A 72,089-nucleotide genomic window follows, 5' to 3' on the forward strand; every position below is an offset into this window, starting at 1 on the left:
ATAAAGAAAATAAAAATTAAAGCTAAAGAATTACCTTGTTTAAATCTCGCTAATCCTAATGCTTTCAAAATAATAGAATGTGATGCTTCTGAATTAGGATTAGGAGGTATTTTAAAACAACGAATAAACTCTAATGAACAACTAGTCCGCTATACTTCGAAAGCTTGGAATTCTACTCAACAAAATTATTCTACCGTGAAAAAAGAAATACTTTCCATAGTTCATTGTGTTACTAAATTTCAAAAGTGATATACTTAATACACATTTTCTTATTAGAACAGATTGCAAAGCCGCCACTGATATTCTTACTAAGGATGTGCAAAACCTTGTCTCTAAGCAAATCTTTGCTCGATGGCAGGCAATATTATCATCTTTTCATTTTTCTATCGAACACTTAAAAGGTACTACTAACCATCTTCCTGATTTTCTTACTCGTGAATTTTTGCAGAGAGGGCAACACTGATCATTTTGATCCACCAGCTTTATCTTTTCCACTAACTTTGTTTTATGCAAATATGAATAAAAATAATAATACTTCTACTCCTGAGCAAAGGGGAAAAACCCCTATGAAAACCTCACTGGATATCATTCAAGTAAATATTACCCAGTCACCAATAAGAATAGAACCTGCTTTATCACCTAATAATAGTCTTATTTCCTATTCCCCAAATATCAATTATCCAACTTATTCAAGCCAACCTTCAGCTTCTCCTCCAACTCCAGTTTTCCAAACCTCTACACCAAAAAAAACCAACTTTATCCAGCAAAACTCCTTATCTTGAAACCTATTTTGTTGCTGATGCAATCATAGAATCCAAACATGTGAATGACAACCCAAATAGTGTTGCTAAGTATTACTTATGCAATAATCTTTGTCCATCTGTAGGTACCAAAACAAGAGAATGGTACGAAATGATTCTGCTAGAAACAGAGTCTATTTCCTTGGTACATTATAATCAAAAGAATTAAAAAATAGTAGCATATTCAAAATTACAAATAAGGAAAGTATTATCTTTTGAAGATTGAGGATCAGACCCTTCCAATGCCAAGAGAATATACTCCCCAGATTTCCCAAATAAATACTACAGACATGCTGATTACATAGATGCTTGGCATAAGATACTGACACTTCAAAACCCATATAATTCTCACACTTGGTTCTTACAGTTTAAAATGCCTATAAACACTCCATTTCCAAATTGGTTTCGTAACTGGTTTGCAACATGGGGATCTTTAACCCAAATACTTCCTGAACCTCTGCAACTCTCTCAAAACCGTTTTATTGACTTCAATGGGAGTGATCCCAATATAGATTACCACTTATATTTTATTGCTATGTATCAAGTACCATTTACAAACTTAAAGCAAACTGAAAGCAAACTTATTACAGACTCAAACTTAACTAAGCAAACTTGAAAATAACAAAAATCAAAGCGACTTATAAAACAAAACTTACAGGCTCATAAAACAAAACCACACTTACAGAAAACTTACAGACTCATATAACAAAACTTACAGAGTGCAGATACAGTAACTGCATAATAGTTTCCACTCGTCTGGGTAATAATCTGGTAAGGTTTTGACGTTACAGTTACACATAGATGGTTTTGAAAGAGAAGAGATGAAAAGAGAAGCGGGGTTGTTCTCTGAGAGGAGAGAGTCCTTCAATGTTTCTCTTCCTCCTTATTTATAGAGAAGTAAGAGATGTAAGTGGGTGCCACGTGGGGTACGTGGGTGCCACGTGGTTGGTCCTTGTTGTAGGATCATCCATCTTATCTTCAGGGATTCTTGCTTTTTTAAAAGGCCAGTTGATGAGATGGCTGAAGCATCTTTTGAGTAATTGTGGAGACAGATGGAGCTTCGTCGGTGGTTCGAGCATCTTTATTTGGGTCATATCTGAGTCACATCTATTTTATTTTTACATCAGGTCACATCAGCTTTGCTTTAGGTCACATCAGCTTTGCTTTAGGTCATATCAGCTTTGCTTTAGGTCACATCTGCTTTGCTTTGGGTCACATCAGCTTTGCTTTAGGTCACATCAGTTTTGCTTTGGGTCACATCAGCTTTGCTTTGGGTCACATCTTTGCTTTATGTCATATCATATGGTCACATCTTTGCTTTATGTCATATCATATGGTCACATCTTTGCTTTATGTCATATCATAAATATTATGGCATCCACCTTGAGTTAATACAAGGTATGTTTTTGGGACATTCCATGTTCTGATGGGTCTGGTGTATCAAGTGGTATTTCTATTTCAGGAGTGCTTGGTGTGCTGGCAGTTTCTGCCTCTTCTTCAAATATTTTCAGTAGTTGTTTTTTTAGTTCTTCTTTGGTGGCTCTGGGATTTTGCTTTTTCATTATGGTAATATATTCTGCTAGACTATTTGGGTTGGAGTATGAATGAGAGCCATATGCTAATGGGATTCTTTTGAGCTGTATATTGTCTGGTTCAATATTATGGTAGACAAAGACGTCTCACCATTTTATGGCAATTTGTTTGCCTAAACATGGCATATATTCAAAATTATTTGTATTATTTGGGGATATCACAAAATTCCATTTAACGATCCATGGTACTTGATATATATATATATATATATATATATATATATATATGTGGGCCTGGTCACATAAAATCGGGTCCTCTATATCTGGAAAAAGTTCATATAGAGTCGGGGCTCTAATCAATCAAATTATAGCCTACCTCAAAATTTTCACTAGAAGAGGTTGTTTTGGTGCCCAAATATCCTCAAATTGACCATCTCGCCATCAAGATGCATGGACATGAAAACAAATGGATTTCAAGTTTTGGAAATAGTGCATCTTGTAACGCATTTTCGGACTTCCAATTTTCAATATTTTCTTAGATTTTCTCAATCTACACTATTTTTAAAGATTATAATTTATAATTAAAGATAAAACATATTTTAAGGCTATCACAAAGATTTCGAATATTGAAACTACATTTCTTGACACTATTTGAAGGTGGGCTCTAATTTGATTGTTTAGAGCCTCGGCTCTCTACAAACCGCATCCTATATAGCGGGCTGACTGCTGCAGTGTCAGCTAATGCCCCAAATTGAATCTAGGCTAATCTGACGGTCGTGAACTTATTTCGTATTTGAATTTTTATTTTTTTCTACAAATCCAAATCACTTGAAAATTTAGACGTACATTCTAATCATCAAAGCTCACCTAATAAAAATATAAATAAAACAATTCGTAAAATATAAATTGACCAAAGTACTCCTAAAATGTTTCGAGGATATTTTGATCAATTTATATTTTTTGAATTTTATTTTTATTAGATTCTACTATTTTTTAATAATAGACACTCAAAATTTCAAGCCAATGTTAGATTCTACTAAAACACATTATGTTGTCTTACAAGTCAATGTTACTTTGATCAAAATTTAGCAAGCCAACTTGCCATGGGAGGGGCATGCCACCCGAGGTGGCCTCAAGTGGGCCCCAATTAATTTTACCCTGTGTTTAATTAAAATGGGCCACACTCCTCATGGTGCACCCCCCCATATGTTTAATGAATAAATAATTATTAAATGGATTTTTAGAATATTAAAAATAAAATTTTATTTCTCTTTGATTATTTAAAAAAAAAAATAGATTTTCTCTTATTTTATAAATCCAAAATGTAAAGACAAAATATCTAGAGAATCATAAAAATTCAAATAATCAATCTAAAAATCATATGATGTATATCCGGAGAATTATAAAAATTCAAATAATCAATCTAAAAATCATATGATATCAACATAATTAAAACTAAATAATTTTGATGGGAATCATATCTGTAAAAGTCTAGGAATTTTGAAATGCTGGAGCACTCCACCTTCAACTGTGGATTATGATGCACATTAGGTTTCTCAAACTGACCCAGCAGTCCCTATAACCCACTGACCATGATTAGGCCACCAAAGTCAGCCAATAGGCCATGGGGCACATGCCCAGTCTATGAACTACAGGTTCTCCCCTATAGATGAATCCATGGTCACGCGGACCATGATGTAACCACAACTTTATAGTGTATAGGAGTAATCACTCGCACATGTACACACATTACTCTGAAAAGTGGTTCGATTTCTTGATACAACTATCATGTGTACATGCTATGTGATGGTTCGGGGTTGAGGTTTTAGCATAGTCTCTAAACATCAACCATCACACACAAGGGTCACACAATCTCTCAGCTGACTCATCCGGGTAATGCCGACCTCATCAAGGGATAACCTACAAAACCCTCATTGGTTTAGTTTTATGCCCAAGCACCATGTGTTTTCCAACTCGACTAGTCTAGCTTGTCAAGCCAAGTCTGAGTATCGAAAAATAACAATTGCCTAGTATGGTCCATAAAGGACCACACTCCTAATGTGTTTATGCTCCATTATATTAGATATTGATTATATGCTCTCATAAGGCCTTTAATGGCTACAAAAACCCAAGTCTCTCTCATTCTCTCTCCTCTACTCTCTATGTCGTCTCCCTCTCCCACTCTCTCCTCTTGCTCTCTCACTCTCTCCCACTACTCTCAATGTATTCTCCCTCTCCCACTCTCTTTCCCTTGCTGCTTGTCACCTCTCACTCTCTCTTTATCTCTGCGACTCACTCCTCTGCTCTATCTCGCCTTTCTATAAACCATGAAGGCAATAGAGAGAGACTTAGAGAGAGAGAAAAGAGAGGCCCAAATAGAGAGCGAGAGAGTAAACAAAAGGGTGGAGATAAAGAGAGAGAGAGGGACCAAAGCAGAGATTTGGGGGGAGAGATGCATAAAGAGAGAGAGAGAATGCTAGAGTTAGAGACTTAGAAAAAGATATAGCAAAGATAAGGGGAGAGGAACAAAGAGAGAGAGAGAGAGAGAGAGAGAGAGAGCAAAGTGAATGGGGGAGAAAGCAAGAGACCTAGAGATATGAGAGAGAGATAGACTAGATTTAAGAGATCTAGAGAGCCAAGAAAAGGGAAAAGAGAGAGAGAGAGAGAGATAAGTGGGAGAAGAGAGATCTAGAGAGAGAAAGTATAGAGATAGGGAGAGAGACCTAGAGAGAAATTTGGGAGGGAGAAGAGAAAGGCATAGGAGAGAGCCCCATTGATCTTGAGAGAGAGTAGAGCGTAAAGAAGGGGGAGAGAGACCTAGAGAGAAAGCGTTGAGAGAGAAATAGAGTGAAAAATTTGGAAGAGAGAGGAAAAAGACACAGGAGAGAACCCAATTGACCTTAAGAGAGAGAGTAGAAAGTAGAGAAGGGGGAGAGAGAGACCTAGAGAGAGAAAAAGGACCGAGAGAAAGAGCATAGAGAAGCAAGAGTTAAGAGACCTAGAGAGACATAGAGGCAAAAAGTATACATGAACTTAGGTTTAAGGTCACAGAGAGAGAGAGAAAGAGAGATGAAGCTCGAGGAGAGAGTACGAGAAAGGGAAAGTTGTAGAAAAGGTATTAGAGAAAGTGGAGTGCAGAGAGAGGGAGAGAGAGCAAAGAGAGAGACTGCGTGAGAGAGAAAGAGATCTATTTCTCCCAAAAAGCGAATGCTTGAATATTCCTTAGTTTCATGGCTCATCACTGCACAAAGTCCATTAAACGGTCATGATGTTTGACAATGTTTGAATAATATTTTCTGTTTACATTTTGGATTAAACTCAAATTTTGGGGTTATACGCATATCAGAGGTGCGCCTAAATAAAATGAAAAAAAAAATAAAATGAAATAATAATAACCAAAGTACCCTATGAAACTTTAGGAGTATTATGGTTGTTTTATTTTTTTATAATTATCTTTCTGTTATTTTATTTTTGTGTGAGATGGCTAGATGCATACACACTCAAACTTTTATATAAGATTTGTTAAAAAATATATATGAAAATTCAAATCCTATTGGATAATCATGGCCATCTAATACGTTTTAGATAGTGATTAACCCTAACCGCTCAAAATAGAAATGGTTAATATTAGAATAGATTGTGATATGTGTATTTATCAAAAACTAATTTTTTTCAAAAAGTTTAACTTTTAATAGATAATTTCATCATTAAGCAATACTATATTTCAAAATTTCCACAAAAGTATGATGATAATTTGGAAGTTAGAATCCTGAAACTTTATTAGTAAAATACCTTATAATAAAAAATTAAATTTACTCTTATAAAGATGGCCAAATTGCCCTTTATCTTTTAGTAATAATATACACGAGTAGTTTTATTTAAAAAAGAAATTGCATAGTTAATAAATCCACCATTAAATTCTAACATCAACATCTTTATTTTGGGATATAAATTATAGATTATCCTTTGAACTATCTTAGAAGGGATTATATACAATGAGACCAATTACTTTTTATACAAGGTGGCCATAATTCCTTACAACCATTGCATTTGAATTTTGATAGCTTGGATGTGTCACAAAGTTCGACAAAAAATTTTCTAAAGTTTGAGCTTAGTCAATGGCAGCCACCCAATTGCACATCCAATGGTCAAAATTAATGTGACCACCTTGTATCAAACGTAAATGGTCTCATTTTATACTTTCTTATCTTAGAAATAGTACATTTTGTAACACATTATCTAGATAGTTCATTTTCGAATTTTATAGGCCAACTTGATCGACACTATTTAAATTTCATAATTTGGGTAAAAGTAAAACTAGGGGTAAAAATAGATTTTTAGTGGATCCGAAGGATTTCTTACACTATGCACTTTTTACAAGATTTAAACGCATGCTTTACTTTAATGGAAAAAGTTTATATAGAGCCTAGGCTCTAAACAATTAAATTAAAGCGCAACTAAAAAGTTTTACTAGAAGAGGTTGTTTTGACATTCAAATATCTCAAGTTGATCATCTCGATATCAAGATGCATGGACATGAGAAAAAAAATGGAATTCAAGTTTTGGAAATAGTGCATCTTGCAACGCATTCTTTTACTGTCAATTTTCAAGATTTATAAGTTTTCATCAATCTACACTATTTTTGTAGTTTTAAATTTTATAATTAAATATGGAAATACATTTTAAGTCTATTACAAAAATTTCCACCACTAAAACTATATTTCTCAACACTATTTGAAGGTGGGTTCTAATTTGATCGTTTAGAGCCTCGACTCTATACAAACCGCACCCTACTTTAATTGTTTAATATTGACCCTTGTATAACTTGTACCATTTAAGGTTCACACCTTATGTGTCTGTGTGCGCAAGTGCAAGCGTATATCCAAGGCAGTATTGGAAAAATCTAACCAGAACGGTTAATTGGATATGGGCTTGGAAGCGGTTCAACTGGCCTAACCGGTAAAGTGATCAGTTCAACCGTTCTAAGTGGGCAAGTCTTGGGAAGTCAAAAACTCGTTAAAAAAATACAAAAAAATCTACTAAAATATAAAAAGGATACATACAAAATGATTAAACAAAAAACATCCAAATGAAGTTGAAAAATTAATTAAAAAAATGAAACCAGGGGTATTTTTGAAATTTTCTAAAAAATATGGGAAAATGTAAAAATAAAAATTAATGGGCAAATGTTTTTTCAATTTTTGATATATTAATGGAAAAAGTTAAAAATTCATTACAAACAAAATATTTTTTTTTTTGGAATTTTATATAAATTGTTTTTAACATACCCAGCTAGTTAGCAAAACCAACCAAAACTGGAACCGGCCAGTGGCTGGTTCCGATCTAACCAAGCAGTTTCCAATTATATCACGCGATTTTTCCAACAATGATCCAAGGAGGTGTCATATGAGCATGTGCACATATCGTCCAAAAGAAGAAAAAAAAAAATTGGGCTGAAATTTGACAATATTTTTGACAAAATTAATCACTCTTCCAATAGGGAAAAAGAAATCAAAGAAAGTAAAAGTACATAATAAAATCATTCATTTTTGGCATAAGGCGGTTACAATCACTATTGATCATTAGCACAAAAATCAAACTAAAATTTCTTGAATTGTATAATACACTCCAAACTATCGAATTTTACATCTACTGGCTAAAAATAATTGTGACCTCCTTGTACTAACCATGAATATCTTGTAGTATACAATCTAAAAAGTAGTTAGATTCGAGTTGAGGCTTCATCATATTGGTGTTGATTGCGACTGCTACTTCTCAAGTTCTAAACATAACAATAAACTACAAAAGAAAATGAGAGAAGAAACAGTTAATAAATGGTCAATGGCGGATGTTTAGATTCTTGAAAACGATGCATCCATAAACAAGAGGAAGATCATGTTTACGCGCAAAAGAAATTGTAAAGCAGTGCAATTTGAAAGTCAAATTTGGGCCCAAATTTGACATGACAAAGTTTGACCTAATAAAACTTGTACATAAAACTTATGAGCGGGCTGCCTTACCGGGAGGACCCATGTTAAGGAGAGGATGCAAAATGGCAAACATATTTTGTCCTATATTTTTTTGTGTGTATCTTTTTCTTGTTTTTTCTTTTGATTTTGTGATAAATAAAATAATGCCTTAAGAAAATTATTTTACTTTTATTTTCCTTGTATCATGATAAGCAAGATAAGAAATCAAAGTTTTAAAAATCTATGATTTGGATCAAAAGCAGCTGACCTAAATTAGAAATTGGTTAGGCCGATCTGGATCGTGCTAAGTATCGGGATCCATCAGCTTCCATCATGAATTGATCGATTCTCTGGCAGGACCGGCCAGTTCTGTCAAAGAACTGGTCTCATTTTATCTTTTAATAATAATTTTCAATTTTTATTTTTAATTTTTTATTCGTCGCTTCACTAGGTCGGATGGCAAATCCGCCTATCCAGAGTGGTTTTTCGGAGGGGCGATCTAAGTCATCGAGGTTTTTAAACCTTGAAAGAAAGAAAATAGGGCGTTCAATATTGTTATGGAACTTTTGATTTTTCTTTTTCTTTTTGTATTTTTTTTTACTTGTGATGCTTTTGACTAAATATATGAAGTATCTTTCATTAAAAAAAAAGAAGGGAGGTATGAGTGGAGACAGAAGATAATACCCGTCGCTATTTTGAATGGTTAATGACAAATGGGCGATGCATGTCGCCTTCCTTCCACTTGAAAAATTATATTATGTATGGACCAATAAGACACTTGCACTGCCAATTGAAATGAATATAATGACCCATCATAATTGTGAATGAGTATAGAGAGCGAATATTTTTTTTTGCCAATTGCTCATTTAGTGCAATCCGCGGTTTGTGAAATACAAAGTAAAATAAATTACGCAGCGATCCCTTATTAAAGCTTCATCGACGCATTGATTCCATTCCCATGTGATGTGTGCAAGTCATACCCTCTACCACTCCTTTCACATTGCCAAGGGGCACATTATAATTATATTTCAGGTATTATTAAATGGAAGAAGTTTATATAAGGTTGCAAAGTTAAAATGTAAAAAAGGTTATTTTGTAGTTGGAAACCCCTTATCATTTTGACATTGAGATGCATTAATAAGTACAAATAAAATAAAATTTGAGTTTAAAAAATAATGCATCTTGCAACACATTATTTGGACGGTCTATTTTCAATATTTTCATATGTTTATTGATCTACTTAATTTGAGCTATTTTTGGGGTCCAAAATTTTATAATTAAAGATGAAAATGGAATTTCAAGCCATTCTAAAAATTTTCAACAGCGAAATTATATCTTATAATAAAATATGGTAGTGAATTGTTTAAGGTTGCAACCTTACAAAAACCACACCCCTTATTAGATAGAGAACAAGTTTGGATAAGGCTGCAGCCTCGTGCCCCATTTTTTTTTACAAAAAAAAAACAAAAACAAGAGAATGTGTATTTTATAAGGACGAGGTTAAAATAATGCCAAGGTTTTATTGAAAAATGCAATGCCTCACCTCAAAACTCACTAAAAATTATAATTTCATGTCAACCTTGATCATTATAGTTTTGGGAAAAGAAAATTTGGAACTTCTAACCTTGAAAATAGTATATATTATCTAGACTATTTATCTTCAACTGTTCATGGATTCACAAGATCTGTACCATTTTTTTACCTTCAAAATTCATAATTAGTGGTGGAAATAGATTTTTGACCCATCTTATGAATTTCCTTACCTGAAATGTTTTCCGGACAAGATTTTGAAGTAAGGCTTTACTTTTTTTGAAAAAAAATAAGGCTTTACTTTTTAGGCCTTATAGAACCTGTATCCTATTTAATTGAGAGAAACCTGAGTACCAGAAGTCTTGCTTGCCTTCTTTACCTTTTCCTTCTCCTCACTCTATCCAACTGAATCCTGGGCACTGAACTGAAGTCTCCTTTCTTATAAGTGAACCTGTGGTCTCTTTCTCTCTTGAATAATGAATTAGTTTCTCCGGGCTCAAAACAAATAGAGTATGAACTTGGTCATAGATACACTCCAAATTCTTCATTAGCAAACCCACTTCAAGTTCTTCGTGTGCATATTAATTGCTCATTTATAGTGAGAAATAGGAGAAAGAGGACTAAAACCTTTTCCTTTTAAACCCCATTGGCTAATATTCTCAAAATTATAATTTAATATTTAGTAAATCATTTTTCCACATAATTGCACACATATGTGAAAGCTTCATGAAGCATATCACACACCCAAGATAATGCACTCTCCAAAATTGCGCGCCACGTCATCTCCACATAGAAGTGAGGTGCGTACATTTGGGTCCACGAGGCATGCATTCACATTTGTGTGCCATACCCCACATATCCAGGCTGTCTATAATTAGAATTTAGCGAAATTATCACAAATATACTTTAATTTTCGTTTATTTAGAAAACAGCCCTCCAATTTTCAAAAATCTCGTCCACGCCTTTTTTTTTCAATTTTGAGCATTTTGTGACCAAAATAACTTTCACGGCAGTGGTATTACCATAATAATTTGAATTAATATAATGATACTTTAAGTACTGTCAAACCGAAGCCATATTTTATGGCACTTTAACTAGTGTATCACAGAGGCAAGGGCAGGATAAGATGAGCGCCTTCTCCAGCGTATCATTTGGCTGTCCTCATCCCGTGGTAGATGGCCATCTCCAGCTTGTCCCAAGATCTCCCCACCACCAAATATTTACGTGGAACCACAAGGGCAAGACTATTAGTATCTGGCGGATCGTATCATGGCAGCAATGGATTTCTCCAAACACTTTTTGGGCATCCTGACTATATTCTCTTGGCCTTTGCCCCCAAAACTGGCACCAGTTGGCTCTTAGTCCTCCTCTTCTCAATAGCCAGCTGCCTCATCACAAAAGAAGAGGAGCTCAAGCTTAACTTGTCAACCCATCCTCATAAACTCATTCCACAAGCTTATCTTGTCAGCCATGGCCTCATCCGAAAAGAAGATGCGCATAAGCTTATCTTGTCAACCATGGCCTCATAGGCACACAAGCTTATCGTCCCTAGCTTCTGGAGATGGCGCACATCTTATTCTGCCCTTGCCTATGTGATTTGGTAAGTAAAATGCCATAAAATATGACTTAGGTTTTACGGTACTTTAAGTACCGTAATATTAATTGCCGCATAATATGGCTTAGGTTTTCGATACTTAAAGTATCGTAATATTAATTCAAGTTATTATGGTAATACGACTACCATGAAGGTTATTTTGATCACAAGACGCCCAAATTAAAGAAAAATGGTGTGGACGAGGTTTATGAAAGTTGGGTTTTTTTTTTTTTTTTTTCTAAATAGACGAAAACTAAAGTATATTTGTAATAATTTCTCTAGAATTTATGTCAACAAAATTTAGAAATTCATATTCTCTCAAATAAAAATTTATAAAATTATAAAAAATCATATTAAATTACTTTGTCATTATCAATCAAAATAAATCATTTTGGTATCCAAGAAAAAAATAAACTGGAAAATTAGGATATTTAATAGACTAAATTAGGCAATGTAGTACTCCACTAGGCTACCTTCGGAACCTTAGGTCAATTTTTCAAGTAAAGCCAATAAACCCATTCCCGTAGTCTCTGGCAAGGGCACATGCTTAGTTTATGAAAGCTTCTCAATAGGTGGCTTGGTTCTCAAATGCTCAGTGGATTACATGTGTACACTCAACGACTTTCACTCTTATGGATGTGAGGGCGCTCTCTCTAGCACATTTTCACATCTTTGATCAAGCAGATCAAAACTTGTCAGAGTAGCTTTTCACTGTCCATGCACGGCTCGAGGTCAAGGATTAGGTTCATGTCCTCTCTAAACCTAGTCTTCTTACACATGACTTATTCTCAACATTTTTTCTACATGCAATTCTTAGACATTATCTTTTAATGGCCTAGCTCATACAGTCATGGTGAGTTATCTTATAGGCCCTGACAAGATGAAACCCTCAAACCTCTCGATTTCATTGAAGGTCCAACACATACAAGTTTATGAGTCAAGGCTTTAATGCTTTCCCAAATCCCAGTTCACAAAGAAAATAGTCAGTTTAACTTTCTAGTTCTCTCTCACTGTTACCAAGAACTATCGATGAATAGAGCAAACAAGGCCTTGAAAGGCCACAAGTCCAACTGAACATGGCTGGATTGATGCATACTAGAAGTGTTCTAAACCAGGTTCTGGCTTTGACCACCAGGTCAGCAGGCTCGGTTTTGAGTAAGAGATTTCTTTTGCTAGTTTCATTTCTTGGTCTCTGCTTTCCTGTTTTACATTTGTTTCTCTCGTTTATTTTTTTGCATGATTCGCTAGCTTGGACGGTTGTTCGTGAATAGGCCGATTACTTCACGAGACCACCCTATCTTTAGACCATAATTCGATTGGACTTCTCTTGATTCCTTGTGAATTCGAAAGTTTAAGAAAACGTCATTACATATCATGGAAACCATCTTACGGTGGATGCGCAGTCATAAACATGGAGTTTATTGCACCTATAAGGGATAGACTCCACGCCTTAATAATCACCTCAATTTTTTCTTTCGTTTTAATTTCTTTGTTGGACACTTGAGCTAGTCGAGCTGGCTCACAAATTTGGCTAAGTTGGATCGAACTGGTGGGTCACTGTCTCATTAGCTTGACTTTTAAAACAACGCTTCTTACAAATAAAGAACAACTCATGTCCTTTCATTTCAAAGATCTTAGAAAGGACATAAGCGTAACATAAAATGAAAAAAATTAAATCAAGATAAAGAGAAAATAATAAACTTGAAATCAAGATACTTCAATTAAATTTAAAATTACTTATTGTTTCATTCTCATCTATCTACTTTCGTAGAAAATAACTTGCTTTGATACCTACAAAATTTGTCCCAGGAATCTACAAGTTTGGCCAAGCCGTGTCGGGAAGTGATGCCTTCCTCTCTACTTGTGAGTCAAGGAGAGATTTTTTAAAATAATTACGAAACCATAAAAACAGAAATATATAAAGAATTTAAAAACTAACTAGAACACTAAGATTTTTGTGGAAAACCCTTTTAAGAAAGGAAAAACTATAGGGTACCATAGATGAAATCCACTTAGCAATAAAAGAATTATAATGGTTCATCTCAAGTTAGTTACCTGTAACTTGAGGATTGGGAACCAAGAAAATAGAGATATATAGTTTTACTTCTATGAGATCAATTTGTGATAATAATGAAACAAACAAAGGAACCATTAATAAGACTAAGAATCATTATACACAATTTTAATCCTACTGGGAAGCAAGACTTGCATATGAAAGATAATACACAATTTTAATCCTACAAGGATACAAGACATATATATGAAAGATAATACACAATTTTAATCCTACATGGATACAAGACCTACATATGAAAGATAATCACACAAAAAGGTGCTTCAATGCCCCACTCATGGTTAGTGCACAATTTCCTCTCTGTTTTTTTGTTATTACCCAACAACATCATCGCTGAAAAGCTTGAACTTTCGAGCATCAAGGACCAACTTCCGAATTGATGAGAAAGCACCCATGATTCCGACGCCTGAGAATACAATGATGATAGATATGTTGATGATGTATGTGAATGACTTTTGTGGGGGCTTGAGACTCATGTTGTATAAAAGCATGGGGAGGATGAAATCAAGTGGGATGAACCCAACAGCACCCACCACTGCGCTTATGTCACCAAAGAAGGGGAGCATTGATGCAAGAAAAGCACAAAAGATCATGTATGATGTCCTGAGGAAGATCCGAGGGACCAAATTTCTCTTGGAGAACACTCCTTGCCTTATGTCCGCTGATTTCTTTTCCATTATCTCGTATGCGACTTGAGAATACACCTATGTGATTATTCATATTTTTCATCAATGAAACTTGATTTCAAAAAATAAATATGGAAAACTGAGAAAATGTGCATGCTATGTTAGGGGCAAGGCTTACAGTAGTATTAGCAAACAACAATATTGGGCAACCCCTAAGTGCTACGGAGGATCTTGGGCGCTTGTGCCTACGTGGCCGCCCAAAGTGTCAGGCACCCTAAGGGGTTAAATTAAGGTGCATGCTTGGTACGGTTTCTATAAGGTTACAACCTTAAACAATCCAATTAAGGCACACCTCCAAATTTTATCGTAACATGTAATTTTGGTGTAAAAACTTCTTAGGATTATGTCAAAATCTATTTTCATATCTAATTATAAAATTTTAAACTTAAAAAATTGTCAAAATCAAGTAGATCTATAAATGATAGATAATGTGTTGGAAGATGTACTATTTCTGGGACTCAAAATATTTTTTTTTTTTTTCATATTCATACATCTCAATGTTGAGATGATCAATTAGATGAAAACAACATTCTCCGATGGATTTTTTACGTGCATATGTAATTCTACATTTTAAGGCTGCAACCTTATATATATATATATATATATATATATATATATATATATATTGTCCAAACACACATAAATGTGGATACATGTGTTTATGTATTTATATATATATTCTAACTAACATTTTTATGCAAATACAACTTCATAAATGATAAAAAAACATTCCGATCATTAAAGATTCTGCTTCTTTGAATGCCTGAAATAGTGAAAAACAAGAACAAGTCCATAGTGTATTAGTGATCTAGTGTCTATACATAAAAAATCTTTTAATAAATTCACTTGGACTCCAAAAAGTAAGGTTCCCATTGATTGTACAAACTTTTTAAAATTTTCTAAATTAAAAAAAAAATCATAAAATCAATCGATTGCAGGTGTTTCCAAGGCATAAGAAGAGTTTTCACTTTGGAGGTTAGAATACTCTCTTTTCTCTTTTTAATGGGTCAAATGATCCATAATGCCCTCACAACGAGGGCCTTTTCTACCATCTTTTATGGCAATACTTGGCGCCAAGAAACTCCCATCCAGAATGGCTCACCTTGGTCTAGGCGAGGCGGCCTGTGCTCTCATAGGTGCATAGGCACTGCTGGTTTTTTTTTAAACCTTGCTAGTGAATATACTACTTAATCCCCTATGCTTATTTATTAGGTTTCAAATGATTTCTCTCTATATATTTCAAGATTGTAGATATGAAATAAAGTTATTTTATTTTAGAGTTGTGCAAGGGCATAATAGGCTCATAAAAGAGTTTATCTTTGAGGAGCATTGAACACACAATTCTCTCTCTCTCTCTCTCTCTCTCTCTCTCTCTCTCCTCTGACTCAAACAATCAAACAAACACATTTTGTTATAGGAAAGCATCCAAGGATTCATAGTCATGTGGTGAATCTGTATCTAAATTGAAAGGCTTGGGAAGTGTGCCTCGCTCTTTCCATCACCATCCATTATGCCACTGGAAAGGTAATGATTGAGGAGAAAGTATTTTATGCAGCCAAGCATTACTATTGTATATGCCAAAGAATTATAAGGATTTTCTTGACCTCGAACTTTAGATTCATTTTTATTCATCACAAGGATCCATCTAAATAAAATGATTTTGGTGCTCAAAATGTTCTAAATCAACTCCTACTCTAAGAATGACTATACATCAAGAACTACAGGCTAAAAAAAAAAAAACTTTATCAAGATTGATTACCACGGGTTGCTAAACAAAAAATATTTTAAAAACTTCAAATCGTTAAATTCTCAATGTCAGTTCGTGAGTCCAATGTGTAACAATAACCTAATGGGTCCATAGAAAATCCAATTACAATATAGTTTCTCTCTAGACAGTTGAATTCAATAGGTTTAGAGTTGGTTCCCCATGGTATACATCCCAAAAAATATGTCATAATACAATAGACTAGGGGAAACATAATTATACATTTTGCAAAGTGTACTATTTAACCTAGAGTGGGACTCTCAGGTGCAAGAAATAGCTCCCATCACCAACCATCATCTTATTTTATAGTAACTTACCAAAGAAAAACATAAAAGAAAGAGAGAGAAAGAAAGATGAAATCTATCAAAAATATGTATATCTGTGAAGCTTACCATGCCAATTGCAAAGAGCTGCAAGATAACAAAAATTATAGCGATACCGAGCATCCAGGTTGGGACATAAGATGGCCCATTGTCAGGCATCAAGCTTTTCAAAATGTTGGAGTTCACCTTGTTTCCAAATGCCCAATACCCTGAGATCGCAGCCGCGTAGAAGGTGAAGAATATGACTATATAACACAAGGACAACGCTTTAAGCATTTTTCCAGTTACTGGAGGAGCAAGAGTTGCCTGAAAAAAAGAGTATACAAATATTTCGTTTATTAATTATTTTCTTAAGGAATTAAGTACAGTAAAGTACCACCCCTTATAGTGCTTCAAATTGTAGAGAGTATTAGCTGACCGTCTGCATTATCCATAAAAATTCAAAATTCAAACAATCACAAAAAGAGATAAAAGGAAAAAGAGAAAAACATAATAGGCAAAACCATAGAACGAGGCATTAGCATGGTACAAATTAAATGTAAAAATATGCAACCATCATCGATAAATTTAGTTTCCTTATCGTTTTCCATTTGCATTTTATATATGAAAAATTCACATATACTACACTATGTTAGGATACAATTTCTCAAATAATTCCTCTAGTTTTAATTTGCTGAAATGGTGGGGATGTAAGCTACACAATGCTGGCCGTGCCAAGTATAATGCTTAATTGCTCAAACCTTCTGCACTTCTATAACTTTCCATGTCACATATTATATTCTTATTGTATAGTTGGCCATCACAAAAACTCATGTCACATATTATATTCTTATTGTATAGTTGGCCATCACAAAAACTCGACGAAGTATTGTCCTTATCACATTGAGGTAAAAAAAAAGACTAAATAAAGACCATGTGTTACTAGTTTTCCCAAAATGTGGCTTTATAATGGTGATAAAGATAATAAGAGAAAGATGAGAAAGCAAAGCCACTCCAACAAAAATCAGAGCACAAATGGGAAAATGTATCCAAATATTTTATTAAAACATGAATTGGGAGGCCGGAAGAGTTCCAGATGCCTATAAGGTCATTTGTTTCTTTTATATCAAAGTTCGGTTAAGTAAATAGAGAACACCCTTGATCAACTAGCTTGAAAAGTAAAGAAATAATATATGTGGATAATGCAGATTAGTCTATTGGGACCCTTTTGAAATATATGGAAGACCAGATCGTCATTGAAACCAATCGAGAATGAGATTTTTATTTTTTTTCTCTTACTATAATTGCACACTCGTCGCAGTAATGTAAGACTCAACAGTCATCTTCCCTAACCCTATTGTCCGGAGTCCTTTACATAGTCATTTTTGGGTTGTAAGATTTGTTGTAACTTGATCTTTTCTAGCTTTGAGCCAATGACACTCACTTTTTTATCTAGTTAATGGTATCCTAATCACGTCATTCCCAATTGAAAATCGAACTTGAAGTTCACCCATCATTTCTCATTCTGGCCGCAATTCCTTATTCTTACTTATCCGCTTTTATTTTCCTAGATCAATTTGTTTTGATGTCGTTTCTTCCTGATCTTTATCTTCTTATCTTGTACTCAATTTGAAATTTGAAAATCCCTTTTCAATCATCCGCAATAAGAGACATTTCTCTTACGAAGATTTTCTTTGTTTTATCTCATTTTCCTTTGTATGCTCTTGGTATCCAGTTATATGTTTTTACTGTTACGAAACACACCTAAACAGTTCCTCAGGAGGAAATTCAGATAAGGCCTCTTCAATTGTACAATTTGGTTATTTTGCCTCTAGTAAAAAGGCTCAAGAGAAAACCTTGAACCCCTCTAGCTTGCACAGTTGGAACAGTGAGGGAAATCTCAAGAACCGCAAACCAAATACAAATTTACATTAAGGAGAGGCCTTGATTTATTGATGATACAGGATATTGCCTTTTTTGTTATGGTTTCTGACGACGACGACGTCAGGTTTTTTTAGAGAAGATAGCCACACAAGTCATCTTTGAAGGCGTTGAAGAACAAACAGAAGAAACAACACAAATATATTAACATCCGAGAGAGGTGCAATTGATATTAGAGGCAATGAAAGTTCAGCTTTGGATCCTATAGAGGAGATAGATCAAGCTATGTTTAAGTCAAAAAATGAGAAGTATAAGGAGACTAAGAAGCAAACCAAAGGGAAAGAAAAACAAATGGTAAGAAGAACATAAATGTAGAAAGAGAGCTAGAGAAAATGGTCTTAAATGTTAACTATGATGCAATGGAGGAGTAGGGAAGAACAAAGATTGTCTTTCTAATTCTTCAGAATCTAGGGTAAGTCTGCAAGTGGGTGATCCATTACTAGACGTGAAGCCCCCTATAAAGTAGAATGAAAGCACTCAGTTGGAACAACAGGGGCCTATGGGAGTAATTAAAAAGGAATAGTATTTTACTGGTAGTGAGAAAGGAATGTACGAATATAACAATGTTGCAAGAAACAGAGCTCCCAGTCCCTAAGTTTTAAAGTACAAGGGCAGTTTGAGGAAGAATGTTAGTGAGATTTCTGGGGAGGACAATGTTATACAAATAGTTTATGGTTAATTTCGGACCCGGATGTTTGTACGAGGTCCGAATTTTTTCATGGGAGAAAGGTCCTTATATGTTCTCTTTTAAGGTCATTGTCAAGATTTAAGGTGGTTATTTTCTAATGTGCATGGAACTCATGTCCCTTTTGAGAGAAGGTTGCTTTTGCAAGAACCTTCTAAGTATCTATAATAAATTGAATGTATCATGATGTGTTAATGAAGCATTTAATATAATTAGGTGTCCTAATGAATCTAATTGTCCAATTCCTGTATGAGAAGGTTCAACATTTTCATAAATATGCATGAATTAACATATATTTTTATCATTGGCACACATTAGATATGGTAAAAAAATAAGCCTCAAAACTTACAGTTATCTAAACGTTTTTTACTTAGGAGTCAAAGGGTAACTGCTTTTGGACGAACACCTTTTAGACTTAAGCTACATATTCCTTATACGATAAGTTACATTTGGTCCTCCACAGAAGTGAGGCTAGATTTATTAAATAGTTATAAGTTCTCGAGAAAATGCTAGTGTTATGAAAAAATGAGCATTGACTTCAAGAAACAAAGTGACATGTTGGTAGGGAAAATGAAGGAGCTCAAAAATTTGGAACAAATCCAACATGGAAAAGATCAAGACTAATAATAGAAAAGTCGAGAAAAAGTTAGTGAGTAATGTAAGACTATTTTTGAAATGAAATTTAACCTATAGAAGACTAAGTCTGTAGGTGTATTGTGCAATCAACAAACCACTCAATGATTGGTAGCAATAGTGGGATTAGAGTTATATATTCCCAATTACATATCTTGGACTATAGTAAGTAGAAGATTGGACAAGTCAGTATAGGACTTAGTTATCAAAAGATGTCAAAGAAAGCTTGATATATGAAGTACCTATCTATTGGAGTTAAGCTGACTCTACTAAGGTCAATGATCTCCAATATCCTTGTGTACTACAAGTCTCATTACATACCTTGGACTCCTTTTAGCAGATAGACTCAATGATCGAAATATGTCAAATAAAGCTTGGTCTATGGAAATATAAGTACTTGTCTCTTGGAGGAAGGTTGACTCTAATAAGTTTGATTCTCTCAAATATCCATGTGTATTACATATCTCATTGTAGCTTGCCAAACAAGGTAATGAAGTACTTGTTAGGATGAATGAAAAAATTCATATGGAAACGTACCGAAGAGAGAAAAATAAATACCCGATTATAACATGGGACAAGGTCCCCATACCAAAAAAAGAGGGAGTAGGTGATAAAGAAGCTGAAATTGATGAGTGCATCACTGCTGTTAAAATGGTGGTGGTACATATCAGTGGTGGGTAGAAATGCTTAAGAGTAAATATGGATCTCAAGAAACACAAGCAACTTCTAGTGGCCATAGAACCCAAGAAGAATCAATTTTGTAAAAAATGATAAAGTCTTGTAAACTAATTCTTTAAAGGAAAACACGAATGCAACTGGCACGAGCAATACAAAGGCGATTTTAGCACCATAAGTGGTCGGGAGAGAGAGCCAACCGCAAATATTTGGGATAAGGCTCGGATCTTTGAAGTATCATTACCTTGATTATTCTCGAAAATGATTGAGTCTAATACTAAGGTAAATTATTGGTCACAAGACAGCCCTGCAGCACAATTTGGTCAATAAGGTGTAAGTACAATAGACTACTTGTTTTTGTGATTTATCAATTACGGTAGTTGTTGGGGGAATTATCACAAATTTTCTACAACTCTACCATAAGAGATAAGTTATTTTGGGAGTCAGCAGAAAATGGTTATTTTTATATGAGATGTTGTTCAATAACGGGGTAAGATGGTCGAATTTATCGATGAAAAATGGTTAGAAAGGCCATATTCAGATGTTTATATGGCTTCTCATGATGAGGGATCTTCTTACAGTTAATCGTTTTCAGGAGGGAAAAGTTCTAACAAATGTGTATATTATGTGTAAGAAAGATTAGGAAAATGCCAAATCACTTGTTTTTACATCTTGAAGTGGTGCGGAGCATGTGGGAATGGGGTATGCAATTGCAAAGCATACAATTACCTCTTTCAACACCAATAGACAACTTAATGTTCATCTCCCTAAACATGGACAATTTATCAAGACAATACATAAGGCTACCATTTGTTGGCAGGTGTAGAAAACAAGAAAGGAGAGATAAATTTGAACGTATCTGTTGGATACAATTACACATCAAGCAATCATTTTGTGTGCTCAAAGGAACGATGTGATTAATAACTTGCACCGGGTGGAAAAAATGAAGATGGCAACAAGAGTAAGAGAAGGGAAATGAAACCCGCAACAATTGGTTGTTTGTTTTAATTTTGATTTGAGTTCAATTTGCAATACTGGTCTGGCAAGGTTTGGTGGTATGGTCAGAAATAGCAACTCCAATGTGAAGCTTATTTATTTGGGACCAGCTGGTATGTTTACAAAGCTTCTTTACATTGGCCTCAAACTCATTCCAAATAATCAAAGTACGACGATCATAGAAGGAGACCCATTGAATACAATTAAATGGTGTACATATGAACAAAATATATCATGGAGGCTCTGATAGTTGGGAATGGAGATTAAAAGTTTAATAGAAGGTAAGGAGATAATCTTAATTCATACTTTGAGTGAAGGGAATGAAGAGCATATGGGCTACTTAATTCAGGAGCTCCATAAAACACGCTCCTTGCAAATATTTTTTTTTTTTTTTCTTGATTTTGTAAGAAGATACATTGTGTAGTTTTAGCCACTATTGAAACCACTTGCACAAATTAAAGAGGTACTAATGAAGAGCAACATGTTAAGGTCCCAAAAAAAAAAAAAAAAAGCAAGCGAAAAAATAGTTATCTATTGAGAAATGCATACCTTAATGCAAGTAGTTTTCAATAATACATTTCTCTAAAAGGAGTATATATTTACATTTTTCTCATAAAAATGAAGTGGTAGCTTTAAAAACATTATTTCCAGATGTTTAAGATTTTTATGCTAAAATTATCATATGATAATTAATATAGGATTGTACACAATGAGACTAGTTATCATTGCTAGAACAAGGTCACAATTACTTGTAACCATCCGATGTGAAATCTATTAGCTTGGGTGTGCCACAAAGTTCAAGAAAATATCTTTTGAAGTTTGAGCTTGGTCAACGGAATAAATAAAGCTATCCAATTTCACATCCAATGTCCAAGATTAATTGTGACCATCTTGTACCAAAGATCAATGGTCTCATTATATGCTTTTCCAATTAATATTACTGTGGTTGCATAGAGTACTATGGCATTCAAAGTCAAAATTAAGAAAGATAATGCAATGAAATTACTAACTCTCACACAACAATAGTTTTAGACACAACAAATAATTCACTACTATGGTCAAATAAATTTAGGATTGTCTACAAAAAGACCATTTCTTTTTTGTACAAGAAGGTCACAATCATTATTGTCTCTTAAATTTCAAATTGACTAGTTGAAAAAGTGTCATTGAATAGACACAAAATTTCAAAAAAAAAATCTCGGACTTCATCACTCACCTCAAGCTATTCAATTTGACATTTATTGAGTGGGAATAATTGTGACCTCCATGTACAAAAGATACATAATTTCTTTGTATACAATGCAAATAAATATTATTCTTCTTAAAATGATTGAAAATGCATTACTCTTGGTTAGAGAGACACTCTTATGAATTCTACAAATGCCCCCAAATCCCCTGGTTGATGATACCTGACTTTTTGTTACTAGAGAGAGAATTCATGGAAAAGTAAAGGAAAAATGCACAAGAGAAAGAAACAAGAAGAAATTTTAAAGAAAGGGAAAAGACCATGCAAGAAGTGGAAATCAAACTCCGTAAAAAATGACCCATACCTGAATCTCAGGGAGGATTCCATTACCGAAAACAGAGGCTAGGATTGAAATCGAACTGAAAGAATCAAATGTGCGGACAGATGTTGAAGTTTCAAGTGAGTAATCCTTAGGAGGGGCATTTTTGGAGTACCCTGTAAAACCAAAGCCATATTAAGGAACCCAATAAAATAAGGAGTCAGCCATTAGAGAAAATAAATATTGATATCTTTTCGTATGTTATATAAAACCAATTTATGGAACCAAAAAAGAAAGAAAGCATCTATTAGGGGAAAATAACAAAAGATGTAAATGCTTTTTTACATATTACTAAAAGAATTATAACTTATGTGCAAGTGGCTCATAAACAGTTCATTTTATTGCTGGCTAATTATACATCGAGTATTATATTGGTAACTTTAGTTGGGACATAAGAGTTTCTTCAATCCCTTTTTAAGACATTATGATGATTTATGGATTAGCCGACCCCAAATAGTTTGAATAAAGCTCAAATGATGATGATTATTTATGGATTATCAAGATGTAAATCCACATAAACAATTTATATAGAGCTTGCATGTTAAATGAGGTCTGATTCTCAAAACAATTGACATTTTTGATATCCCAAGCGTGTACTTCCCAAGCGTGTACTTTCTTTGCATCCATGTCTGACCATTGCCATCTTCTTATTGTCTTCTTTGCCATTTTCTCCTCTTACATTTTTTACATTGTTTTGGTTTGTTTTGTCCAACTCTAATCACCTAATTATGACATTCTATGTATAATATGGTGGTTGAGAGTATGCAATCGAGTGCTCTCAAAGTCCAAAAAGAATAGTTTTTCAAACTGTGACACAACCCCTAGCCATCTGATTTCATATCTGATAGTTAGAAGTGATTGTGACCTTCCACATAAATAATTTTATTGTACAAAATCCCCTAACAAAATTTACTCAAAAACATTTACTAAAGACACACATAATTCTCTACTTCCTTGCTAAGAATGCAAAATTTAGAAATCTAGCCCCTAAAAGATAGTAAGCATTATACTACTTGCTTTGTCTAAAATTGAGGCTAATCACAATAGGGTTTGTGTATCGTAAGATCATGTACATCTACGAGAAGAAAGGACAATCAATATGAGTTGTTAGGTGTGAAATCAGACAACTTGGAGTAACTTAGAGTTTGAAAATAAAAATAAAAATAAAAATGGAACTTTTGACCTTGTCAATGGCACACTCCTAGCTGCCCAAACTCATATCTAACGGACATGAATGATTTGTACTTCCTTGTAAGAATACTAAATGGTCTTATAGCATTCTTTTTCATTGCAAAAAACCTACTATTTAACCATAATGTGATGTTCTTTGTAAAATTAATTTCCAAAACAATAATTAACTGGAAGATTATTGAGAAACTGAGATGAGGTGGTGCATAGTAACCTGCAACAATAGAGGAAATGACGAGGAGCAAGGTGTAGCCCAAGCTGAGGAAGAGAGAAGCGAGGTTCAAATGTCTAAGGGAGTGGAAGGAGGGCAATTGCGATAACAAAACCATGACTACAGTTGCCATCATAATGAAATGGTACAACTTGAGTGGACCATCAGGATAAACGTCTTTGTACATTATCTGCTATGTACAAAAAAGTAAACAACAAAACTTAGTGATGCAAATAAGGAAAAGCAGGCACTACTAGCATTTTGGTTTCAAATAATTTACCGACCGCTTCCTTAACCGTCCAATATCAAGATCGAACGATTGAGGAGTATCGTTACCTATAGTTTGTGGGCATTGGCAATCGTATTATTTGAAACCTAAGTTCTAGCATGGTTAATGCAAACTTTGTCAAAGCAATTATATCAAAGTTGGCCGACGCATTCGATTATTAGGAGCCATTTAAATATGATTCGAGAAATATATTAAAAAGTGATAAAGAGACTTTTAACTAGGAAACCCCATGGATGTCCTCTCATTTCTCTCCTTTTTGCTCTTTGTTTCTTTATTTCCTCACTCACTCTCTCTCTCTCAAAACCATAGACTTCAACTCTCTTTAAATTGTTGCCCTCTGTTGTCCCCTTAAACACATATTTCCTCTCTCTCATATAAACAATGGACCGGCCTTAAACCTCATTTTTTGAAGGTTTACGGCATCGGACCGACTAAAAAATGTAGGGCTATCAGAATTTAATGGTTCTGAGATCAAATAGACCAATACCATCAAAAAAATAAAAATTATATTTAATATGTTGTCCAATATTTAAAACATCGTACTAAGAACAAACTTGAAAAAAAATAAAAATGGGGTAGTCAAAGTCTCTGCGCAAATTCTACATATTTTTTGGACAAGACCATAATAACGGTAAAAAAAACAGTACACACGTAAATTTCCCATATTATTACCAATAGGCATCTTTAACGGTATATTTTAGTGCATTTTTATGTCCGCCACTAATAAATAAAATTTTACCAATCTCGATAATAGCAATGATAGGTTGAAACTAATCAATGTAGAACACATATACTATGCTCCCTTGGGAGTATAGTTACTTCTACTCCCTCGGCCAGTAGACCTTCTTAAGAGGAATTTTTCAATCTGAAATTTTAGGAGCTATTTAAGAATTACTAAATGATTATTCTCAAAAAATAAAATTCAAATTTGAGTTTACTAAAACAGATCTCACCATCTTAAAATTGGATGGTCTCTATTCAATCCGAAAGCATTATTATTCTTTTTTCAGGCATATAGAGGGCACAATTAGGGATTTTTTATTTTATTTTATTGAGAGTAATTTACAGATTGAAGAGGTACCCAAAATTTGAAATCTTAAAATTGATTCTAGTCGAGTTTTATCCAAGGGAGTAAATGAACATTCTACTCCCGGACGAGTAGAATATGTTTTGGCTTAAATGAATATCTACGATAAGATTGCCACCAGGACACCGCTTGCATCGCAAATAGTTTGTGTCGAGGTCTAATATTTTGAAAATAGTTGAAGTGCCCCGTGCTTTTAGGTCCAATGGAAGTGCATTACAAAAAGGAAATAGCTTATATGGAGCCGAGGCTCTAAACAATCAAATTAAAGCCCACCACAAAAATCTTATTAGAAGAGGCTGTTTTGATGCCCAAATATTCTCAAATTGATCATCTCGACATCAAGATGCATGAATCTCGACATCAAGATGCATGAACATAAGAAAAAATTGGTTTTCAAGTTTTGAAAATAGTGCATCTTGTAATGCATTTTTGGACCGTCAATTTTCAAGATTTTCATAGATCTACTCCATATACATTAATTTTTAAGCTTTAAATTTTATCATTAAAGGTGAAAATATATTTTAAGAATATCACAAAGATTTTAGGTATTGAATCCACATTTATGAAACACTTTGTTTAGAGCCTCGGCTCTATTCAAACCGCACGGAAACCAAGCTTTCAAACTGTGCTTGTAGCAGGTAATAGATCTTGGTGTGACGCCGGCCGATTCAATAATTTTGGTTAAAAACTGCTTTTAAAACAAAAAAGAAAATTATTTGTCACTTATTGAAAATCTAGATTATTTTAGTGACGCGATATTGCACTTTTAGGTTAAGTATATTTTAATATTTTTTTGGTTTCATGGCTAGTAAAGGTTTTAATGGCTACTGAAATGCAAACATAATACATGTGTGCAACAATTTATTAAATAAATTCCGTACAATCGTGACAAATTTATCATGGAAATAATCCTTGATAATTCACAAATTTCTAAGAGAAAACACGCCAATTTTGAGCCCTTATTTTAAAAAAATAATTCAAGTACGAAATGAAATCGTGACCATTGGATTGAATGCAGATTCATTGAATGCAGATTCAATCTGGACCGTTAACTGACACGGTAGTTATCAGCCCTTGGGCTAACATGATCCTTTCCCATATATTATTACATAATATTTTAAAATAACCATATCGGGTCTGAGGTGGGTCCACCTAGACCTGAATCCTACCTAATTTTTTTATTTAGACCCATACCCAGACCAAGATCGGATCGGGTAGCCGAGTCTCTGGTTTGGTCCAGATAAGTTCCCAGTCCTAATTGTAATTAAGGATGGGGGTACTTATCCCCGTGAAAGGAGTTTCGAAAGAAAAAAAAAAAGTAATAGATGATGATCAATCAGGTTTGTCCACGTCTCAAAACAGAAAAATAAAAAAGTCCTTGTTTGTCCACTCATGACCAAATCGAATTGTTAATCCTAATCTCTCATATGATCAGCTCCACCAACTGCTAATTTAAAAAGAAACAAAAAGTTCAACCCTTGTTTATCTTAAAACTTCTAGTCCAACTAGAGAAGAGAGACCATTCAAATTTTTGGACAGATGGCTTAGGAACCAGAAAATCATTTTCTTTAAAATTATATCCACACAGTTCTTCTAAAGCAGATCCTAAAAGTTTCTTTTTTGAAAAAAAATCTACATTAAGTCATTTCCACCAAGCAGAAGTGGTCATATGATTTGGTAATGGGAAGCCGGTATTCACTTGGTATTCACTTAAGAGTTCTAGGTTCCTCACAGTTCGAAATGTTGATATCTGGAAGTTCTAAGATACTTATTCGATAACCCATGTAGAAATATAGAGGTCAGGCTCAATAGTGGGTCAACCTAACATTTTACGGCTTCACAACAAGAGAGAGAGAGAGGGGACTTGGAGAGAGAAAGAATAGAGAGATGACTTGTGGAGAAAAAAAATTGACATTATTAGATAGAGGAGTTACAGATAGAAATAGTACTATTAGAGAAAAAAGGCATTGCGAGGAGTTAGAAAGAGAAAATGCATGATTAAAGAGAATAACGAGTTAGAAAGGGAAGATGCATGGTCATAGAGAGAAAGTATATAAGGAGAGAAGGCATTGCCAAAAAGAAAAATGACATGATTAGAGAGAGTTAGAAATAGAAAAGATACACTTAGAGAGAAACGAGGCAGTTAGCAGGAGAAGAGTTAGAGACGGAAAGGTCATGGTGGGAGAGGAGTTAGAGATGGAAAAGTCATGGTTATTAGAGAGGATTTAGAGACAGGAAGTGCAAGGATATAGAGAAGGGAATTAGAGAGAATAATTGAGAGAGAAAGGACATAGGAAGCGAAAAGAAAGTGAAGAGGCAAACTTCCTAAAACCAAGATAAGCAAACTTCCATAGGGGAGATTGAAGTGTAGCTCTCATTTTTTGAGCCTAGAACTCCATGAATTCAATTTCTTGCAGCACTTTATCAAGTTTACCCATATTCTTTATCTTTTTGTTGGGTAAGTTGGCAATCGTACCCGAACGGTTAGCAGTTAGATCATCCCTGTTTTTCTAACAATGATTGGGACGTATACTCATTAAGCCATGTACCACACAGATTTGGAAACAACACCATTATAAAAAAGGAAAGTTTATTGCATACCCGGGCTCATGGACTCAAGAGTCAGCTCAAATTTTACATGGATATGGGTTTTTAAATCCTCATAACTTCATTATTATATCCATGAAGTTGCAGCTCGAAACATAGTACGGATTATATATATATATATATATATCAAAATAGATTACTTTTAAACTTTATTTTCTTTTCAAATTCATGATCGAAGGGAAGAAATATTGAATCCGAAGTCTATCTCAAAAATGGGTTTTGGAAAAAAAATACATAATTACTAGGTATGTTAGCCAGCACACCAAAACCCTAACCTTATTAAAAAAACGGCAAGTCATTTTTAAAATAGCTCAAAAAGCTTGGAAAAATAGAGGATTTCTCAAATTTCTATATGAAAGCATGCTGCATAGAGTGAGCTATTAAAGCCCCTTTCCAAACGCATAGGGATTTCTTTTCTAAGTAATTTTTGGAACGGTGAGAACTTCGTGATTTGGTTCTTTGAAATATGAAAAATGTGGCAAATCTTGAAACGAGAAAGTGTAAATGAACCTGCTGGTTTGATATTTTAAAACAACTTCTAGACTTTATCATCCTTTGCCATATCGTCCCACACTCTAATCCCTCATTAACACCAACAATTGTTTGCTAATGTGCTAAAGGGAATAGCTTAAATATATATTTTAGATAATGAAACATTAATATGAAAAATAAATTGAAACTAAATATCACTAAAACTTAAGGGGTGCGGTTTGTATAGAGCCGAGGCTCTAAACAATCAAAGTAAAGTGCACTTCAAATAGTGTCAAGAAATGTGGTTTCAACACTAGAAATCTATGTGATTACCTTAAAATATATTTTCAACTTTAATTATAAATTTAAAGCTTAAAAAATAGTGTAAATGGAACAGATCTATGAAAAATTGAAAATCTTGAAAATTGATGATCCAAAAATACGTTACAAGATGCACTATTTCCTAAATTTGAAACCTATTTTTTTCGCTTGTCCATACATCTTGATGTTGAGATGATCAATTTGAGGATATTTGAGCATCAAAACAACATCTTCTAGGGGAATTTTTGAGACGGGCTCTAACTGGATTATTTTAGAGCCTCGTTTCTACAAGAACTTTTCTCCAATTTAAGGTACTTTGAAAACTTACTTAAAAGGATCTTTATTTTTGTTAGTGGGTGACCGGGCAAATGCATTTCGTGTTTTAGGCTTTTGCTACAAAGCAAATATATGCTCCTATTGTAAGCCTATTTTGTATAGTCGTAGTTTTAGTAAGTCGTAAGCTTTTAGAAAAGGACTTATGTTGAGACAAAAGAGACAACCAATAACGTATCGCGCTCCCTCAATTTCCAATGAAAACTATATAAACACATCCTTTAATTTACTTTTGATACATAGAGGTCATAGTCACTTTTGTGCCACATTTTAATTTTGACATTGAAAAGTGACATTGACTACATTCAAGATTCCAAAACGTTTTTTCAAACTTTATGCCACAACCATAGCTATTCAATTTGACATCCATTATGATGTCTTTGTAACAAAAGATAAATGATCGCATAATATACAATCCCTTTTTCCTAACATTTGGTGGTTGAGGACTCTAGTAAGGATCCAATTGTTTTCTCACTTAGATCATAAATATGTGAACAAAAACCGTGATGTTTTTGGAAGGACCACACCTTGTGGGTGGAAGGATTTTTAAGAGATAAAGGACTTTGTGGCATTATTTAGATATGTGAAAAGAAATCATTGTTTTCGGAAGGACTGCCTCTTGTGGATGGAAGGATTTCCAAGCAGCAAGGGACTTTATTTGTGGCATTGAGATAAGATGATAATTCCAATAGTGTTAGTATTGGTATTTAGAAGAGAAAAAAGTTTATATAACGATGCAACTTATTTATGTAAGTAACGTCGCAATAATATGCACCGTCCATTTTATTTAGATAGTATAGATTGGATATAATTGTAAAAGACGTGTCCTATATTGACATGTTTTAAATGATGTGTTAAATCTACATCATCCAAATAAAATAGGAGGTACAGGAATATCAAAATCTTATTTATCTTATTTCTACAAATAAAGTTGCAACCTTATACAAACCACACCTTTTAAAAAAATTATAAAAGAGATTCATCTCATCAAAGGGCTTGGAGATTTGAAATGCGTATAAAGTACCTTTGGTTCAGGGAATCAAATGTTGGTTTGGTGTTGCGGGCATCAAACTCATGAACTACAAGAGCCACACTCAAAAGGAACAGAAGGATTGAGACACCCACTGAAAGAGAGTGATCAGATTCGAAAAAGGTATATGACCTGTATTTGATCATTTAATTTTGTGATGTCGTTGTATTTGGGATTCACTGATGAATCTAACATTTGTATCAGAGTCATTGCAATAGAGTTTCGCATCACAAAATTGATAACTACTGTGGTTAGGGCACGTAAACATAAACATAAATAATTTGATTTGGGAGTGTTTTAACCTTTTTTCCTTTTCTTTTTGGCCCGTTTAGATGGAAATAGGCCCCTGTAGGCATCAAATGTGAAAAGGGAGTGTGTGATGATTGCATAAGCATGATTAGTACATGTGAGACACGCCCGAGCATGCCTAATATGTATTGGACGTACTCCATGAGCCTTAGACCTACGATGTTCCAATGGCAAACCATAGCACCACCACACAACGATGTGTGGATGTGCAACATCCTTGTGTATGACTGCAGAGCATGCACCAGTGCTAGCCTAATGCAGTGGATGCAGGGTAGTCCAGCAAGGTGCACACGGATCTCCTGGTCATGTAAGCCACCCGCTGCCTGCATGGCAGCACGTGTGGGATACAGAACGTGCACATGCATAACACATGTGGCAATTGTACCATATGCACTGATATCCACCCCATTGCTCACACATGCAACACATGTGAGAAGCACACGTGGCACATGTGCCATTGGGTAACCATTTTTCACATGTGTGGTGGTTGTTGCACATGTGAGGCATGCATGTGGCCCACATATAAGAGGTTCTATGTGTGGGGGCCACATGGCCTGAAGCCACACGAATATTGGTGAAGCCACGTTTGCATTATTACTTGCGTGCAGCCGTAACTTGCAATAATGGGTTTCTGCGTGGCTTTGAAGTTGCACGTATGAGGATGTACCATAACTTGAAGCCAAACAAGTGCAGCCACAACGCTACTAATAAATGATGATGTTTAGTAATACTATGCAAAATTAGGCCCCAATCTTACAAGGGGCATAACTTTGCATACGAGTGTCTATTTCTGGACATATTAAATATGTTTTTGGGCTAGTTCATGAAGTGAACCAGCAGAGGCCGTCATTTTTTTTTTTTTTTGGTATGTCATGAAGTAGAACCATTGTTTTGGCCATAAATGTATATTATATGCTTTTCTCGTCCTTATATCCTACTGATGTCGATAAAACGTAGGCAACTTGATTGCGTATAGCTTTGGACAATGACAGCAATTAGTTGCCCCTTTTTGTGGGATTTTTTGCATCGAGGATGCAAATTCATACTTAACGACTAGGATAAAAAGTCTTTTACTCTCCAAATTTTGTCCCCATAGTGATTGTTAGCCTTGGCCTTTTTCTAACTGCGACATTTTCATTTCAGGCTGTTTTTTGAAGTAAAATTTTTATTTTTTAGTTATTCTTGAAGAGTAAAAGGGAGTGCTAGAAACAATGATACATGTATGTGAATGTGTAACCATATGTTAATGAATATTGTTATCCATGTTGTTTACTATATTTCTTCCCATATAGACTGCATTGCTCTTCAAAGGGAAGAAATTTGATTCTAATAATTACACCATGTAGCATAGAAAAATCCTCTACCAGCTTGATGAGAAAGTTGAAAGTTATATTGAAACAATAAGCAAGTAATATTGGAATACTTAATCTTTAGTATGAACCACCTTGAGGAAGGGAACTCGGAACTCGGCTCTCGCGTGTTGTGATATAGATGCCTACCAAGCATGGTTGAAAAGAGGTCCTTGTGTACGCTTTATTATGTTAATAGTCAATATGAGGGCTATCCAATGGTAAGGGACATATGGCATACTTTACAGCTTCAGTTTGCCAATATCTAAGCTATTTAGAAGCATGAGCTCACATTGACATTCAAAACATATAAAATGTTGTCAAGTATCATGCTTAGGCTTGCCGTTGGATTTCTTACCACCCTTAAGCTTGCTTTGTTTGGAAAACATGACGAGATCACTATCAGTAACAGAATAGCATTCTGCCTCTACGTCCAAATGATAAAAAGTCAGGATGTTCACATTGTGCATCATCATAATATCCATTTGGTCCTAAGAAGAAGGGAGTAATTGGAGTACAACCAAAATTGGTTTTTCATCACTCAGGATGTCTTCAGTGACGCTCAGGTCACATATCCTTTGTGACATCAAATACTCTGTCATGGAAACATTTGGTGGCATTTTAAATGTTTGGAATGCTCACTTGAGTGCACGATTCCAAGTGGCTAAGGTGCAAGTGATCTAAAGCTACAAAGCATGCTACATCTCCCTAGCCATCAAATAGCTGTCAAACAGACCAATTAGATTATCATGCATGCTTCTAAACCTTGTAAATCATGTCGAACAACCTCTTTAGAGTCATGCCTAGTAGGCTTCCATATCAGGATGTGTTTGGGCCGCCTTTTCTTCCACAAGGGTAGGTCATACTGAAAGTCACATACACCATGCTCATCATGTAGGTGCTGGATTTTTTTTATGCCAAATGACCTAATTGTTACCATCTAGTTTCTCCCCTCTAAGGAGGTCAACAAACACTTCTTCAAACCCATTGTAGTTAGATATTCACATATGTGTACCATCATTTGTGACACTCATTTGAATCTTCAAGAATCTAAAACATCGTACTCTCAAAAGTAATCCGAAAGAAATATTTGCTCATCCAAAAAAGGGTCCAGCTGGTAATCAACATCGGGTCAAAATTGGGAGAGAGAGGATTTTTTATCCTAGACATCAAGCATGTGTTTACATCCATGATACAATATTACCACAAAGAAAGGGAAAGCTAATTGCAGTCACTATCCAATCAGATTGCCTATGTTTTATTGACACCGATGGCATACAACTAGTGTCAAAGTACATAATATACTTTCAAGGCCAGAAAAATGGGTGTTAGGGGCGCAATTACTAGATGGGACCCTATTGATTGCATTCTACTTTGTAAGCTACCCCAAAAATATGTATAACATGTCGAAAATGGGCACTTGGATGCAAAGTTATGCCCTTCTAAAGGGTCTAATTTTGCTTCATTGAGGCCGCATAATGCTATTGTGCAACCATGGCCGAGTAAACTTCATTGTTCACTAGTGCAGATACAGTGGCACTTGTTCAGCTTTAGGTTTTGATACGACCTCTTATGTGTGACCTCGAGGCCACCCAAAAAGTCCATTATAAGGAAGTGGTTGCGACACACAAGAAACATGCAACTATCCTGAACCGGTAATCTTGTGGCTCCAGGCCATGTGCTCCACGACGAGCAGGCCATGCACGTGTGCTATTTTGCATGTGTATCCACATATGTGCCTTCGACGTTTGACATGCTCCACATATGTTGCACCAGCTACTATCTAGCACACGTGTGGCATGTGCTCAATTACACATTTTATATGAGTGCGCATCGGGTTGCACAATAATGCACATGTTGCGCATGCCATTTGTTGCTTGTGTACCATTGGGGTCTTCTGCACGTCCACACAGTGGGTTTGCACCCGATAGCCCTCTGTGGATACAGACTCTATGCGCACTCGCACAAACTGCACGTGTCCACACGGCCTATGTGGATGCATGGCGGTCAATTGTGTAGGACCACCATAGTTCTAGGGCATGCAGACTGTGCCCAACATGCATTCAGTGTGATAGTGTGCACCCTATGTGTGCCAATCGTGGCGGTGATTGCACCACACACCCCCTGTTCACATCCGACAGCCACAGGGGCCTTCTCTTGCTACAGAGAAAAAGGTGAAGAGCATGAAAATAAGCCGATAACCTCTCCAAAAAAATTTTTATTTTTGAGCACCATCCAAATAGGTTATTGAATCTTAGAGGTGAATCTTAATTGCAATGGCTCTGATGTCAATGTTGGATTCAACAATGCATGCTACATATAATGGAAACACAAAACTAAAGGACCAAATAGAGGTCAAACACAATTTTGAATCTGATAACCCTGTTGTAGTTGGTGTTGTTCCTTCTATTCCTTCATAGCATAGTTCTATCAATTTGAGAGTTGATGCTTGCAACCTCAAATCGGCTTTTAATTACTAGAACCAAAAACAAAATATACACAACTCAAATCCCCTAATTCTTTGATGGGGATGGCATGTCAGTTATGGATGTAGGCAAAAAAAAGAGACATTAGGGTTGGGAAGGAGGGAAAACAAAAAATAGTCATGTAGGCAAAAAAAAAAGATACATTGGGGTTGGGAAGGAGTGAAAACAAAAAGAGAAAAAGAGAATCAAGACAAAGGAATGTGATTCTCTTAACTAAAGTTCAAGTTCATCGGTCTCTCTCTATAAATCCTTTTTATATAAACGTGCACCTTCTTAGATTCCCCATCCGGGAAGGGCTCCTATTTAATCTATGTATCTATTTTGATCTTACTAAGACTCTTATCACATCTGAATGCCACAAATAAAAACCAAAATTCCCCATAAATCCTTCCAACAAAAGGGACGTTCCATCTAGAAAACGACACTTTTGACGATGTGAAGATAATGAAAGGATAAAACCAATACTTAGAACTATGTGAATATATTGCAATCTGATATATCAAGAGCTTTTGTTTCTTATTTTATTTGTAATACGAAAACCATTGACAATTGCTGCAAATCTCTTCCAAAAAGAAACCTAGAGAAACCCGTTTCTTATCTCAAGTAATCTCTTCCAAAAAGAAACCTAGAGAAACCCATTTCTTATCTCAAGTAACGCCGAAAGCCGAGAGAAGAAAAGACCATGAGTGGGTGGAATAAAATTAATAGTTTAATACCTTAAAAAAAAAAAAAGCTGAGGGGGTGCACGATCGGAGGCTCTTTGAAGAACCAAAAGCGTACAAGGGGCGTCTTGTTTTAGTGATTTAAAAACCTTCGAGTATCCCATAATTGGGTCTGACTTAGAAATCAGTTACTCTGTTTTAAATATGTGAATATATAAAAAAATGATCGAATCTAAACAGGGGACTGTTGATTATGTAGTAAAACAATGATTCTCTAAAGTCTATAGTAAAACGGCGATCCCGGACTGCCGATTCACTGATCCAAACCGGATTTTGCTCGGTTCAATATTTTTTCTTCGTGTTTTTTTGCCAGCTTACTATTTTTTCGGACAATCTGGATAACCAAATCACCGGTCTAGAACGGTTTTTAGGGTGCCCAATTTGGGTCAACCATCCATTTTTAAATCACGGCTTTTTTCCCTTAGCAAAAGGAGCATGTTTAGGATCCCAAAATTTGAGATGCAACCTACTCAACTTGCCTGCCTAAGATTTTTAAAAGAAATTGTTACAACTTGGATCCGGCCGTAAAAAATCTTTTCCTTTTTTTTTTTTTTTTTGCTATTGTAAGGGCTACAATAATCTTCCTTGTGTCGTTCCAATTATATCAGATGTCTCTTAAGAGACTTTTACCTAAAAAATCACGTTATAGGGTTGCACACAAACCAACCAATTGCTGGACCTTAAAATTTAGGTGCTTATTTACTTAAGGAAAATGGTTTGATAGTGATGCAGTCTTACCAAAATAAGCAAAACCTTACCTCATAACTTATTGGAAATTGCAATTCAAGCATTGGAAAACTTTTACGACCATCTCGGCTTGAATATTATGTTTGTGAAAAAAAATAATAATTTAAAGCTCTAAAAATAGTGAATATTGCAACAATTATCTAGGCCGTCCATTTTGCCCTAAAAATAAGTTTTCATAGATCCACTAGATTTGTACTCTTTTTTTAATTTCAAATTTTATTGTTGGTGTTGGAAATTGATTTTGACACCATCATGGAGATTTTAATTACCAAAAGTACTTTCCTGACAAAGATTTGATGAAGGGCATTACTATGACTATGTGCACATGTACACTCTAGATAATAATGAAGGGCAAGGAAAGCTGGGCAAGTTTTCATTGAAAATAGGACAAGGCCAATGAAAATACCGTCTTTCATCTCCAAGAAAATTTTCTCTCCGCATCTTAGTGTTTTTCTTCTCTCTTTATTTTCTCTCCATCTCTTGACAAAATTAGAATTCTTACCCTTGCTTGGAGGGAGGGAGATATTCTTTTAGTTTTGGACCTGGTTTTTATGCGGCCAAGTCCGCATATGTAGAAATATAGGCCCTTAATAAATCTATTTTTGAGATGGATGTTACAACATAATTTTTAAAGACATGTAATCTCTAATGTGGGATCATGAATATGAAAAAATAAATAAAGTTTAAAAACCAAAAATAATATTTCTAGTAAAAAGAACATTTGGACCACTAGTTTCTATTGTTTTTAGGGTGAACACCTACTTGCATCCATCTTTAAGAAGGATGCTTTACAATTTCTGGACCGTATATGTAGAAATGCGGTCTTGCCCACGTGAAACAATTTTCCTTTAGATTTTAATATTTAACTTTTGGCCTTCCTACTCTCTCTCCATACTCCGTTTCTTTCCCTCTCTTTCTATATATTTCCTTCCCTCTTTCTACATACCTCTCTCTTTCTACATACCTCCCCCTTTCTTTTTTTCATATATCTTGGATTTATTAACTCATTAATTTAGTTTCTAAAATATCTTTAAAAATAAACAATATTTGAATATTTTTTAGTTTTTTTAGAATTCTCTTATTATTTCCAGCTTTTTTCTCTCTTTACTCTTCTTAATATAAGAGTGTAGGACTTTCTCTCTCCTCCTAAAGATAGATAACTATCCTAGAATAAAGGTCATCATTATTTTTGCTATAAGTGTCTACAATAAAGGTTCTTATTTTTGCGAAATGAGTCCACCCGTCCCTCCGGGTTAAAAATGTACTATAGATATCATAAATTTATAAAGTAATGATCCTATGACACTCCGGTACCCTAAGACTCAAACGATTACATTTAAATTTGACAAAAATCTCAAAATTCAACTCCGTATACAACTTCAATTTTTTTAAAATTTTTTTTTGAAATTTAAAGATCATCCTTTTGGACGTGGGAAGGTCTCACGAGGTCATTTACGAAATTTATAATGTAACACGAGTAATCGCCATGATCGGCTCAGTTCCCTGTGGGAATTTCTGAACTAGAAAGTCAACCCAAACATCATGTGATTTGGACACTAGAGAGAGTTTAGAGAGAGAGAGAGAGGAGTACCTGAAGACATTGGCCTGCAAGCAAAATGCACCCAACTCCAACTCCCGTGTTGATGGCAGTTTGAATGCAAATCACGAAGTAAAACATCCATCCCGATCCTGCAAAACAACATAATTTCCTCTTTTTTTTGTTTTTTTTGTAGAGAGTGGAAAGGCAAAGAAAGCAAATAGGCAGAGAGCAGAGGGTTTGTGTACCGAGGATACGAGACGCAAGCTCTCTGAAGCGTATGTGCCTTCGGCCCTCTTTCTCGCAGTGCTCCAACACCTTTGACATGAGAGAATATGAATAGAATGTGACTGCAAATACGGCAGTAAGAGAGAGAAGCCCCAAACTCCAACCCATGCCACTCATTGCATACGGCAGCGTCAGTATTGTCGGCCCTACGATCGCAGTCACAAGATGAAATCCCGCGTGCCACCATTTCCCTGTTTCCCATTCCATTCAACAACAATTCAATTCAATCAAAAACCCTACAGCAATAATCCTTTGGATTCAATGACAAAACGATTATTATGAAAACTTCAATAAATATTCAACAAATTATAATCAGACAAGTAGTTGATCACAGAGAGTCAGAGAAAGCTCGATCATGAGTCTTGTTTATCAGAAAAACAGAGAAAAAAAGAATAGAAAAAATAGTAATACCTTTGGATTCAAGGACAAAGACAGCTCCAGCATCGTTCTCACAGGGATTCTGAGGAAATTGATGCCTGCCATTTTCCTGTGCTTCTTCCATTTCTTGATTTTAAAACCTGCCTTTCTAACATACGAGGGTTTCGGAAATCAGAACTTTCCCTAATTGGGTTTGATACCTGCAATTTTGGGCACCGAAATTGCCCTCTTAACAAGGCAAAAACCTAGAGAGTGCAGACCTCCAATTTACAGGTAACAACATAGATTGATAGATAGAGAGAGTTGATTGCAGAGGGAAGAAGGATTGTTTCATAAATCAGAATCCTTTAACCCAGATAGAGAAATAGAGAGAGAGAGAGAGAGAGAGAGAGAGAGAGAGAGAGATTCAGTTTGCTGAGGGAATAAAGGTTGTTTCATAAGTCTATATCGATCATAACCGTCCCATTTATATTGTCGCTTTTGGAATTCCCAATTGACATGGTAAGTGCTTCAGACAACTTGCACGATGTGTTTAATAAATTGGGGAAAATGACCTTTATCCCTTCCCTGAAACTTTTATCCTCATTTCTTTTCCAATTTAAAATTTTGGGACGATTAACTGTGTAATTGTGTTTTTTTTCTATTTTTTTAAAAATTTAATTTTTTTATTTAACAAAATTTTATCTTCTCTTTGTCTTCCGATGCTTAAAATTAATCTTGCCTCCGTGAATCCCACTCCATAAATTTAGACACGAAAAACAATACAATTTCTTTAACATTTTAACCTATTTTACAATTATATCAATATCATTTGAACTTGAAAAATAATTAATCAAGATATTTGTTACTATTGTTAATAGTTATTATTATTTACTTATTTTGTACTCCTATGGGAGTATACTGTGCATTTCCTGCTTCCTTGGCATAATCCTTCCAAAAAATTAATTTTATGGTTAAAAAAAAAAAAAAATTTATCAAACGACGTATAAGAGATGAACATTTAATTAATATTTAACAATTAGTATGCTACTCTTGTTATTATTGTTATTATTATAATTATTAATTAATTATAATAATTATAAATTATTATCATCAATAAAATTTATATATCAAATCACAAAAAAAAATATGGATGACTAATATGTGGGTTTGGCATTTTATAAAATAAAATGATCAAATTTGTGAAAAAAATAAAAAAAAAATAATTACAAAACTAACGGTCCCAAAATTTAAAACTTAAAAAAAATACAAGAGATTTTGATTAACCCAGAGGTTAATAAGAACCGAAATTTCAGAAGGGAGCTAAAGGTCATTTATGGAATAAATTAAATATTGGAGCTGGATAGATAGGGAGGGGAAAACAAGAGAGACGTGATAGTGACCTGCTACTACCCAATAACGATGTGATTAAAAAAAATGTTCCCTTGAAAGTCAAATCATGGAGAATGATGCCCTTTTACCATTATCGCTCACTACCCGGCAATCCGGATCGGTGGGTAGTTGGTCATCCGAGGCCTGGTCGTTAGTCACCAAATTTTATTTATTTTTAATTATTTGAGCTTCTAACTATAGAGTTGTCAATTCAGTAGATGGAGATTATAGTTAACAAGTCATGAAATAACAATATATCCACAAACCAAAACACATCATTGGTATATCGGTTTTGCTCCAAAAGTTGGAGATAAAAAAAAGGTAAACAATATGGATGGCCAAATTTTAGATGAGTTGAAGAATCTCAATATTTCAGATTTTACTCAAAACTTTAAAGTGAAAGCATCGGATATGTAAAGATAACATCATATAAGAATATAAGTGTGGTTATTGTATGGATATATTAAATCCATTGAAGTGTAATTTTTATGTCATTACCTAGGTCAATAAATTTTTGTTTAAGCTTTCAATAAATTCAACAACAATTCTTACTCAGTTGTTATGACATAAAACATATGATAGATTTATTTGGAACATACAATAAAATAACAATATTAAACACAAACACTACATTAGCAAACAACAAGAATAGTAACCCAACGTATGACATTATTGTTCAAAGAAAACAAACAAAAATGACCCTCAATATAGGATTGAGGTTGACTAAAACACAAAAACCCAAAAACATAAAATAATGGTTCATGCAAATTGCTATGTTATATACACTAGTGAAAGATAACAAAATAAAAAATTGAAAAGGTGAAATTAGTCAAGCTTCCGTGTGCAGAAAGATAGAAGCAAAAATTCTTAAGCAAATCCAAATATTTGAAGCTCAACTTGATTTCCCAATTGTCTAAATCTTAAGCTGGCACTAAATCTCTCTCTTGTTCTTTATAATGGACTTTTCATTGGGTTACTTTTTATCTAATTCTAATTATTATCTTAAGGTATATGGTTGTTTTGATGGATTATTTTTTTGGAGAATATATTGCACTTCTTTTGAGGGAACATATTGGTGAATTTTTTTGTTCAATTAAACTTCTTAATTTACTCCCACTTTTAATGTGTTCATCTCTAAACCAAAATTCAAAGCTATTAAATTAATGAAGAACTAATATTATACGGAAGAGGTTTTTCTTAAAAAAAGAAAAATATCGATTTATATTGTTTCCATTAAAAAAAAAAGATTTTCCAAAGATCTTTTGAAAAACTTGAAGTTCTTAATGGATTTAAAAAACTTGAATATTTCTTGAAAACTCGTATTTTGATAAGAGACTTGCTAACTATGATCCAAACTAGTACAATGGTGGTTGGTTCAATTGGCAAATTTGTTTTTCAAAACGCTTATAGATACTACCAGTGATTTAATCACCATATCGGCCGGATTGAACTGGGCAATTGTTGGACCGATCCTATTAAGCCGAATCGGTGATCCAACAAAAAAACAAAAGAATTGACAAACAAATCATAGATTTTATTTGGCTCGTGGATCTAAAGCATCAAACAAACATAGATTTTCAATCAAACAGATATTTAAGTCATTAAAAAAATAAAAAAGAATATCTAAATCATATTAAAAAAGATCAAGGTCAAATGTAGAAGACCACCAACCTTTCATCTTTTAGGGTACATTTGGTTGGCAAAAATTTTTTTTGGCGAAAATATTGTCATATGAAAAAACATCTCCATGTGATTGATTAGGGATGAAATTTTCTTCACACCACTTGGTCCGGTAAACTTTTCTATCATGGACCAATTAGTTTGAAAAAATTCCATGAGTAATCACATGGAGGAGTTTTTCCATATGAAAATGTTTTCACCAAAAGAAAATTCATATGAAGTAAACATGTCCTTATAATTTCATTTACTAGCAACATTGATCCAAAAAAAATGCAATGTAGTTTTTATAGAGTAGTTAAAAAATGATCGAAAATGAGTTTTTTGAGAGAAAATGTATCAAAACAAAGGAGAATCAAATAAAACGGTAAAAGGGTGAGAAATATGGCAAAAACATATCAATTTCTATATTAGATATTTTTAATTTTGAATAAAAAACCTTTTTTAGGCTATGGTAGATCAAGTCATAAGGAATTTGAAAAAAATTGGAGAAAAAGTAGCAAAAAAAAAAAATGCTATGCATTCTATTCCCATTTATATAGTAAAGCGGATTCTCAATTTTGTTATTCACTCCTAGAGTGCCCTTTGGGAGAAACTTGCCTTCTTCTTGTTTGGACTTTGGAGAAACATCAAATAAATAAAATGGATATTTTTCATGATTTAATGGAAAGGCAAGAGGGTACAGTAAGTCGATCACCGTATTAAAGTCAGGGCCCGCTAAGAAAATAATGAGAGGAGGGAAAAATTAGGTCGCTTGCCACTGCGACCATTCAAATATTGACCATTCAAATATGGTGTCCTATATGCTTTTTATTTTTGTTTATTATGGGAGTCCATGTGTTCATAGCAACAATTACAGCTGTCGATCACCACCCAATGAAGGAAAAAGTTTATTTAAGGATGCCACCTTATATTGTAGAACTACGGATGCCCCTAAAAATTCCATCGGAAAAGATAGTTTTAATGTTGAGACCCTTTGATTGATCATCTCAACATCGAAATGTATGACTATGAAAAATAAAAAGATTTTAAGTCCCAGAAATAGTGCATTTTACAATATATTATCTACACTGTCCATTTTCAAAATTTTCATATGTTTATAGATCTACTTGATTTGAACCATTTTTGAAATTTAAACCTTTATACTTAGATATAAAAATAGATTTTGAGATAATCCTATGAACATTTTACATCAAAATTATATGCCATGATAAAATTTGAAGGTGCACTTTACCTCTACACCTACGAATGCATCCATATGCCAACTGCAACCCCCAATGAATGGAAGGAAGATGGACAAATATGTACACTTAACTTTAGAAATCCTTTAGAAGAGTGTTATGACATTGGAGAACTCTCAAATTGATGAAAAGAGAGCGAAATTTAAGTCTTAAAAAATAACGAACTTTGTAACAAGTTATCTAGACCATCTATTTTTAAGATTTTCAAGTGTTTGTAGATTTTCTCAATCTGTATTATTTTTTTACTTTTTATTCTAAATTCTAAAAAATTTGAAACAATAATATTGTATGTACCCTAAAATATCAAAATTTGGCTTTGTTTCTTTTATTGAAGACATTTAAAAAAGCTTATGACTAAATTCTATGACTTTATTAGGAATTAAATAACTAAGAATTGAAAGTTGGACAAGGTGATCGATATATGGTTTTTACTTTTTTTTTTTTCTCACTGACTAAAGCAATTACAAAAGTCCAAATACAATAAAACTTACTTGAAATAAATAAATTGACAACCAAAAGTGGTTCTCACTTGCTACCATTAATTATAACTTCTTTTATTCAATGAATAAAACCAACACAATGTTTATGAGAATAAGAAAGCATAAGAAATAAATTAATGGAAACCACAAAGTAATATGCTGGAAGATACCTCAACCTGAGTAAGTACAACACTGGTCTCCTACAATGGCACACAAGATCAATGGTATATCTCAGATATTTAAAGTATATAAAAGCCTTGGCTACAACCCTTAATCAATATGAGAGCAACATTGAACATGACATAAACCACAAGGCCTCAATACGTTGTATGTGTGGGGCATGCCCCCTTTTTACTCATAGCTTGAGGCATGCCCCTGTTTCTATTGAAGAAATATTTTTCTAAGGGAGATAGAGATCTTTGAAAGAAGAGAGAGAGATGAGAGGTGTCAGTATTTATGGGAGAGAGGGCCATGTTAATAAAATTTTCGAGGGTTAGGGTTTCCTTTGGGTTAGTAATTGCTAAACTTATGGACATTAGATGCAAAACCGTTGATCATAGAAGACCTGTGAGGTGAGAGATCTGAGTCATTCAGTCATTAGATCAATTGCCATGATTCAAAAGATGATGCATAACCTATCATTCAGCAACCTAAACCTTTATCCTTTCAAATATAAAATATGGAAAATATCAAATAATATTTATCTATGTATAAATCTTTTTATTTATACATATTACTTTTAGAAGTCCAATCTCCTCAAGATTCCATTAAAAATATCCTGTTAATTGTTTCCATGCCTTGCTCATCAAGGCCTATCAAAACAAAAGGACTACCCACTTTAAGTGGGGCGTGCCACCCATAGAGACTATGGGTGGTCGTCATACACATCCACATAAGGATTTATGGTGGGCCCCTATGGGCTCCCATATTAAATATTAGTTATAAAATTATAAAATTATTTTTTAGAATTTGAAAAATAAATTTTATTCTTTTATGAATATATAAATACTAAAAATTGAATCTTTATATTTATAAATTCTTTTTGTAAAAATAATCATAAAAATCTAATAATCAATCTAAAAATGATATAACATTAAAATAATTAAAAAAAAACAATTTTATGGGAATAAGGTCTACTGTGGGCTATAATCTACACTTGCTTTTTCAATCTGACCCAACAGTTCCCATGACCCACAGACTACATATGAAGTTCTTGAATGGGCTACCAAAGTCAAGCAATAAACACGGGAATATAATTTAAGTCTATGGATTACAGATTCTCCCCTAGATACGAATCCATGTTCACTAGACCAAATGCAACCATAACTCTATGATGCATAGGGGTAATCTATCACATATGTACACGTTTCACCCTCAATGGTAGTTTATTTTCCTAATATGGCTATTATATGTATATGTCATGTGAGGGTTCATCGATAAGGCTTTGGCCCTCATCTCTAGAGGTCAAACATCACACACACACACAGTCCCTTGGCTCACTCTCCTAAGCAACTCTGACCTTATCAAGGGACAACCTATAAACCCTTCTCGATTTTGTTCTATGCCAAAAAAATAGGTGTTTTCCAACTTGATTGGCCTAGCACATCGAGTCAAGTTTGAGTATCAAAAAATAGTACTTGTCTATCATGGTCCACAAAGGGCCACACTCCCACTGAGTTTATGTTTCACTATATTAGATATTGATTACATGCTCTCATGAGGTCTTTAATGGCAACAAAAATCCAACATCTCCCACTTGGCTTTTAAAGGCCTAACAATATCTCTTCCTTACATTCTCATCCCCCCAATTACAATCTCTCTCTCAGACATTTCTCACTTATTCTCTCTCATTACATTAACCTTGGAGAAATCTTTCACCATCAATCCTTTTACCAATGATTTATGGATGTAGCTTCTGTGGGAGTCATGAAGCCTCTTTAACTATGCTGCTTGGATCACTATCCAAATGTCATTATATTCCATCTTTCATGTCACATCGAGAATCATGGACACGTTGTTCCTGAAGATCATCATGTACCGTCATCACATTGGGTCGTATCACGATAGCTTAATTATTTAATCAAGCTACTCTCTTCTATAGTCATACAAGTAGAATGACATATTCGGGTTCCTTGGGTGAATAACATTATAATATGTTGTTCCAGCTGGTTTGTTAAAAACAAGTAGGTACTTCCATTGGAATGTTGAGTATATCTAGATCTCCCATAACAAACTACACATATATCTAAATATCCAAACAACTGAAACAATCGTGGGACTGTAGCAGCTCCCACTCAATTATAACATATATAACATGTAATTTCTCAGCATTCATGCCTATGTCATGAAGTGGTATAGCATCTTATGAAACAAAAAAAATTCAATGCCAGTTGGTTTTGTAATATGCAAAACCTTCCTGAAGCACAAAGATTCAATTACACTAGTCTCTTGGTAGTAAACCCATACAAACCAAGTTATCTTATCCACACAACATGTGTCAAGGACGCCTACCAAGACGAACTTCTTATGATATTCCCTATTCTTCATGGTCTTAGATAATTAAGGATTCCAAAGAACTGACTAACTGGATACATAATCGATACTATAAAACATGAGTAAATAATTATGGGTATTTAAAATCATTGTATAGATAAAATATACTCTTTCCGATCTTTATTAAATACCTTCAAGACTTAATGTTTTTCTTTTTGTCAAGAACTCTTGAGTTTGTATATTTTTACAAGCAATAGTCAGAAAATAGAATGGTCTTTTAGAATGATTTTTTGTAAATACTTAGTCGACCTAGTAAGACTATGGGGTTTTCTCAAAATTGTATCAAAAAACCTAGGGTTTTCAATATAAAAGGTCCAATCCAATTTCCAAAGAACATAATTACCCGTTAAAACCCATTTTACCTCATAAACCTTGAATTATTTACCAAGTCATGCTATCGCCACAAAAAAAAATCACAAAGTCCATCTTATGATTTTATTTAAAATAAAATATAACTAAAAGGTGGTTATCAAAATCCGACAAGTATCCAAAATACACATATTTTCCTAAACATTAGCGTTTGAAGACATTTTTCAGCACCTTGGTCCTCGGTCAATAAACACTAACAAACAGTGGAAATTTTGACAGTCTCAGAATAGCCCCAGAACTGGTCAAGATCTTTATAAGGACTCTCAAAAGTCTTTTGCCAAGTTTCGTCGCATTCTGACATGTCTAAGGTGGTTAGATGCCTCGATCTCGCCCTCTGGATCTAGATGATCTGGCGGCACGTATTTCAAGTTTCTAGTGAACCAAGGACTTGAGATCGCTCTCTTAGGAACCTTGCTCAAAAGCAAGGGCAGGTATACCAACCGATGAGAGAGGAATTTAAGGTGGGTTTGAGACTTACTCAACCTGGCTCGTGTGGACGCCCTCTTAGATCACGAAGAAAGTCCCCCCAGTTGCTTAGCTGGTTCAAAATTGCCCATCCTGTCGGGTCTAGTCGGTGGCGTGTCCCGAAAGTCTGGGCTTGTTGGCTAAGGAAGGTTTTAGGCGAGGCGATCTCATGGTAAGGAATAACCCTGAAGTCTTTGGCAGGTTAGGCCCTGGCTTCGTTAGTTTCTTGCCGTCATGGGGATCTTTAGCATTTTGGAGGGATCTTTAGATCGTCTTCCTCACCCTCAAGGACTCTTGCTATTTTTTAAAGGTGAAGTGTGGGAGATCTTATGAAGCTCTCACTCCCAGATGAGCTATTTTGTGTTGTGATTGGATTTGATGCTGACATTTGAGGATTTTTGGTAGACCTCGCCAGCCAGAGTTATGACCGTTTGATGATTGTGTGTCTGTTGTGGTAGTGTATCAACCTGTTATGTTGATCCAAGTTTTCACCTGGACTGGGGAAGTGGCATCGTAAAGATGGTTTTCACTAACTTCCTTTTGTTTGGGGCTCTTTTACTCATGACCTTGCGGCCATGTCCACCCTTTTCATCCATTTTTTCTCACGGTGCCCTTTGGGGTTTTCATCGTGCCTGGGTTTTTGTTTTCATGGAACTCTTTTAATCATGGTTTCTTGACCATGCCCGTCCATCATTTTTACTCATGGCATTCCCTTGTCTAGGTGTACACCATGCCCGTTTTTTTATGAAGGCATGTTTAGGATCACGCCTTCAAGACCTGTGCGAGCCTTTTAACGTCATATGGCTAGGACGTGCACTATTTAGGGTCATATAGCTGGACCATAGTGGTGATGAATGACAGTCTGTGGAGGCTACGGAGTGAGCATGGTGGTGGTTTTAGCTCACTTTGGGAGGTGGTACGAGGCTGCTATGAAAGATTGACGATGATGAATGGTGGGTGGAAAATGGTGACCCACTAGTTGACGGTGAGTATGGGTAGCGAGGTGGCTTGCCGTTTTGTGAGCATGGGTGAGACTCATTGAGGAATGATGAAATAGTGGTAGTGAAATGAATGGGTTCATTGAGGAAGCAATGAAGGTGGTGCGCGCACACGAATGGGCTGGTTAGGGAAGATGTGCGTGAAGATACATGTAAAGAGGGTGTGCACATATGTGAGGGCATCTTTAAGATCATGCTTCTTAGACCTGGGCAAAGCAGTTTAACGTCATGTGAACAGGACGTGCACTATAGTTTAAGGTCATATAGCTTGGACCGTGGTTATACAGTTTAAAGTCATACAACTAGGACCATGCAGTTTAAGGTCATGCAACTAGACCTCTGCTACATTTTAAGGTCATATAGTTTGGACCATGATGCTGAGCCTTTTAATGTCATGTAGCTAGGATGTAGACTATGGTTTATGGTCATATAGTTCGGATCGTGGCTATGCAGTTTAAGGTCATACAGCATGAGCCATTTTGTGGATCGCCATGTAGGTGAAGATGCATGGGGAATAGGTCTGCAGATAACAATCTGACTCCCTGGGGATAAAGATAATTGAGGCTATACACAAGCAGAGAGATTTCGATGAAGATGGTGGCCTTATGAGGAGTGGCAAGTGGAAGCGGACTTCACGGGGGATTAAGAGGGTAAGTGTGACTCCTTGGGGATGATGAGTAATTGTATGATGTAACTCTGCTAAGAATGACATGCCAGAGTACAGATGCAACCTCACTGAGGGTAGTGGGTCGCAATAGGGTGTGACTCCTACTGGGGTGTTGGTGTGAAACAGACCCACTGGGGATTGAAGGGTAAGCATGACTCCCTTTCTTTTTTTTTTTTACATATGCATAACTCCACTGGGGATGTTGATGAGATACACATAACGAAGAGGTGTGCCTATTTCACAGTTTAGAGTCATGCGTATGGACTATTTGTCACACCGTTTATCGTCTTGCTACAGGGAGGTGTGTTACAGTTTTAAGGTCTTGTATCTCGGACCATGGCTACAAATGTTGGAAGGTATTTTTCATCAACATGGGACCCCTGCTCAATAAAGCCTAGCAAACAGTTGAAATTCTGGTAGTCTCAAACTAGCTCTAAAATAGGCCAAGATCTTCATAAGGTCTCTCAAAAGACTCTTGCAATGTGTCGTCGTAGTCCGACATGTCTAAGGCAGTGCAGACAGAGAAACAGTTATAGGAGAATCGGCCTCTAGCGCCCTGAAACGACCACTACAACAAGAGCAATATTTTTGGTGTCTCAAATCGCCGTGGAACCACCACCATTGGATCCGGTACAGTCGAAACCTAGGGGTCAAATTTTGGCCCGAACGGACACTCAAGGAAGAAGTTATAAGCAAACGAGTAAAACTGGAGGGGCGACACGCTATTCCCATGTGGCCACCCTGCAACTCCATGCCATGAAAGGGACAGTCACGATTAGTGACTTTCGATGCTCATATCTCACCCATCTCAAGTTAGATCGCACTCAAATTTGGTGAGCATGTTCATCTAGTCAAGACGAGCAATTCGATATATGACACACCCCATGACGACACCTGAGTGCGAAGAAAATCTAGAGAGAACTTGTTGATCCGTATAAAAAGTGCAAGAAATTGAGCAGCGTCGTGCCTCGCTCGAGCGGCCAGATCATGCCGTTCGCAACCCCAATCGTCACGAGACTAACTCTATCGTGTGCGTAAGGCCTTGGGCTATCACTGATCTGAACACCGTATGTGATGAATGGTCGGATTCTACACACAAAGCCAACAAAGAGACTACAAATTTCGTTGCCAGAATCTCAGATTTCGGCCAAAATTCCAAAGTTGCAAAGTCTTCGTTCAGGCATGGAATCGAGCTGCGTTTGTTGCCCCGCGATTGTAACAACATGCTTAGTATAACTCAGCAAAGAAATTACCAAAAAACATCAAGGAAGGAGTACATTATTGATCTGAAATTTCAAGATCCATTCAAATTTCAAGTCACATGATCGTGCACTAAAAACACGATCCATGGCTCGAAGTACGTTGGCACCAAATCAATCACCATGCCGAGCCCTACAAGAAAACAATAACCACTATAACTAGAGCTATATTTTCGATGTCTCAAACTGCTGTAGGACCACCACCATTGGATTCGATATGATTGAAAACCCCCAAGGTCAAATTTCAACTCGAACAAACACTCCATGAAGAAGTTATAGGCAAAAGAGTGAAACAGGAGGGGCCACATGCTATTCCTGTGTGGCCACCCTTCAATTCCATGTCATGGACAAGACAGTCACGACAAGTCACTTTCAATGCTCATATCTCACCTGTCCTCAATCGGATCGCACTCAAATTTGGTGACCATGTCCGTCTAGTCAAGACGAGCGATTCGATATGTGCAACGCCCCATGACGATATTCGAACGAAAGGAAAAGCTGGAGAGAAGTTGCTGATCCTTGAAGAAAGTGCAGGAAATTCAGCAGCGTTGTGCTTGGCTCGAGCAGCCAGATCACACCCTCACAAGCATGATCGTTGACAGACCAATTCCATCATGTGCGTAAGGTATCAGGTTATCACTGACATGAACTCCATATGCGATGAACAGTCAGATTCTGCACACAAAGCCGATGAAGCGACTGTAAATTTTGTCTCCGAAATTCCAGATTTTGGTAAAATTCCAAAGTTATAAAATCTTCATTCGGGCACGGAATCGAGCTGCGTCTATTGCCTCGCGATCGTAACGACATGCTTAGTGTAATTCAATAAAGAAATCATCGAAAAACATCAAGGAACGAGTACAATATCGATCTGAAGTTTCAAGATCCACTCAAATTTCAAGTCACATGATCGTGCACTAAAAACACGATCCATGGCGAGCCCTACAAGAAAACAATCATCTTACGATCAACCGGGCATCAGAACGACCTCGGATCAGCCATGTAAGATTACGCAAGTTTTAGGGCAACACATGGATTGTTTTAAAATTCCATGAATTATTAGGAAGGGGCAAATCTATCATTTTTTACCCTATTTTATAATTTATTTTAATTCAATTTAATCTTAATTTCCAACAATTAGAGTTACTTTTGATCATCCACGCATGTTTGAGGCAAATTCTGTATATACGTACCAACATTGCATGTACCAGAGGACTCAACCTTTCACAAAAGAGAGAGTTTTTACTTAATATTAATTTCTCTTTCTTCTCATTATCGAGTCACGTTTGAGAGAGAGAGTGAGGTGAGAGAAAATTTTGACCGGTACCCCTAGGTTTGAGGTAAATCTTCTCTCTTCTTTTCTTTTTCTTCTTCTCTCTCTATTCTTTCCCCTCTTTCCCCCTCCTTCTCCAATTGAGTTTCTCGCAGGGGTCATGTACGACAGTGGCAGTGCCTCGCATGCCTCCCTTGAGGTTACACAGGTCGCACATGGCGATGACGGCTAGTCTCCTTGCCTTTCTTTTTTTCTATCTCTTTCGTCAAGTAGGGCCTGTAGACGGTGCTGCCAATCACCGTCCACAGACGTAGCTTGGACGTCTTCGTGAAGAACCCTGACGACAAACCCCGTTGCCACCCATAGGGGTCCTTCCCTGTTGTGCGTGCATAGCAGACGACGATACGCATTGCCGCCGGCTATAGGCCTCGGCAATGTCTAACGCCGTCCGCGCGCTTCCTTCCCGTGTTCGACATTTGTCGCTGTCCTTCTTGCCACCCACCCCTATCGCCGTGCACCTCTTGAGGATTATCACCACGCGCTTCACAAATGACCATCGTTGCGCGCTTCATCAAAAAATGTCACCACCTGCGTGGGGGCGTGTTGTTTTCTCATGTTTCCAATGGTGATGCCTAGCCTACATAGTTTGTTCCTCATTCTCTAGCCATGAGCAGTAGTGTCGAGCATCGTTCAAGGGCCATGACACTGCTACTCCACAGTCATGTGTGGCAACGCCTAGTGCCGTTGGGACCTCGTCTCTCTGCCGTCTCGTCTCTTCTTTTCATTCTCTTTCTCTTCTCGCCAGATTGAGGGTAGACTTAGCCTAACACACCATATCGGTCTCGGTTTCGAGTAGCATTGTTGCTATGATGGTTCAAAGAACCATGCCCATCTTGCTACCACTCCGAGTCGATGAATTCCTGGCTGCAATGCTAGTCTCGCCACTTCGTCATGTTTTCTTCCTTTTTCTATCTTTATTTGAACCTTACGCTTCATCGCCCTCTCATGTGAACGTACAGTTCCCCAAGACAAGGGTGGGTCTCCTTGACCCACTTGTCTTGTAAATTAACCATAGAAGTGTTATGCAGAAAACAAGATGATTACAGGTCAAGGGAAGCAATTTCGAAATAGCTAAAGTTGCGGGGGATTTCCTTTGTGATCTAAGAGGGTGCCCACGCGAGCCAGCCTGAGTAAGTCCCGAACCGACCTTCAATTCCTCTCTCATTGGTTGGTATACCTATTCTTGCTCTCGAGCAAGGTTTCGAGAGAGTGACCTCAAATATTGGGTTCGCCAGAAACCCAAGATACGTGCCACATATCATCTAGATCTGGAAGGCGAGATCGAGGCACCTAACCAGATTGGCAACTCCACTGGGGACTTACTACCCCTTAGTCAGCTCGCTCTTATTTGATCAGTATCCTCTTTTACTTTCTGCATTAATTTCTATGGCACCTGGGTTGTTCAACCCATTCATCTGAGTCGGGGACTTCTTTATCCTCGCACTCGTGACAGCGAATTGCTCAAGCTTCCTTCCCTACTCTCCTCTTGAGTCAGGACTCATGGTCTGGATCTTAGAATCTCACCTGGATCAATGAGAGTGGGGACTTAAAAGTCCCCGCCTCCCTGCTGCCTCGTCCTGGTGGACCCTCCACCAAGGCCTCTTGCATCGGTGGCACATCTGCCACCACGCATAACACACACCCTGCTACCAGCTAGTCTCTTGCTGGCATATTGCTGTGGCACGCTGGAAGGCTGCCCCCATCACTCCCGTGAAAGGCAAGAGAGTTGTCGTCGCTCCTGAGGTTTGCCGTAAGGCAACCCCTTATGCTCCTTCACCACCACGAACATCCACACTTGGAGTGTCGGTACATAGAGGTAACGGTCCTGAGATCTTCACCCCCTCGCACGCATTCAATGGATCGTGGTTCATCCATTGGAGCCGCACCTCGGGGCAACCCTCACGTTGCCTTGAGCTCACATTTAGGGCTAGGCCTTCTCGGGCCGACCCTACATGCGCCACTCATTTACTTTCCATAGCTTAGGGCAGTTCTAGCTCTACGCCACCTCGAACACATGAGGGTCGACCGCATCGTCTTCCCTCTCAGCACACACGGCTTTACCCTATGAGAGATGGGCTTTTGCCTCACCCCTCACAGACACAGGCTCGTGGTTCTCAAACTCCTCAGATTGAACCCATTGACTGGGCCCGGGTCGACTCTCAACTCACTCGGACAGCTAACCCCAAAGTGCACACACACTATCTTTGCAGATCCCTCAAAAATCCAGACTCAGGAGGAGTCAGGAGACACCTCCTTCCCCTGTCGCTCTTCTGACGTCAAGCAAGCATCTCGAGCCCTGGTACTCAAAGGTCTTCCCGAATAGTACCATCTTGAGCCAGCCTTAAGTCAGCCATGCACATGGGCCCCACAAAGGAATTCAGGGTAATGGCTTGATGTTAGACAGAGGCCTCTAGCCTCCAAGGAAGAAACTCAGGCTGCCTTCCATCCTTGAACCCCGCTCCCTGCTCCAGCTCATAGACACGGATCTTGCGTGTTCTAATACGGCGGGGCAGTCTAGGTCTCAGGCTTGATTCTGGAGCGAAGTCCACAACCGTCTCAGGGTTAATCAGCAGAGAGTTCTTCAGATCCTGACCAAAGAAGCCTCCGAGGCAGTCGAGGCCACCACCTTTTGTGACCTCCTACCTCATAACCCCTTTCTCCCTCTCCAAACTCCAGAGCCTGACCAAGTCCAAGAGTATTGTTGGGTCGTCACTACTAAGAAACCACGGTTCCAAGATCGTCAAGAACCGGTCCTCACAACATCGGCATACAAGGCTCGAGACCAGTCAGAGTAGGCTCAACCCCTCAAGATTGACTTGCCACGCACCACTCGTCGACCTCGGCAGTCCACTGTCCCACCAAGCTTTGACCCTCCAGAAGAGATGGTCAGTGTCACGGTGATCAGCGACCCGGACGATGCTAAGGAGTAGCAAATGAACAAGTTCGAGGAAATGATGCAAGTCATCGTTGGAAAGATGGAACGCCTAGAGGCCTCCAGGTCCCCTTCTTCGAACGATTCCTCAACTGGTGAGGACATAGTTCCCAAGTAAACTCCTCCATCAGTCTCCCAAGACAGTTCTACCTCTCACGAGGTCTGCCAGACCGACATAGATGCTATGGTGGCCCATAGCCTCAAGAACAAGGTCCCAGGCATGCAGAAGATGTTGCTCTATCAAAAGCTGTACCGTTCGTACATAGCCCAAGTACCCTTCTCTCCGAACTATCAAAATGGGAAGCCCCACCTGTTCAACGGTGCTACGTATCTGTACCAGCATATTGCTCACTTCCTGGAAGCTAGTTGGGAGACAACAACTGATGGACGAATCCTCCTCTGCCAGTTTGTCGAAACTCTTGAAGGGGCAGCCTTCTAGTGGTATGCTCGGCTGCCTCCCAACTCGGTACACACATGGCAAGAGATGGAGCAATTGTTCTACTAATGCTTCTACGAAGTCCAAAGGAACGTGGAGACCATCGAACTCCTCACTCTGATGCAAGAACTGGTGAGCCGGTTGACAAGTTCATCACCTGTTGGAGAGAGTTGGCAACCTTCCATGCCACTCCCATGACCGAGAAGGAAGCGGTTAAGACTTGCATACGGAACATGCTTCCCGAGATCGCTCTACATGTCGAGGCATCCAATCCACCCTCCATGTCAGTGCTCATCTCCAAGGCAGTTCGTATTGAGGGATTGTTCAAGCATCATGGCAGCCCTCGTTAGCAACCTGCCAGCTCAAACTCTCGCTTCTACAGTCGGGGCAGCCAAAAGGAAGTAATCAACGTAGTCATCACCGTGGCTGACACCAAAGGCACGATTCCTCAAACCCTGGACCTTTTCAAGGCACATGCATCTCCGGCTGGGGGCAAGCAGTAGTCTTACAACAGCGTCCCGCCTCCTAAAAATTCTAGGTGAAACGACTACTGGGGCCAGTATCAGAATAACGTTTACCCCTTCGACACATAGTGGACGCCTGCTCTACTTCGGCTATTGCTAGAACAAAACATGATACGTCAGAGGACAATATTGTGGAGTCGACTGAGCAGGAGACAAATGAGAAGTACTGCGCCTATCATAGGAGGGTATGCCACCCCACTTACGACTGCTATAAGCTCAACGACATGATCAAAGCCCTTATCAATAAGGGTCAGATAAAGCATTCGGGGCAACTGAAGTTTCTCACATAGTCACGATCCAAGAGGATGTTGAGGCATCCGTTATCCTTCATGCATTTTTCTCCATAATGCTCGAAGAAGGGCTCATCACTCCCAAGCCAGCAAGGCAGCCCAAGTTCCTGCCTCCAGGAACCGAGAACCTCTGGTGCGCGTATCACCATCTATCAGCGAATGCACTGGATTTCACATGCTCTTGGTGCCAGGAAGTTCAATGCAACTCAGAATGACACTCTCGAGTCCCTCTTCCGCATGAGCAATAAGACCTCTTGACGCAAGCCTAAGGAAGCGCTAAGCTAGACCCTCTACAAGCCCTTTTCAAGGCAATGCTCCAACAAGGCCTTGTCACTCTCAAGCCCGTCAAATAGCCGAGGCATCTTGCCTAGGGTATAGAAAAACTTTGGTTCCCATTCTTTCCACACTCCACCAATGGTTCAAGTATAGTTGAGATGACAGGCAACACACGGTCTATGTTGACAAAAGATCGTTCCCTATAGCTGAGATTCACTATGCCGATGCCAAGTACTATTTCACCAAACTTCCAGCGTCAGAAAAGTCAAAGAATGATGATTGGAAGCTTGTGAGAGAGACAAGACCTTCTGGTTAGGTGACTTGATCTTGCCCTTCGGATCTTTTGGGGATTGGGCGGCATGCGTCTCGGATCTTGAGGGAAGACCCGAGACATTTTTGAGATCGCTCTCTTGGGAACCTCGTTCGAGAACGAGGGCAGGTGTTACCAACCAGTGAGAGAGGAATTTAAGGTGGGTTCGGGATTTACTCAGGCTGGCTGGCGTGGACGCCCTCTTAGATCATGAAGAAAGCCCCTCAGTAATAAAATTGGTTCAGAATCGCCTCCATTGGTTTGTATTCTTCTGTTTTTTGCAATCACACACATATGGAAAAGGTTATAAGATAGGTGGTTCAGACCTCACCCTTTTCCTCTTTGATGAACGTACACAAGTACGTGCATTCAAAAAGAAAAATAAGAGAAGTAAGACGGGGAGAGAAGAATTCGACCTCGCGGGAGGATCAGAGAGGTGACCAAGATGGTGAATAATAGGCCTAACGTGTTAGCAAAATGGGCTCTGTAACTAAGACCGGCTCAGGAGATTACTACTAGATGTCATTACAAGTACCGACTAGTTAGGCACAATGGTTCGTCGGTCGTGGCAATAAAGTGGGCCAAGTAATCCTGGCACAACAACGTTACGGCTAGATGATAGGACTACCATGAAATGCTAACCTCAATCCCTCTTAGTCGAATGAAAGAATAACAGAATGATGGTTATGAGAAAAGAATAAGAAATGAAATAAGAGAAGAGGGGAATAGAAGGAAGGGAAAGGCGAGGGAATAAAAGAGAGAAAGGGAACGAAGATGCAGTCGGTGCTAGGCATTATCGATTGTACTAAAAGGAAGAGAGAGAAAACACAGTCGATGCTAGGCTTCACCAACTGTGTTATACAGAGGAGAAGAGAGAGAAGACATAGTTGATATTAGGCTTCAGCAATTGTGCCAAAAGAAGAGAGAGAAAATGTAGTCGATGTTAGGCTTCATCGTTTGAGTCAAAAGAAGAGAGAGAAAATGCAGTCGACGCCAGGCTTCGTCAACTGTGTTAAAGGAAGAAAGGGAGAGACCCAGCCGGTGTTAGGCTTGCGCCGGTTGTGATGGAAGAGAAACAAGAGAGAGAGATCGAACTGGCGTTAGGCTTCACTGACTGTGACAAAATAGAAGAAAGAGAGAAACCCAGCCGGTACTAGGCTTGCGCCGGTTGTGATGGAAGAAAAGGAAGAGAGGAAAATCGAACAGGCGTTAGGCTTCGCCGAATGTTATAGAAGAGTGAGAGAGAAAAATCGAGCCGACGTTAAGCTTCATCGACTGTGATAGAAAAGGAGAGAAAAATCTAGTCGGCGTTAGGCTTCGCCGACTGCAACAGAAGAGAAGGAGAGAGAGAAATCCAGCTGACGCTAGGCTTTTCCGACTGCAACAGAAGAGAAGGAGAGAGAAATTCAACCGACGTTAGGCTTCTCCGACTGCATTAGACGAGAAGGATAGAGAGAAATCCACACGGCGCTAGGCTTTGCCGACTGCATTAGACAAAGAACAGAGAGAGATAGAGATGAGAAGAAGAGAGAGAAAAAGATAGAAATGAGAACGAGGGGAGGAGAGAGTAAGAGATAGAGACGAGAAGAAGAGAGATAAAGAGATAGAGACAAGAAAGAGGGGAGAGAAAGAGATAGAGGGGAGGAGAGAGAAAGAGGGGAGGAGAGAGAAAGTTACTTGCTCGAAGGGTACCGACCCTTTTCTTTCTCCTATCTCTCTCTCTCTCCAGGATGTACCCACAAGCTTAAGCAACATTCATAATTTTATTGATTGATCCAACAAGAATGAATCCGTTCTTTGTACAATGAGGCATTGCCTATTTATATATAATTGAGCTAACACATGGGTGTACGCTAAAAAACAACCTATAATTGAAGATAATTACAATTTAATTGAATTTAAATAATTTCTAAAAATGGGTGAAAATGGGCTGTTTTGCCCCTTCCTAACAATGTGTAGAATTTCAGAACAGTCCCTGCTGCTGCCCGAGAACTTGTGTGATCTTACATGGCTGACCCAGGGTCATTCTGATGCCAATTTAATATAAAGATTATTGTTTTCACTTAGGGCTCGGCATGTCGATTATTTTGATACCAACTTCGAGCCATGAATCATGTTTTTGAGCCATGATCATGAGACTTGAATTTTGGATGAATCTTGATAACTTCAGATCGATTGTGTGCTCGTTCCTTCCTGTTTCTTCATGACTTCTTCATTGAATCACACTAAGCATGTTGTCACAATAACGTTGCAGCAAATGTAGCTTGATTTCATGTTCGGATGAAGATTTTGTTGTCTTGAGTTTTTTGACCGGAATCTTGAAATCCGGTGGCTGAAATTTATAGCAGATTTGACGCCTTTTTATGTGAAATCCATCCATTCATTGTACGCGTGGTTCAGACCAGAGATAGCCTCGGACCTCATGCACATAATGAAATTGGTTTTGTATCAATCGGGTATGCGATGGTCGTCATCTGGCTACTAGAACGAGGCCTGCTACTACTGAATTTTCTGTAACTTCCTTCACGAATCAGCTACTTTTATTTATTTTTTCTCTCTTCCTGGGCATCGCCACAGGGCGTACCACATATCGAATTGCTCGTCTTGATGAGATCCAACTTGGAACGAGTGAGTTATAGGCCCTAAAAGTGACTGCTCGTGATTGTAAAAACAACCTCCCTTTAATGGTGTTTTAGTGTAGAGTGGCCACATGGGAATAGTGTGCTGCCTACCCCTTTTCGGTATTTTACCCATAACTTTGTCTTGGAGGGCTCGATTAAGAGGAAACTTGACTCATAGGTATTTTCGATCATACCAGATCTAATGGCTATGGTCCCACAGATGTTTGACACACCAAAAGTATGGCTCTAGTTATAGGGTCTATTTTAGGGTGCTAGAGACCGATTTCGTTGATATTGTTTCTTTGTGTTCACTACTTTAGACATGTCTAATCACGATGAAATTTGGCAAGTGTAATTTTGAAGTGTTGATGAAGATCTTGATCAATTCTGGGGCCATTCTGAGACTGTTTAGAATTTCCACTGTTTTGTAGGCTGTAATGACCTTCTTCTTCTCAGGGACCAAGGTGCTGAAAAATACGTTCAAACAGCTTGCCCCACCGATTGTTGTGCTTTAAGAGAAGCGAGAAGGATAATCATTCAGAAAATACCCTATGGATTTTACATTTTTTCTTCCTAGCCACAGGACCACGTGAAAGCTACGGAGATTCACGTAACGGTGTAACTAGGATGCTCAGACGTAGGTATGCATTGTTCGCGAGTCTGTCCATGGAGGCTTTAAGGGGAGAAAAAGCTTTTTTGAGGGAACTTGTAGAAGTCCTCACCCTCGTGCGGACTGTTTGTGATTCTGAAGCTGATGATTTTGTACGGTCCTCGTATGTCAGAATCAGACCCATCTGGCAATTCAGTGCCATGTCGAAGGGCATTATTCCCATTTGGTATGGGTTCATTTGTTTGCTTTTGATTGTTGCTATTTGCTTCTGCACCAGGTTTGTTTTTGATGATCAAAGTACCATGGTAGGTCTCGTCTATTGAGTCCAGTCGAGGGCAGGTTTATTTGCCGATTTCAAAGGTCTAAGCTTGCCGGCTAGGCGAGCTGAAGTCTCTAACAGGTTTCGCCCTGGCTTTGTCAATTTCTTGCCTTTATAGTGTTTGTTTCTAGAGAGGGTTTGTGACCTCTTGGAAATAATGTTCTTCCTCATGAGACTTATCATGTCATCCTGGAGAGTCTTTTGTCTTTCGAGTCCTTTTGCAACTGGATTCAGGCTGTCGGAATCTTTTCCTTAAAGCTCATATTTTTGGATTCCCGGTATTGTTTTACCAGTGACTTTTGTTTTTTTTTTGAGTGAGGCCTGAAGCCACCTGTTGAGGTGAGTGCTGCATCAACCTATTTATTGGTCCAAGCATCCTTTGTGGAATTTCGCTTGAACTTGGGAAGCAGCACCGAAGAGACGGCTTTTACCAAATTTTTTTTATTTTGGGGCTCTATTACCCATGACCTTTCAGCCAGGTCCACCATTTTCGTCCATATTTACTCATGATGCCCTTTCAGGTTTTCACCATGCCCAATTTTTTTATTCACGGAACTTTTTACTCATAGTTTCATGACCATGCCCGTCCGTCATTTTTACTCATAATGTTCCCTTGTTAAGCTATACACCATGCCCATTATTTCATCATTTTTTTTTTTTAATGTGAAGGCATGTTTAAGGTCATGCCTCCGAGACTTGTGCGAAACAATTTAATGTCATGCAGCTAGGATGAGCACTATGGTTTAAGGTCATGTGGAGGCCATGGAGTGAGTATGGTGGTGGTTTGACTCACTTGGGGAAATGGCATTAGGCTACCCATGAAAGATGGATGATGTATGAAATGTGAGTGGATGATGGTGACCCACTGGCTTACGACGAGTATGGATGGTGGGATGGTTCGCCTTTTTGTGAGCACGAGTGAGACTCATTGGGGAATGAGGTATGGTGATGAAGTGAATGGACACATTGGGGAGATAATGAAGGTGGCATGCGCACACTAATAGGTAAGTTAGGGAAGGTGTGCGTGAAAGTGCACGTAAAGGCGTGTGGCGTATGTGGGGGCAAGTTGTAAAAGTCATACCTCTAGGACCTATGCAAAATAGTTTATTTTCATGCAGCTAGGACGTACACTATGGTTTAAGGTCATACAGCTGGACCGTGGTTATGCAGTTTAAAGTCATACAACTAGGACCATGCAGTTTATGGTCGTGCAACTAGACCTCCATTACAATTTAAGGTCATATAGTTTGGACCATGGTGCTGAGTCCTTTTAACATCACGCGACTACGACGTGTACTATAGTTTAAAGTCATGTAGCTTGGACCGTGGTTACGCAGTTTAAAGTCATACAACTAGGACCATGCAATTTATGGTTGTGCACCTAGATCTCCGCTACAGTTTAAGGTCATATAGTTTGGGCCATGCAGTTTTACGGTCGTGCAACTAGACCAGGGATGTGCAATTTTAAGGTCATGCAGCATGGACTGAGGCTGTGCACAGTTTAGGGTCATGCAGCACGGATCGAGGCTGTGTAGTTTAGGGTCGTGTAGCATGAACCGAGGTATTGCAGTTTAGGGTAATGCAGCATGGACCGAGGCTGTGCAGTTTAGGGTCGCGCAGCACGGACCGAGGTTGGGTTGCCATGTAGGTGGAGCTCCATGGAGAATAGGTCTGTGGATGGCAATCCGACTCCTTGAGGATAAAATGGTTAAGACTATTCACAAACTGAGGGCTCAGGTGGAAATGGTGACCTGATGAAGGATGGCAAACAGAAGGGGACTCCACTAGGGCTTAGGGGGGCAGGCATGGCTCCCTGGGGTGAAAGATGAGACTCTATGGAGAAGTGACTTATGACAGGTAACTCGACTCCAGGGGATAATATATCTTGGTGTGAAATAGACCCACCGAGAATTGAAGAGGTAAGAATCCACTGGGGTTAATGGGTTGCAGTATGGGTGTGACTTCTATGGGGATGAGGGATAGTGGACTACTCCTGACTCCATTGGGGATGATAGGTCGTGGCTTGGGAGCAACGGCCTGGGTACAGCTCCACTGGGGATGACAGGACACGACTTGAGCTGGAAATAGGTGACAATAGACGACTTGAAATACCATTGGCGTCAGGTGTAGCAATCATTATTTCTTGCGAGTGTTCAACTGACGCTGAGTTTTCGAAAACACAACCGGCGCTAAGTTAACCAGCGCAAGAGTTGTTTGAAAATCACCTGGCGCCAAGTCGACTGGCGCTAGGTTTGTTTGGAATTCACCTGGCACTGAGCATGGATCGATGAGAGTTACCTCGGGCCTCGAGTCAAAGCTCGACCCGACTCATCGTCGATTGGCTTCCCTTGGACGTGACTGGAATTCTCAGTTTGTGAGGGTCATTTGAGGATAGTATGGTCTATATGAGGGGGTAAAATCCAAGGGTAAAAAAAAGTTAAACAAAATTTTTCTTTAACAGTGAGAAAAGGGTGCCCGGTAGAAGTTTCAGCAAGCATTGGGACTCCAACAAAAGTTTTGCAGGGAAGGTTTTCGGAAAACAATGGGATTCCTGATGGTTTTGTAGGGAAGGCCCTCGGCGAGCAGCCTTTGCCAAGAATTTGGTGAAGTTGCACATAACGTTTTTAGCACAGAGGACTTTCCGGTGGAGGGAAGCGCTCCAGTCGTGGTTTTGGTGTCTTCTTGACGTTGTTAACAGTGTTGCATAGGTTTTCTGGGAATGGCAGGGGAGTTCCAGTGGAAACCGAAAGGTCCAAGAGAACGACCAGTTACTGAAGGAAGACCGTAGCAAGGAAGGTGTATGATTGCGAGAGGTGAATCATTGCAGGGCACGTGTACGATTACCTCGTTCATGTGTCAGATGGAGTAGCAAGACATGGTGATGGCTGGCGTTCGTTCGTGTTAGGCGACGCTGAAGGACGTGGAGAAGGTTGTCAGTCGGCAAAGTTGAGTTCGAGGTGTCTGTGATTTCACAGACGAGGTTTTATCAAGGGGTGAGCCCATTTAGCTGACTTAGCTAGTATGCAAACCAGAGTGGCCCCTCAGTGTCACTTTCATTATTGACCCCATTTGTTTTGAAGTATGCAAGGGCAATGATAGCAACGTCAGTACTGAAAAAGGGGTGGCACTTCTTCATTGCATGCATAGGAACATAGCTTTCAGGGAGAACTTGCCTACCTTAGGGAAATGAATGGTACTGACAAAGGGACTACTAATGTGGTCAGCAAAAGGCCTCTGGATTCAAGGGGAGTAACAATACTTGAAGGGATACTCTTCATGGACTACCGAGGTATTGGTGTCGTACAAAAGCACTCTTGAACGTGTTTCACCATTAGCAGCGGTCCAGTGTTCAGGCAGCTACTATGACCGTTGCTCCAATACAGTAAAGGTACTACTGGAGAATGGAGCCGTGTTAGCAATACCTGGCTTCTTGGGCATGGGGAAGTAGAAATCTCTTTACTAGATCTTCATTTATTGGAGGTCTCCTGATGATCGAGGTTATGTATGATGAGTTCATGCCCTCGAACTCGGCATCTTTGGTGGTGCTAACTTGGGGGATGAAGAGTCTGCTCATCTTCAAAAGATCTTCGAGAGCTACAAGTTGATTGCCGCCCGGTCTAACAATGGTAGGGTCACCTTCACGGAATGGGTGAAATTCTTTTGTGGGGATTATCCCAAAGGTGGTCAGGGCACTCCGAAGGGGAAAGGGAAGGCAGTTGCAAAGGAGACACCTCCTGTATATCAACCTGAGACCAGCGATGATTGTGTCTTCTTGGCCGCGTAATTGGCCTTATTTTTGTGCAAATTCGTGCTCCTTGGTTGGGGGGATGATATTCGTTCTGACGTATGTGGCATGCGATATGGTTAGAGGATGTGAGTATGCCCTTGCTCAGCCAGTCTTGTGTAACATTTATCATGGATTGGGGGCCATCTCCCATGGAAAGGCCCACAAGGGTAAAGAGGGAGGGAATGACATTGTAGGAGGAGAGGCATTTCCTAGGGATTTTAAGACTCCATTCCCCATCCATTACGTGTATGGGTGGCTAGGGGCTTATTTCCCTAACACCTATGTCAAGCATCAATGCTTAGGAGATAAACTATGGTCATTCTTGATGACGATTGCCAACCAGAGGGCTATCTTTCATACCCCAGGGGAGGCTCGGGGTCTATTTAGGAATGACTCTTTGAACATGAGGTGGGTTCCCTTCCCTGTCGGGAGCCTCACCGACTGTGCTTTCATTGATGAGTTAGGGAAGGAGCTAGACGGCATTCCAACTTCCATTAAGGAGCTCATGTTCATCTTGAGCATTAGAGGGAGAGTCTTACCTTATCGGACTCTGCTCAGTGCCAGGTTAGAGGGGTATTTGCCCCACCACTTCGCCCGTTAGCATGGGCTTCATCAAGGCTGCCCCCCCTCTCGATGTTTTTTGAAAAGCGCTGGAGTAAGGTGAATAAGGGGATTATGGAAAAGTTTGAAACTTTTCGTGAGTGCTGGCTGCCAGAGCATATACGGACCGCTTGGTCTATGTATTTAGAGATGACAGAAACCAGCAAATATGTATTACATCACTTTGGCAGGAGGGTGCGAACGATTAAGGCCTATGTGAAGTGGTGGAGAATCACCAGCAAGGGATACTGGGATAAAGATCACCCTTGGAAGGGGTGAATGGTAACTGGCGCCAGGATACCAGGCAAAGGAGACTGGCAGATGCTTCTGCTTCTAATGCGGTATTTGTCTTAGATTATCCCTCTAACTGGTGAGCTTTAGGACTTCCACGTGTGATAATAGCTGATGAGGCCTAGCCAGAGTTTCTTGCAATGAAGACGAGGACTGGGAGTGTCATCAATAATCTTAGTTCCATGTTCGAGTGGGATGAGGGGCGGCAAGACCTTGAAAAGGGCCCCCCACAAGACTTGAACGCCCTAATCGAGAGTTGTCCCCACAGTAGATTGGCTGGAGGGCCTTCTCAGGGAGGTGGATCTTAAGCGGTCGCTCCTACTCTAGCAAGGGGAAGAAAAGAAAGAGCTTGACTACTGCCGATACTCGTGCACCGTCTTCAGTTAGTGGGCATACTCGGAGGCATTAGAGTGCCAACCTTCTTATGATGTCAAAACTAGGAGGTAGCTCTTCCTCTTCTGATCTTTTAGGAACTCCCCAGTATCACCCTCTGCGCTCTTTGGACCACCTTCTGCTTCTCCTAGATTGTCTTCTTTTTCTTTAGAAACTGAGGCAGACGACTCCGGCTGCTCTGAGTCCATTGTCATTGCTTTTGATCGGGAGGTGACTCTAGATCTTGTGGTGGTAAATACAATGGTAGTCCCTGAGTCGGAGGCAGCTCGGACGGGCACTGATGAGGATGCAAATCCCGAAGAAACTGCTCTAGGAAGGGAATCTAATGTTGATGTGGTCTCCGTGCATCAAGAGCTCAGCGCCCCAACCAAGGCAGGTACTATGACTCAAGAAGAAGAGCCCCTAGTTGATGATGCGCCCGAGCACCAAGAGGTAGCTGCTTCCATGGTCCCAAGTTATGAAGATGAGGGTATTGAGCTCTTCGTGGCTGAGGTTCTAGTCGTTGAAAGTGTAAGCCAAATGGAAGAATCCGTGGCTAGAGCTAAATTGGGTGAAGAGGAGGAGGTTCCTGAACTTGCTAATGTTGAAGTGGCAGTTCAGGAAGATGAAGGTCAAGGGGAACAGGTTTCTTCTGAACCTGTTGGGACAAAATTAGAGGTCACTATGGGAGAATGTCAAGTGGCAGTTTGGGAAGATGAAGGGCAAGGGGAACAACTTTCTTCAGAACCTGCTGGGACAAAATTAGAGGCCCCTATGGGAGAAGGTCAAGGCAGGGAGGCTGACATTGAAGAACCCAAGCAGGTTGAGGCTTCTTCAGAAGTAGTAATCTCAGGAAAACCATCTAGGCCCATTTTTAGCGGGGTTTCTAACATGATTGTAGGCATGGCCTTCATGGCTTAAGGAGTATCCTTTCAATGAGCTAGGCGAAGCTCTGACAAGACTGAAGGAGTGCACCAGAAGTGCTTTCCCATATTAATGCAACTCTAAACGAGTTGGAGATCTAGTGGTTGGGGGTGCTACATCATGAGGAAGAAACTAGCATGCTAGCCTTCTTAGAAGAGTCGATCTTGCACCGTCATGAGAAGATAGATGCTTGCATCAAGAAGAAGGCCACGATAACTGGCCGTCAGCAGGATCTCAAGAGGGAGGCACAAGGAAGCTACAAGAGAATGATTGAAATCAGAGAGGAGATGCAAATATTGAGGCAAGAATTCACGGGCCTTGAGATAAAGATGGTTTAGAGGAGGACGATGGAGGCCTCTTTGGTTGAAGATTTGACTGAACTAAATGGCACAATTGAGTCGAAAACTGTGGTGATGATAGATGAGACTCAAATGGTGGCGGAACTGAAGGAGCGTCTCCAAGGCACCGAGACTTCTCATGGTAGCGCGCAACGCAGAGATCAATAAGATGATTTAACATGTCATTTCAAGTCATTTCCTTTTGCCAGTACTTGTAAAAGTCATAAGAAGGCTCGAGTCCAAGGAGAGGGGATGTTTGTGGTGGCGACGCGTGTGCGCCCGTTGAAGTAGGATTACGGGAGACCTGGCGATCAGCTCGGGCTCATGCAACTGATCTGGCATTAGGAGGCCAAGAACTACAAGCAGGTGTCTGTAAGAGAACAGGTGTAGGCATGTCCCTTACAAGGTGTGCTTGTGTGTGCAGAATAGGAAGACGAGGAGGTCGTCTCCTGTGTACTCGGGTTAGCGCAGTGATGGCGTTGCCCTGAGCAGTGAGATGCATATGATCAGTGTGCGCAGGACCTGACCTTAGAAGGTTTGATCCTAGATGCCGACTTGGAGTAGCACAAGGGTTGCCCTGAAATGTGGCTCGAGTGGGTGACCCATGAGCCTTGCGATGTGTCTGTGTGGGGGAGGGGGACCGTGGGGTTTCTGCCTCGATGTGTTGAGCCTCTAGGGATAGAGACCAATGATGCATAAATGTTGGGGGTAGCCTTATGGCGACCCATAAAAGTAATGACAACTTGTTTGCCTTTTGCAGAAAGGGACTGGGCAGCCTTCCGAGGTGCCTCAGGAACACGACTGACCAGTGACTTGCTGGTGGCTGGGTGCATGCTATGTGGGACAACAGAAGTGCTGCCGATGCAGGGCACCTTGGTGGAATTTCCACCAGAGTGTGGAGATGGGGAGTGAGGAACGTTTAAGTCCCGTCTCACACCAGTACAAGTTAAGACCTGGGAGCTAAATAAGGGGTCTTTGCTTAAGAGGATGGTTGGGAACGAAGTCGAACGAACTTGTTCCATAGGAAGACTCTCGAATGCGGGCATAAGAAAATCCTCTATCCGGATAAATGGGTTACAAAACCGGTAAGCCATAAATAAAGTGTGAAGAGATAATGAAAGCAGATAATAAAAGAAGAAACTAGCCAAACAAGAACGATTCGACTAAGGGGTAGTAAGTCCTTAGTGGAGTTGCCAAGCTGGTTAGGTGCCTCGATCTCGCCCACCGGATCCTTTGGGGATGGGCGGCATGTGTCTCGGGTTTCGAGGGAAGACCTGAGGCGTTTTCGAGATCACTCTCTCGGGAACCTCGTTCAAGAACGGGGGCAGGTGTTACCAACCGACGAGAGAGAAATTTAAAGTGGGTTCGGGACTTACTCAAGCTGGCTCGTGTGGGCACCCTCTTAGATCAAGAAGAAAGCCCCCCAGTAATAAAACCGGTTCGGAATCGCCTCCCTTGGCTTGTATTCTTCTGTTTTTTGGAATCACACATATATGGCAAAGGTTATAAGATAGGTGGGTCAGACCTCACCCTTTTCCTCTTTGATGAACGTACACAAGCATGCACATTCAAAAAGAAAATAAGAGAAGTAAGACTGGGGAGAGAAGGATTCGACGGAGCGAGAGGATCAAAGTTGTGACGAAGTTGGTGAATAATTAGCCTGATGTGGTAGCAAAACGGGCTCAGTAACTAAGACCAGCTCACAGGATTGCTACTAGATGTCATTACTAGTACCGTCAAGCTAAGCACAATGGTTAGTTTATCGTGGCAATAAAGTGGGCCAAGCAATCCTAGCACAACAACGTTATGTCTAGACGACATGACTACCATGAGAACCTAACCTCAATCCCTCTTAGTCGAATGAAAGAATAACATAATGATGGTTATGAGGAAAGAATAAGAGTTGAAATAAGAGAAGAAGGGAACATAAAGATGGAGGGAGAAGAAAGGGAGAGAAGAATATGAAAGGCGAGAGAATAAAAGAGAGAGAGGGAAGGAAGATGCAGTTGACACTAAGCATTGCCAACTATGTTAGAAGGAAGAGAGAGAAAATGCTGTCAGCGCTAGGTTTCACGGACTGTGTTATACATAGGAGAAGAGAGAGAAGACACAGTTGGTACTATGCTTCACCAACTGTGCCAGTAGAAGAGAAAGAAAATACAGTTGGTGTTAGGATTCATAGACTTTATCAAAAGAAGAGAGAGAAAACACAGTCGACGTTAGGCTTCGCTAACTAAGTCAGAAGAAGGGGAGAGACCCAGCCGGCGCTAGGCTTGCACCGATTGTGATGAAAGAGAATAAAGAGAGAAAGAGAGATCGAACTGGCATTAGGCTTCCCGACTGTGACAGAAGAGAAGCAAGAGAGAAACCCATCCAGCACTAGGCTTACACTAGTTGTGATGGAAGATAAGGAAGTGAGGATAATCAAACCGGCACTAGGCCTCGCCGACTGTTATAAAAGAGGAAGAGAGAAAAATCGAGCCGGCTTTAAGCTTCACCGACTGTGATAGAAAAGGAGAGAGAGAAATCCAACCAGAGTTAAGCTTCACTGACTGCAATAGAAGAGAAGAAGAGAGAGAAATTCAGCAGGCACTAAGCTTCACCGACTGCAACAGAAGAGAAGGAGAGAGAGAAATCTAGCCGGTGCTAGACTTCATCAACTGCATTAGACGAGAAAGATAGAGAGAAATCTAGCCGGCACTACGCTTCGCCGACTACATTAGATGAAGAACGGAGAGAGATAGAGATGAGAAGAAGAGAGAGAAAAAGATAAGATGAGAAAGTGGGGAGGAGACAGAAAGAGATAGAGATGAGAAGTAGAGAGAAAGAGATATAGATGAGAAAGAGGGGAGAGGAAGAGATAGAGGGGATGAGAGAGAAAGAGGGGAGGAGAGAGAAAGTTATTTACTCGAAGGGTACTGACCCTTTTCTTCTCTCGCCTCTCTCTCTCTCTCCAAGACGTACCGACAAGCTTAAGAAAAATTCATAATTTTATTGATTGATCCAAGAAAAATGAATCCGTCCTTTGTATAATGAGGCATTGCCTGTTTATATAGAGTTGGGCTAAAACATGGGTGTACGCCCAAAAACTACCTAGAATTGAAGATAATTACAATTTAATTGAATTTAAAGAAATTCTAAAAATGAGTGCAAAAGGACTATCTTGCCTAAGAATATGTTGAATTCCAGAACAGTCCTTGCTACGACCCGAGAACTTGCGTGATATTTCGTGGCTGACTTGGGGTCGTTCTGATGTCCGGTTGATCTAAAGATTGTTTTCATGTAGGGCTCGACATGGCGATCATTTTGATACCAACTTCAAGCCATGAATCATGTTTTTGAGTCGTGATAATGAGACTTGAATTTTGGATGAATCTTAAAAACTTCAGATCGATTATGTGCTCGTTCCTTGATGTTTCTTCGTGACTTCTTCATTGAATCACACTGAGCATGCTGTCACGACCACATTGCAACAAACGTAGCTTGATTTTATATCCGGATGAAGATTTTGTCGTCTTGAGTTTTTGACCGAAATCTTGAAATCCGGTGGCCGAAATTTATAGCATCTTTGACGCCTTCATGTGTAAAATCCAACCGTTCATCATACACAAGGTTTAGACCAAAGATAGCCTTGGACCTCATGCACATAATGTAATTGGCTTCGTATCGATTAGGTATGCGAGCGTCGTGATCTGGCTGCTTGAATGAGGCGTGCTGCTGCTGAATTTTCTGCAACTTCCTTCACGAATCAGCAACTTTCATTTAGTTTTTCTCTCTGTCCGGGGGTCGTCAAGGGGCGTACCACATATTGAATTATTCATCTTGATGAGACGAACACTCTCACTAAATTTGGGAGCGATCCAACTTGGAACGAGTGAGTTATAGGCCCTGAAAGTGACTTCTCATGACTATAAAACCAACCCCCTTTAGTTTTTTTTTTAGTGCAGAGTGACCACACGGGAGGAGTGTGCGGCCTGCCCCTTTTCGGTTTTATACCTATAACTTTGTCTTGGAGTGCCCGATTAAGCCGAAACTTGACCCACAGGTATTTTCAACCATGTCGAATCTAATGATGGTAGTCCCACAAATGTTTGACGTACCAAAAGTATGGCTCTAGTTACATGATCTATTTCAGGGTGCTAGAGACCGATTTTGCTGATAGTTTTTTCCTTGTGTTCACTACCTTAGCCATGTCTAGTCGGGATGAAACTTGGCAGGTGGTCTTTTGAAGTGCTGATAAAGATCTTGACCAATTCTGAGACCATTTTGAGACTGTTTGGAATTTCCACTGTTTTGTAGGCTTTATTGACCTGCTTTCTATCAGGGACCAAGGTGTAGAAAAATATGTTTAAACACGTTCGTTTCATGATAACATTGAGGAATTGGGGAAAATTATCACGAAAATGCTCAAAGAAGAAGAAAGACAAGGCAATATCCTCCCCTTGACCCCTATCCACCCAATCATACCTTGCCACCTCTTTGAGGTCATGGTATCCTCTCCTGAACACAAAGCTTCCCCCTCTACTTCTACTATGCCAGAATGAAATGGCGCGCTAGAAGCGGCCCCCGTGCCTAAGGAAGCCTTGGAGGTAAACCTTATAGCATCAAGGGTCACCTATACATCAGACCAGCAAAAGGTCCTACATGTCCCCATCTCTCTTATAAAAGCAGAATTGGCATACCAATCACCAAGGAAGGCACTCCAAGTTCCATCCTCCTTGAATAATGGGGTCATCAGCAGCCAAAAGAAGGTCCTACACTTCTCGAGGGTTGTTGGAGAAGTACAGCCAAACAAGAGCCATCCCTCCGGCTCTCAGGAACAAGACCCCCTGACAGAGTTGAGAAGAGAGGTTCGTAACCTCCAGAGCCAATTGGAGGTCATGTGCATTGCTTCAAAGCACTTAAAGGGTTTGTCCTTGAGACTAAGAGGTGAGGAAGAAATTGCTCCCCCATTCGAGGTCATTGAAGCCATAGTAGGTTGCCACAACGCAAAGCAAGGTGTGGGATATTCCCTTTCGTCTCACACTAACAAAGGATGAATGCAATAAAATAAGAGAAAACAAACGAGAGAAAGACATGTCGCACAACACACTAAGCAAAAAGTCACATTTCATTCATAAAACCAAAAGTTCATATAAGTGTCAACATTATCAATACCAAGAATTGGTGTACAAAGAGTTATAAATGATAGTGTTCACTCAAGCCTCAAGACTAAGCTTATAATGGTCTCATTGTGTCCACTTGATTCCATCCTTTAGGGCTGTTGCCTGAAGGAGCGCAAACTTTCTGACCAAAGGAGGATATTCCCTACGTACCAACTGAGGAGAAAATGGGTCTTTTCCTTCTTCACAAGCCACAACAAGCAAGCCTTCCAAATCGTTGATGTTATTTTCAAGAATCGCCATTTCATTCTCATTCTCAAAACATGCGATTGCTTTAACAATCAAAGGAACTTCTAAAGGAAAAATCTCGAAATTTTGGTGAAAGAACTGATGCATGAGCAAGTTGATTCTAAGGTTACCCAAGTGTGCCGCCGCGAAATCGGTGACAGTCAAAGGCTCAGGAAAGAACTTAAGTAAACGCCTAATCGAGGGATATTTCTCAATAGAAGATGATTCTTCTAAAGACAGAACTTCTCGAGCCTGTCGAGCTGTTTCAGTCGCCTTCGTTTTGAACAAGTCTGCACAAGGAACCTCAAAGTCTAAAAGGTTGTCTATCAACTTCTTCTCCAAAGAGGGGAACATGATCAGCTCAAAGATAGAAGCTCGGCTGAAAAGTTGATAAGCGGCTCTAAGAAGATCATGTCTATTGTCTGCAGAAACATTACGGTGATTGTGCCTGGTGAGTTGTGCAGGGAAAGGCATCATGGGATGCGAAACAACAAAGCCTCCCCGGATGTGCCAGACAAGAGGATGTATAACTTGTCCCGAATAGGAGGTGACTACAAAAGCTGAGCCTATGATAGGTTCCCTTCAAGCAGAAGATGCGCGGCTCCCTCATAGGGTGGCAAGAGGGATTGCCTTGTTGCCCATGATCATCAGGTCATACTCGCTCTCACCTCCAGAGACATGACGCTGAGGAGAGGGATGTGGTTAATTCTCAGGAATAAGAGGCTCCTTGTCCTCAATAATCATAAGGTCCCTACTTGAAGAAGCCTGCCTCCTGGCAGCTTTAGAAGCCTTGGCCAATTGTTGAGAAGATATTTGTTGGAGGACACTAATCATCGCCAAAGGCAAGACTATTGTTGTCTGCTGCTAAGAGGGAATCACCACCTCGAGATCAATCGAGGGCAATCACTACCTTGCGATCAACCGAGGGCAATCACTACCTTGCGATCAACCGAGGGCTATCACCGTCTCATGACCAAGGCGTCTTAATGCCTCGCTCTAGCTATTGGCATGCGTCGCATGTGAGTCCCTTAAAATCTGGGCAAGCCGCCTGACACTTGAGGCATGGCCTGTCGTCGCGAGTGCAGAGGATGACCGTTCACCATCCCATGACCCTTCGACTCTTCGACTGTTATTTTCCTGTAACCCTTCGGGTTCCCACTGGCATTTCTGCTCCTCACCGAGAATCCACTCTCGTCCATCTAGAAAACCCTGCCCCACCTTCCACTCGTTGCCAAAATTAGCGAAAAACCATCGGAATCCCAAAAAGGCTTCCTTGAGACCCTGCGGATCTCCCTTCTCCCTGCTCTTCCCATTTTCGTAGTTCACCAAAACCCACTGGAATTCCACTAAGTTTTCGGTGACCTTAATGCATCCCCTCCTTCTCCTCCTCTAATAACCAGAAGACCTACAGAGCCCTCCGAACTCTCTGCGACCTCCCCTGCAGCAAAATGATTGGAGGAGCATTGGAACTCCGGTAAGGGATCTCTACAAATTCTTCTAAGACCCCGAGAAACTCTATTCCTTGCTTAGAAATCCTCGGCACTTCCCGAAAAGGTT

At 38.6% G+C, this 72,089-nt stretch overlaps 1 protein-coding gene across 2 annotated transcripts; it reads right to left on the reverse strand.

Moving 5' to 3' along the window:
• Positions 1-13,556: 13,556 nt before the first annotated feature.
• LOC18437045 (Transmembrane amino acid transporter family protein) lies at positions 13,557-38,699 on the reverse strand. 2 transcript variants are annotated; one of them, XM_006847265.4, is made up of 7 exons: positions 38,134-38,699; positions 37,683-37,913; positions 37,489-37,586; positions 24,150-24,336; positions 22,733-22,863; positions 16,343-16,579; positions 13,557-14,203 (listed from the first exon to the last, which is right to left on the reverse strand). In XM_006847265.4, exons 1-7 carry the CDS (start codon positions 38,222-38,224, stop codon positions 13,814-13,816), a joined length of 1,365 nt encoding a protein of 454 aa, XP_006847328.1. In that variant the 5' UTR covers positions 38,225-38,699; the 3' UTR covers positions 13,557-13,813. The 2 variants fall into 2 exon arrangements, with proteins under 2 accessions (XP_006847328.1, XP_088710518.1); XM_088854392.1 differs by lacking the exon at positions 24,150-24,336 and having other exon boundaries at positions 38,134-38,651.
• Positions 38,700-72,089: the final 33,390 nt, after the last annotated feature.

The sequence above is a fragment of the Amborella trichopoda genome, chromosome 1, assembly GCF_054954075.1.
Source record: "Amborella trichopoda isolate Santa Cruz 75 chromosome 1, AtrichopodaSantaCruz75HAP2 v2.0, whole genome shotgun sequence".
NCBI classification, from domain to species: Eukaryota; Viridiplantae; Streptophyta; class Magnoliopsida; order Amborellales; family Amborellaceae; genus Amborella; species Amborella trichopoda.

What these genes read in the sequence shown, in the direction of transcription:
- LOC18437045 (XM_006847265.4), bottom strand. Translation starts at nt 38,224, where the DNA reads ATGGAAGAAGCACAGGAAAATGGCAGGCATCAATTTCCTCAGAATCCC. An exon ending in CTTTGTCCTTGAATCCAAAG is followed by an intron (nt 37,914 to 38,133) that starts GTATTACTATTT and finishes AATGGGAAACAG; the next exon opens with GGAAATGGTGGCACGCGGGA. An exon ending in CATTTCCTCTATTGTTGCAG is followed by an intron (nt 22,864 to 24,149) that starts GTTACTATGCAC and finishes TTGGTTTTACAG; the next exon opens with GGTACTCCAAAAATGCCCCT.